This window comes from Helianthus annuus, chromosome 7 (genome assembly GCF_002127325.2).
Source record: "Helianthus annuus cultivar XRQ/B chromosome 7, HanXRQr2.0-SUNRISE, whole genome shotgun sequence".
NCBI classification, from domain to species: Eukaryota; Viridiplantae; Streptophyta; class Magnoliopsida; order Asterales; family Asteraceae; genus Helianthus; species Helianthus annuus.
Window position 1 is genome coordinate 28,345,229 of NC_035439.2, and position 72,089 is coordinate 28,417,317.

Genomic DNA, 72,089 nt, shown 5'->3' on the forward strand with positions numbered 1-72,089 from the left:
GTTTTTGTATTTTTCGATTTTTCTCCCCCTAAATTTGTGCATAAATAAAAACTACCTAAGAATAGAAAAGTTTATGAACAAATTTACCTACGAAAACAAAACAAAACAAAATATGCTCAATCAGTAAAACGGATCATTTTCAGAAAATCCACAAGCACTCTGAATTTCGAGCTGCTGACAGGTTTAGTGAACAAATCGGCAGCATTTGCATCTGTGTCGATTTGTTCAAGCGTAATCAGACCTCTGTCAAAACAGTCTCGAATGAAATGAACTTTAATATCAATGTGCTTGGTTTTGGAGTGAAAAACAGGATTTCTAACAATTTGTATTGCAGCATCATTATCGCAGTAAATAGTAGTGTTAAGATATGTCAAACCATAATCCTGCAATTGATGTTGCATCCACACCACTTGAGAGCAAGAAGCAGAAGCAGCAACATACTCAGCTTCAGCTGTGGATATCGCCACCGTTTGTTGTTTCTTGCACTGCCAAGAAATGAGCCGATCACCCAAAAATTGACATCCCGCAGAAGTGGATTTCCTGTCACTGTCAGTACCTCCAAAATTGCTGTCAGAGAAAGCAAACAAGTCAAAATTGGAATCTCTCGGATACCACAGACCAAACCGAGGTCGGCCTTTTAGATACCGAAAGATCCGTTTAACAGCAATAAGATGAGAAGTTTTAGGATTAGCCTGATAGCGTGCACAGTTGCAAACAGCAAACATGATGTCCGGACGGCTAGCTGTGAGATACATCAATGACCCAATCATTGACCTATATTGACGTTGATTTACAGACTCTCCTTCTTCATCTTCAGTCAACAATGGTCTCTCAGCCATAGGTGTCTCAGCAGGCTTTGCATCCGTGAACTTGAACTTTGCCAGCACATCATCCACATACTTCCCTTGATGAATCAGAATTCCTTGCGAACTCTGCTTGACTTGAAGGCCCAAAAACAGAGTCATCTCCCCCAGAGCACTCATTTCAAACTTTTTCTTCATAACTTTCTCGAATTCCTTGCATAGATCCTCGCTTGTTGATCCGAAAATAATATCATCAACGTAGATTTGAACCAAGATTTGATCACTGCCTACTCTCTTGATGAACAGAGTCTGGTCAATAGTGCCACGTGTATATCCATGAGCCAACAGATGTTCTGTTAGGGTGGCATACCAAGCTCGAGGAGCCTGGTGTAACCCATACAGTGCCTTGTCTAACTTGTAGGCATAATCAGGATGATCTGGATGCACGAATCCTGGCGGTTGCTCGACAAAAATTTCTTCCTTCACATCTCCATAGAGAAACGCGGTCTTGACATCCATCTGATAAACAGTGAATCCCATGTATGACGCGTACGCCAAAAAGATCCGGATGGCTTCAAGTCGTGCAACCGGAGCATATACTTCATCATAATCCAGTCCTTCGATTTGCCTAAATCCCTGAACCACCAGTCTTGCTTTGTTTCGAACGATGACTCCTGCAGAATCCTGCTTGTTTCGAAATACCCATCTAGTTCCAAGCTTACGCTTTCCTGCTGGCAACTTGACAAGCTTCCATACTCCAAGTTTTTCAAACTGGTTCAGCTCTTCGTGCATAGCATCTACCCAGCCAGGTTCCTGCAAAGCTATATCAATGGTTTTAGGTTCGATTTGAGAAAGATAACTAGAATATAAGCAAGTGTTAATGGTCCCTGATTGACTCCTGGTCAAAATTCCTGCATTTACAGGACCAATCACATTTTCGATTGGGTGATTGCGTTGAACGCTCGTCGGTATGGCCAAATCTGGTACCGTCTCCTCTTCAGTGGTGGTGTTGCTACACTCCCCCTCATCAGGTGCACTTGTAGTGTGAATTACAGGAGAAGTGACTGTACAATCCTCAGGGATTGGATCAGGAAACATTGCAGAGTCACTGGTTGATGCACCTTCAGGGGATTGATTGACCACCGGTGTCGGTGTAGGATGTTGCGTGAACACCATTCCCGGTGGATCAACAGTATGATGCTTCACAATTTCTTCCATCTGTACTTCGTCCTCTGTATCTTCAAACGACAATGGTTGTTTTGGAACTGATTCACCTGCAACTGAAACATCACTTGACAAAATGTTAAATGATTTGAACAGAGCAGAATAATCATATAACCAATCTGGACCGACTCTAGCGTCCGTAGCATTCTCTTCAAGCCATTCGATGTTGCACGACTCAACGACTTTCCTAGTTACTTTGTTGTATACCCTATAAGCAGAGCCTTTAGCATATCCAACAAAGTAACATTCGTCACCTTTGACTTCAAACTTTCCATTTGAGTCCATTAGTAATAATACACATGGACAACCAAAAATACGAAAGTGTGAAACCGAAGGTTTATGTCCTTCCAGAATCTCATAAGGAGTTTTCATATGACGTTTATTAACTAAAGCATGATTCTGGATATAACAAGCCGTGCTAACAGCTTCGGCCCAAAAGAAGCTAGGAAGCTTTGAATCAGCCAGCATGGTACGTGCTGCCTCAATTAGTGTACGATTCCTTCTTTCAGCCACTCCATTCTGTTGTGGAGTGCGAGGCGCACTGAACTGTCGATCAATTCCCTTTTCACTGCAGAACGTATCCAAAGTAACATTCTTGAATTCTGTCCCATTGTCTGATCGAATAACCTTCACCTTAGTACTCGCTTGATTTTCAGCCAATGTAATGAACTGTTTCACCAGTGCAGCAGTTTCATTTTTGTGACTGAGAAAATACACCCAAGTGTAGCGAGAGTAATCATCGACGATTACTAGACAGTAGGCTTTCTTCCCGATACTCAGCACATTCACTGGACCAAAAAGATCCATGTGAAGTAGTTCGAGTACAGCTTTTGTCGAGGGTACTGGTTTAGACTTGTGAGGTTTTCGATGAGCCTTCCCTTTCGCACAAGCAACACACTTCTCCACCAACATGAAATCCTTGATCGGAAGATCTCGTACCAATTGACCTTTAGCTAGACGATTCAGATTTTTCATATTCACGTGCCCGAGTCGACGATGCCACAATAAACCATCATGCTCTGAAATCTTCGAGAATAAGCAGGTGATCTCTTCACACGGCTTCTTGTTCATATCAATGACGTAAGCGTTTCCTTTTCTTTCAGCAGTCATCAAGAACCAGTCTTCTGGAATAACGATCCCAGGCTTCAGAACATGACATCCCTTCTTCGTAAAATGAACTGAATTCCCTCTATCACAAATCTGCGAAATGCTCAACAGATTGTGTTTCAGTTCTGGAACATAATTGACATTTTCAAAGCTGAGAACACCGTTTTGAACAGTTCCTTTCAAAGTGATTCTGCCAGATTCACCTCCCGCAAATGAGACATATCCACCATTAAATTCTTTGACATTCACAAGTTGGGATAAGTCTCCTGTCATGTGCCTGGAACAGCCACTATCCATGTACCAGAGGCGCACGGTAGTCCTCCACAGCTGTTCCTGCACGAGTAGCGGGATTAGTTAGATTTAGGAACCCAGCCCATAGTGGATCTGGGTTTCCCTTGAGCATCGAAATACGTTACTCTTTGCCACACTAAATTCTCTTTGTTTAGAAATTTTGAAACATTTCTGTGTGCGGCCTTTTGATGATATGACTTCATTGGATTGGATTGCATGCCATTGACCTTAGGTTTCCAAAACTGTCTTGACCAGTTAGAATTTAAACTTTCAAAAGCGTTACCAAAATAATTTCTCTGATTACGCTGAAAATTTATTTGTCGGTTCTGATTATGGCGTTTGGCTGCATTCCAATCCTGATCAGAAGGTCTAGTCCTATGATGATCTTTGCTCATCATCGTCTTAGTCCGAGCAGACTTCATAGACTCCGAACATTTAGATCGATTAGACGTAACTTTCTGATTTCGCCCTGATGATTTCTTGTCTGGTGTCCTTGGGAGTTTACCACAATTTCTGGCAATGTGGCCGGCAATGCCACAGTTAAAACAAGTTTGACGCTTCACATTTTGAACATTTTTGACATTAGGTCTCTGCTTGTTCGATTTCATGTGATTCAACGTTTTAGTTTTCTAACCATGTTTGATTTGTGGTTTTTCTTTAATCAACTTTTCTGCTGATGATTTCACCCTTTTACCAACCCCCTTTTTCTTTTCACTTACTCTTGATTCCGAATTTGAACATGTATGAGCTTCATCCAAATGTGTTTTATCAACACATTTATCATCTGAAACTGATTCAGGTTCACTTTCCGAACAAGAAGAAGTTTCAACAGTATGCTCTTCCTTAATGCATTTCTCGAGTGAAACTGATTCAGGTTCACTTTCTGATCCTGAAGAAGTTTCATCAACATGCATTTCCTCAGAGCATTTACTTTGTGACACAGGTTCTGATTCATTTGGTAATTCGGTTTCCAATGGGGTCCCACTAGATTCAACATTAGGGACTCCCACTGAGACAGGTTCAGAAGAAGAATCAGGATACACTTGATTTTCTTGAGAAATAGTTTCAGTGGTTTCACTGAATGCATCCTTGGGGACCGCACCTGTAACATTATCACAAGCTGAAACATTTGATATGTTATCATCACAAGCATTAGTTGAAAAACAATCATCACCACACATATTGTTCAAATCATCCACACAAACATTATCAGTTTTGCCCAAAACAGCAGGCTCACAAGATGAAACAAACGCAGAAAACGACGCAAACAAAGAATTAGTAAAAGCAATGTCAGACTCAGTTGGTTCAGAATAATATTCAAAACAAGGTTCAGAAACGTTTGAAACAATAACTGGTTCACTCCCATGAACATCATCACATCTTACTTCTGAGCTATCATCTGCACATGACAACGAGATGTTAGGATCAATTGTGCCTTTAGGAATAAACTTTAAAGGCGAGGACTTTTGTGGCTCAACAGGTTTGTTGTGAACAGACGATTTGCTAGACGAGCCATAAGTCATTTTGCTTTCATTCAAGATCTCCTCCTCAGACATTGGCAAATAAGTGTAATTGTTATTGTATGGAGGAGGAGTCTGATTGTAACCCAAACCCGACCCTTTTTTTTTAGAGTAAGCCAATTGTTCATCACACAGATTTTTTACTAACTTACTGGAGGAATCAAATTTCTTGATGTTTAATTGATTGATTTGATATTTGTCTCTTACATTCTCCAGTTCCTTAGTTACTTCACATAATTTTTCTTTGACTATCATGAGTTGGGCTTTAGCTACACTGACATCGTCCTTTAGTTGAACGATGTCCTTACGCTGAGCTTCGACTTTCTCTTTGAAAAGTTTTTCATTTTTCGTTAAAGTGAAATTTTTTCTTTTAATTTCATTGTAATCTTCGATTAGCTCAGCGTTGTGTATTCTATAAGCCTCAACACGTTCCCTACATTCAGGAGTGCAGAAAACTGAAATTACCTCTTCTTTGGTGAGACCTTTGACAGGTGCTGACAGGATTTGAGTCATGAAAGCGAAATCGTCAGCAGCAGTCTCTTCCTGTGGCTCAGGGTCATGTTCGTTTGAGGTCATGAAAGCAATGTTAGAAGTTGCAGCTTGATTATCTGGAGCTGATATGTTCAGACGCTCAATCTCAGAAGACCAGTCAAAGTTGACATTTGGCTGCACCACCAGCGCTTGTGCTAATCCCTGCGGCTGTGGACTTCCAGAGGCAGCTGCATCTGCTATACTTGTAGTAGACACAAGAGCCCTTTCTCGATTAGGAGTAGCTGGTTGTGCAGGAGTAGTAGGATTCTGATCTCTGTTCATGGGTGGCTTCGGGCAGTTCCTAGCATAGTGTCCTTCCTCATGACAGTTGAAACAGCGAAGATTGAAGGGCACTTTAGAAGCTCCATTCCAAGCGTTACCCCACCTGTTTTTACCCGTTTTCTTCACAAACTTTTGAGCTCTGAATGCCGCCATTGCCATTTGCCAGGTGATATCCATTTCTTCAACATCATCTGGATGAATCTGTGACAAATCATCTTGACTCCACTTTGGTGGATCAAGCTTCCCTGCAAGAAAAGCATTCAAACAGTTGATTACAGAAGCTGCTATGTCTAGCTTTTCCTTTGACTGACTTGCGAAAAATGCCATCATCTCATTGTTCGTAGAGTGAGCAGAAGCAGAGGCAGCAGCAGAAGCCTTTCCAGCATTTTGAACTGAAGCTGGAGAAGCTGAGGAGACGATTTGATTTGAGGATCCAGATTGAGAGACAGAGGAATTATTGCGAAACATCTGAAATCCTCCTTGTGATAGAAGAGCTGTGTTGCTGTCGCTAGACGTGGTTGGAGCTATTGAGAAACCGGCAGCCAGCATGCTGTTCTTGTAGTTAGTCTCTCTCTGCTTGTCATCCAATTCACAAGCTTTGATATGCGAGATCATCTCAGACAGGGTGCATCTTGCAAGATCTTTGGTCTTCTTGATCATGGCAACATGATGATCCCAACTCTTGGGCAAAGCATTGAGAAGTTGTCTGTTGGTGGAGGCGTTTGTGGTATGAATTTCTTCCATCTGCATTTGAGTCACCAGCTTGACAAACCTTTGGATCTGATTATCTACTGTTTCACCATAAATATGGTTGAAATTGTTGAAATTTTGTTGCAGCAAGTTCCTTCGACTTTCTTTCATATCTTCGTTACCTTCATACACTTCTACCAGAGAGTCCCACAGTTCCTTGGCAGATTTGCAGGTGCGAAAGCCCATGGCAATATTAGGACCCAAACCCATGGTCAAGTAAGAGAAAGCTCGATCATCTTCTTCAACAATAAGCAAATCATCTTCAGTGTATTGTTCTCGAGGCTTCTTTACTTTAACATCAGGTTCAGTAGGACTTTCCATCATAATTTCCCTAGGTCCCCTCAAGATGCTGCGCCATAGCTTGTAATCTTTAACCTTAAGATGCTGTTCAAAGCGCCACTTCCACTCGGGAAAGTCGTTGGCATCAGTTAGCCTAGGAATGCGTGATGTGGTCCCAAGCTTCGAATCAAGTTCTTGTTGCTGAGTTAGGGTAGACAATTCACTGTTGGTGGTTGACATTGTTAATTAATCAGTTAATTAATTAATTAATTTTATTTAGTCCAAAGTCAACAGTCCAAAAGTCCGTCACAATGTGTCGTTGCGAGTCGAAACGGGGTTGCGAGTCAAAAACTTCTGTTGATTGCGAGTCGTAATGACGATGGTTGCGAGTCAAGTCAAACTGTGGATGCGAGTCGTAACCGAAGTGGTTGCGAGTCGTAACAAAACAGGATGAGCCGAAACCACGGTTGCGAGTGAAGGTCAAACAGCTGGTTGCGAGTCGTAACTGGGCAAGATGAACCGAAACCAGCAACTGTTGCGAGTCGTAACTGGGCAGGATGAACCGAAACCAGCAACTGTTGCGAGTCGTAACTGAAACGTGATGAACCGCAACTAAGAGATTGCGAGTCGTAACCTGCAAAACAAAAGTGATAAGAACTGTTTACTCGCAATCCCGACTTTTCAGCAAATTCCAAAATTCAAAGATATTGTAATCTTTGAATCTGTTGCACCGAAATCCCGAAAAATCAGCAAACACCAATGCTGAAATCAACAGAACCAAAATCAGTGATTTTTCAATGAATTTTTTAAGAACAGTCGATGAACAGATCTGCAAAAACACTTCAACAAACCGGATCAGTAATATATGAAACTTCTTGAATCCGATTGATATCAAAACCGAGCCCTTGAATAGCTTCAATGGCTCTGATACCAATTGTAAAACCCGTGAGGATCACAATGATATCAATCTAACCTTGTGAGAGTGCGGAAACCAATCACAAGGCGATTCAAGAAACTATATAAAGATCAAATAACAATTAATAAAGATGAATCAAACAAACCGAAACTTGCATTCAACTTAAACGATGACTGATACAAGATCGGATGGGACCCCGGTTGCGACTGCTTATGTTGCCTGCCTGCTACACGTGAACAACAACCCTTAATCAATAGATTAAGGGTGTTTAAATACTAAACATGCAAACCGAAACCTAGGCCCATGTCACTATCATTCTAGCCCAACCCACAATTGTTTAACCCAAAACATAAACAAACTAATTACAAAATCAACCCCTAAACATTGTTAACCTACATGAATAAACCTTCAGGTTCCAACATTTATAATAAAGGTTGCATGTCGAACAGCTTCGCCCCAGAAATAATTTGGTACACCCCTTGCTTTCATGAGACACCGAGTCATCTCGAGTAGCGTTCGGTTTCTCCGTTCAACAATGCCGTTTTGTTGAGGTGCATAAGGGGCCGTCAACATTCGTGCTATACCTTTTTGGTTACAGAACCGGTTAAGATCATGAGAAGTAAATTCACCGCCTCTATCCGTATGGAACGTTTTAACTTCTTTACTGGTTCGCTTTTCAATCGCCGTTATGAATCTTCTAATGACATTTGACGCGTCACTCTTATTTTTCAAGAGAAAAGACCACATATATCTTGAAAAATCGTCAATAAGTACCAGAATATAAATATTACCAGCTTGTGTGGGTGGATCGACTGGTCCGCAAAGGTCCCCATGTATCATATCAAGAATATGTGTTGCTCTATATGTTGCTTTTTTTGGGAAGGAGCGTTTCGTTTGTTTAGCAACCATGCAAGACTCGCAGAACTGATGTTGATGCTTAACAACCGGTACCCATTTAGCTAACTTGTGCATCAAATTCACCGCACCAAAGCTGATATGGCCAAGTCGGGCATGCCATAACCAAGACTCTTCATCAATGTTAGCTTTTAAACAATGAGGTTTTCCAACTTTTAGTCGGGTTTTATAAAGACGATTTTCACTTCGCTGGACTTTCATAAGCAATCTTCCACCTTTGTCTCGCATGGTTAAGAATTTGCCCCGAAGACGAATATCACAACTGGATATTGTAGCTTGTCCGAGATTGATCACGTTACTTCGGAGCGATGGAATATAGTAAATATCTTTCAGCAGTTTCTGCTCTCCGCTCTTTCCTTCAAACAAGATAGATCCCTTTCCTTTTATACTCACGCACGACCCATCTCCGAATCTCACCCGTCCAATTATATGTTCATTTAATTCAGAAAAGTACGAGTAATTACCGGTCATATGATTACTCGCACCGTTGTCCAAATACCATACATCATCTTCTTCATTATCGTTTCGATCTTTGGAGGGATGAACTTATCTTCATTCAAGAATATCGTTTCTTGAACATGGTTCATCATGAAAAAAGTTCCTTCCTCATGATCCGCATCTCCCTCTTTCGTCTCATTGAGATTTTCCTCGTGGTCTCGGGTTCGTTCCGGGCATCTTGAGACGAAGTGTCCGTACTTGTCGCAACGATAACACTTGATATTTGAGAGGTCACGTTTGCCCTTTTGTTTTTGATCTTCACTTTTTTTCGAGGAATCACGCTGACCATGATTTTGGGTGTTACCCCGACCACGGCCACGACCACGACCTCGAGAGTTTGCACCACGACCTCTACCCCTATTTGAATCATAGTTTCTGTTGGAAGATTCGGCCCTTGAATAAAGCAGTTTTCCTTGAGTCTCGTTGCCTTTGTTCTCTTCTTTGATCCTTTCTTCGTAAGCTTTCAATCTACCAACCACATCTTTGAACCCAACCGTTTTAAGATCCAAAACCTGTTCAAGTGATGCCACAATGTGGACAAATCGCCTGGGAACACTTGTGAGAAATTTCTTTACTAACTTGTGTTCAGATATGACATCTCCAAGTGTGGTTGATTTTGAAGCAATACCGGACAATTTCGTTGCATAATCGTGTATCGTACCGATGTCTTCCATCTTCAAACTATCAAACTCGGCAGTTAATGTTTGAAGTCTCGCTTCCTTCACGCGTTCAGTCCCTAGATTCCTTGTGTTAATAGCCTCCCACATCTCCTTGCCGGTTTTCAGTTTCCCGATTTGAAGAATCAAATCTTCCGGTATGGATTGAAATAGGAGGCCCTTAACAATATTGTTCTTCTTGGCATCGTCTAAGCCCGGATCTATCACTTCCCAGACTCCATGAATTCCAAGAATTACTTCCATTCGCATGCTCCATATGGTGTAGTTTATTGGCGTCAACATTGGACATTGAAACGTCAACATGTTTGGTTCTTTTGTCGGCGGATTTGACCCGCTTGCATCAATACTCCCTGTCATCTGAAACTTTTTCCTGGTACGCGAATACGTCTGCAACAAATCTTTTTCCAGCCCTGTAAAACGGTCAGAACGGATTATGTTTTGATTCGTGTCGAACTCGCGTAGGACAATCAACGGTTTCCCGTTTCCAACCTACTATGTTCGACTTCCACAAGACAACCAGCAGTCACGAGGACTGCTTCCAACTTGTTTTATGAGTCAAAACAGAATCGTATGCCACTAAGATGGTCTCCGTCTTTGATATCTCCTCACAACCGATATCCTCTAGATCGCAGGAATCGATTGGCACGAGCAAGCCCTTGAATAAACTTAAAGCTCTGATACCAATTGAAGGTAATCAGAGGAAAAGAAAAACAGATTGCCAAACACGCAATTTTATTGAAGAAATCTAACTCAAAAACTTCAATTACATAATCCCTACCCTATACACGGTATTTATAGACTAACCAAAACATGTTAGAATATAACCAGGATTCTGCATTAATTTAAACCACATAATTATCTAAAATAACTCCTTATTTTAGGAATAGATAATTATCTCATATTTAAATTAAACTTGGACTCCACTCCAAGTTAATACCCGAGCCCGATCAACGCCAAAGCTACAATCGGACTCAGACATTCGCCAACACTCGGGTTCACGTATATGCCCTGGTATGGGTATGACCGGTTTTTGATTTTTAGGTATTGGTCATATCTAGGTCGGGTTCAGGTCTGGGTATTGGCCAGAAAATCTATACCCCGTGTACCTGAGTTTGAGTTCGGGTTTTCAATAGCAGGGTATTAGAATACCCTATTTCCGGGTCTGGGTAGGGTTCGGGTATGGTTCGAGTTCGGGTATCGATCGGGTTTTTCGAGTCATTTTTTTTTGTATAAAACATAAAACTATAATGGAAACCTTTATTTATACATATTGTATGGCTTGGAATCTGTCCAAAAAGCCTCATACAAGCTCTAAACGTTCAAAAAAATTATTGTACACAACGGGTCCGGGTATTACGAAAACCCGGGTACGAAAAGAACCCGGGTTCAGGGTTGGGTATTGAACAGAATACACATACCCGGTTCCTACCCTACGGGTAGGGTCAGGTTCGGGTTTAAAAAAAACCCGATTTTTCTACTACGCAGGTTCGGGTTTTTTTTCCGGATTCGAGTTTTTCTTTTGCACCTCTACCAGTTACACCGTTATACATGTCAAACTACACCAGTGTCAAGAAGTTCGTGTGTATTTTTCCAGTTATATATTTCTGCCCAATAGAATAATCTTTCTGATTAATGGTCCCAATAGAATATATAATCTTTCTGATTAATGGTGACAGTGTCATCATGCAAAGATATTTCCACATATAAATATATTTAAACTTCCTTCTTAGCTAATAATTTGATATCTATTATTTAATTTTGATCTTCTATTTTATTACCTCGATAAGATTATTATATACTTCGTACATTGTGCTTCTTGAACTATTTAAAGCTTCGACATATATATTTTAAATAAAAAGTAATAAATTAGTTTTTATATCAAAGGAGGCCAGCCTTACTTTCCTAGTTTTTATACCCACGAGTTTTCGAGAAGTTATTAAATAACAAATTGGGTTAAAAACTTTCATAGTTCAACTAAATACCCACGAGTTCGTAGTTATCTAGAAGTTATTAAATAACAAATTGGGTTAAAAAAAGTAAAACCATCGATTAGAATTTTTAAGGTAAATCATTAACTAAAGGTTGGTTTAATCATTAATTTTAGGGTTAAACTATCAATCAGAAATCATTAGTAAAAATATAAGCTTAAACAAGATGTTTTTTTTTTGAAAGGTGAATTTCTTTAATTCTTGTCGTCTGTGGGACTTGAACCCAAGACCTTCCCATTCTCAACCTAGGTATTTTAAAGGCTTTGCCTTTGCCAATGGACCACCACCCCATTGGTAAGCTTAAACAAGATGTAGTAGTAGGTTTTTAAATGGTGAACTTTATTGATAAAGGTGTTTTTTATTTAAATTATACATATGAAAATAAGAATTCTAATGTGAATGCTCTAAGATCATGTGTAGTGGTCACTCAATTGGTTTGGTCTTTTTTGTTATGTGGCGTTCACGTCATCAAGGCCTGAAAATTGAGTAAAATAGAGTAATGGTGAGTCGTGTGAAATTAGTGTGTTTGAAATTGAAATAAAAATATAAAAAAAAAATGGATTGGTCAAGACAATCATCATCCTCTCTCTTTCACTCTCTTGCACTACGGAACGACACCCCAAAATGTCAAACCACATGAGGAGAGGTGGTGTTGAGCATGTACTTTGGCCTACCAGATGCTCACTACAGATGGTCTAACAATATTAGTTTTAGTGCATCTAAATTTAAGTTTTTAATTCATTTAAGCCAATTATGAAATTAAAGGTAACTAAAAAGTTTACCAAGGGAAAAAAAAGTAAAGTTGGTCAAGAGTTTTGGATGATTGCCGATTCAACATCGCCATTCGTCCATCGATCAAGAACACTGTTCGGCAATCGACATTATCAAATCATCAAATTGGAAATTCACGATTGAACTAAACCGAAAATTTGGCACCACATTCATCTCAAATCGATCCTCTCTTCTCAAATCCGATTGTAGGTTATTGATTAGAATATATGTGACTTATGCTTGATTCAACCTACATATAGTGTTAACTAACAATTTGAAACGTAGAACTGTTTAAGAAATTATGGCTTCTAAACAGTTTTAGTAGTCAAAAACGTTAAAAGTGAAAATAAATGAATAGTTAGAAACGTCAAAAACGTTAAATGAATAACTGGTTGATGCACCCGGGTTTTTACCCATGGTACCTAAGTTCGATCCCCACTTGAGGCGGTTTATTCCCCTCTGTGGCGGCTCTCAACTCGTCAAGCCTTGATCCAGGGCGAGGTACCTGTGGGGTTTTCTCCCTGAACGCTGATTACTCTCTGATGCCAGCTGGGGTACGGTTAAGACACTCACGTCTGGCCGGAGAGGGGCGACGGGCCTCCCCAATGGGGAGGGGGGTGTCTCGCACCCAAAAAGTTGTGACACCTTGCCGTTCAAAAAAAATGAATAATTAGGAAGGTTTGGAATTGAGGCTCTGGATAGGTTGAAGCTAATGTCAATAAAGATCATGTTGAGACAATGAGACTAGTAGTGATGAAGATGATTTTGACGTTGATGCTAATGTTGATGTTAATTTTGTTGATGTATTTGATCTAAAAAACTTGGGATGGACTTAATTATGACATGATTGATGACGGGGTAGCCCGAGATCAAATAAAACGGCCAAGTATGTAAACACTTAAAAGGTTAAAAGGTTCAACGCTTGAAAAAGCTGAAGAGATCGAGTAAAGTAACACGGGAACAGTGAACAAGTCACATCCCCAAACAGTCTCACCAACCACAGCCGTAAAAGCAATGCAGGTCCACAGAATACACGCTATTATCCGGGGGTCAAAAGGCTTCAACCCCCGAAAGGGTAAGCCCCTCACTGCAAGCTGGTTCACTAGTCAAATGTATACTCCTTTGGGACATGTCTTTGCCTATAAAATGACACTTCATTCATTAACAAAGACATCCTGGATCAGACTAGTTCTCTCAAACTCTGGTCCTTTACATCGTACATTCACTTCACTCAAAGTGTCCCTCATTCAAAGTGACATTACACTTATTCTTTCTGTTCCTCAATCCATTTCTGAACAATACTTCAGAATTGGATCCTTAAACAAGAAACATAAACCAGTGAACCTCCTTCCACGTCTTGCAAACATGGGGGGACCCCACGACCTGCGTTAGGCAAGGTTAAACCCTTTAACCCTTCTGCCTAACCACCCATGTCGCTATCCTCGGTCTATATTTTGTTGTCTCAACAAGTTGGCGCCCACCGTGGGGCTACGCCACTATTTCTCCTCAAAAAAGACCTAGTAGTGTAGCTCTTCTCTCTCAAAGTCGTCATGTCTGAAAGTGGATCACCAGGTGAAGTGAACCAGGTACCAAACACTTCAACTCCGGGTAGTAGCCAAGCCCATGTGGCTATCCCAACTTCTTTTTCAACTCCGGGGAGCACACCCGAGTTTCTCACCTTTAACACTCCAACCCCCTCTAGATCTGGAGTTCCTTCCCCTAACGTCGGTGTCCCGGACACCCCCACACGTATTGAACTCACCCCCGAGGGAGTTGCTAACAATTTTCTTGAGTTGAGAACCCTCCTCAACCAGTATGTGAACAAAGAGAAGGACAAGGGAGTAAGGATTCGCCTAGATTACGACGAGCCTGAACCAACACTATCTCCCGGACCTCCCATTCCACCTTTTACAACCAGGAATGAGGCTGACCCCAGTAATCCTTCAAACCCCGTTCCATATTTACCCACCATGGCAAATCCTACAACATATCCCCTCTTTTCATCCCAACCAATTACAAGTGGTGCTCCTCTGGGTCACGAGCTGACTTTGGATCAGCTCCTACATTCCCCAGTAACGAGCTTTCCAGCTTCCACCTCCACTTCGTGGGAACAAGCCCTGTCAGTACTTCCATTAGCACGGAGTGCGGTAATGAGCACCCCCCTTGGGGTTAGCTGCCCGGTCACATCCGGAAGCCTCCAAGGTTTCAACCCTACGTCCCAGATGATGACCCAGATGATGGCCAGTTTCCCGTGGCAATACTTCATTAATCAAGTGCTAGCCACTCAAAGGGCCAACAATGACAATAGTAATATGGGTACAAGGGTCGAAGAAGACTTGGCTAAACCCTACAAGCCGAGTAACCTTTCATGCTTCTCACAGCAAATAGCTGATTATGATTTCCAAACAAAGATCAAGATGCCGTCCCACATCAGAACGTACGACGGGTCTGAAGACCCGGAGGACCATCTTCAGATCTTTACCGGTGCAGCAAGGATAGAAAAATGGTCAAACGCTGAATGTTGCTTAATGTTCATGCAAACCATCATCGGATCCGCTAGAATCTGGTTCAACGATTTACCCGCTCGAAGCATTCGAAGCTTTGACGACCTCAGCAAGGGTTTTTTAGCCAACTTCTCCCAGCAGAGACGATATGTCAAAGATGCAACCGTCATTTTTCAAATAAAACAGAGAGACAATGAAAGCCTTCGCGAGTTTATTGAACGATACAAGAAGGAAGGTCTAACCTATGTAGGGGCAGATGAAAAAATGAGGGTAGCTGGTTTCATGAACGCTATCACCTCAAAGTACCTCACAAGAGATTTCAACAAGTCCCTACCTAAGACCTTGGAGGAGGCCCTGGAAAGAGCAGAAGCCCACATTCGGGGAGAGGAAGCGGTTGACATCAAGGAACAAAGGAAGAGAGGGTCTAGCTGGAGAAGTAATAGCCCAGTCAGAAAAAGAGGGAATTACAGCTCCTATGACAGACGGCAAAAGGGTTCAGACCATCGAAGGTCTGAAGGCCGGAACCCTCCAACCAGGGAAAAAGGCATGAGTTTCACACCTCTCACAAAGACCCCTCAAGAAATCCTGGCAACCGAGGAAGTCAAACAGAACTTTAGGCCTCCCATGCCTCTCCCCAAAAGTAGAAAAAATGAGAACTCCACACAGTTCTGCGAATTTCATGAAGAAAAGGGACATCACACCAACGATTGCTTCCAACTAAAGAAAAGAATTGAAGAGGCTGTTAAGTCAGGCGAACTCGCCCATTTGGTAAAAGGGGTTCGAGACAAGATGGCTGAAGGCAAAGGAAAGGAAGTCAATATGGTAAACTCTGATGAAAATGTTCCTCATAAGAGGCAGCGGTTGGAAGCTTGGGAGCTTCAATGTGTTTGCTTTCCCCCAACTAAAAAAGACCCCCTTTCAAGCCCTCTAGTCGTAGTAGCTACCATTGGGACGCTGGAAACACATAGGGCATACATAGACACTGGGGCAGCCACTGAAATCATGTTCGAGAAATTTTTCAACCGCTTAAGCAACGAAGAACGTTCGAGGCTTCAACCCTCTGAAACCTCCATAAAAGGTATCGCCGATGTACCCCTCAAGCTTTTAGGGCAATTGACACTGGATGTTTGCTTCAGTGAAGGTCAGAAGAAGAGAGTCCAGCCGCTTACCTTCGTAGTCCTCAACATACCTTCGAACTATGATGTAATCATAGGAAGACCAGGGCAATGTGCCTTCTTTATGGCAGTATCCGTTGGGCATGGCACGGCTAAATTCCCAACCGAAAGTGGGGTGGCAACCCTTCAACCCTCCCAAGAGGCCTACATGATCGAAGGTGAAAGTCCCAGAAATGAAGAAGACAAGCAAAGGCTTATCATAAACCCTAAGTACCCTGAACAAAGAATAAGGGTCAACCCAAACCTTTCACAAGAAACTCTCTCCTATTTGAAAAAGTTGTTGACACACTACAGCGATGTCTTCGCTTGGTGTCCGGAAGATATGACAGGAATCCCTCGAAGTATTGCCAAACATGAGTTGAGGATACCTCCTAATGTCAAACCTGTTGTACAAAAGAAAAGGAGCTTAGCACTAGAAAGAAGCCTGGCTGCTTGTCAGGAGGTTGAGAAGCTCGTCTCAGCTGGCATTCTCCGAGAAGTCAAGTACCAATCATGGGTTGCAAACCCGGTCATGGTCAAAAAACCTGATAACTCCTGGAGAATGTGCATAGACTTCAAAGATCTCAACAAAGCTTGTCCTAAGGACTGCTACCCACTACCAGAAATTGACCTTAAGGTTGACTCGCTCACCGGTTACCCTTTCAAATGCTTTCTTGATGCTTACAAAGGGTATCACCAAATACTCATGAAAGAGGAAGATGAAGAAAAGACGGCATTCCACACTGATAAAGGAATCTTCTGTTATAAGAAGATGCCTTTTGGGCTAAAAAACGCCGGTGCAACCTACCGACGTCTGGTAGACAAAGCTTTTGCAAGCCAAATTGGTAAAAACATGGAAGCCTATGTTGATGACTTAGTAATCAAAAGCAAGATGGAGAATCAAATGCTCGACGATATCCAAGAAACTTTCAAAAATCTCAGAAAGGTTAACATGAAACTTAACCCTGAAAAGTGCTCGTTTGGGTTCGAAGAAGGAAAATTCCTGGGTCACATCGTTGGAAAACAAAGCATCAAAGCCAACCCAAATAAAGTAAAGGCTGTCCTCGAAGCCAAGCCACCAAAAACCAAAAAAGAGGTTGAAAGCTTAAACGGGAAACTTGCTGCCCTGAAGCGTTTTACTTCCAAGCATGCAACATCAAGCAAATTCCAAGGTCCCAAAACAAAAAGGCTGACGCTTTAAGTAAACTAGCATCCCTCACCTTCGCCCACCTCACCAAAAAGGTGTTGGTTGAAGTGTTGAAGGCTCCATCGATTGATGAATTGGAAGTCCAAGATGTAGTCACCGAAGAAGATCCAAACTGGATGACTCCCATCAAAAAATTCCTTCAAAATGGTGAATTACCAAATGATCAAGTAGAAGCTGAAAGGGTTAAAACCAAAGCAAAGCAATATGAGTTGCAAGGAGAAACCCTCTACAAAAAGGGTTACCTTGCCCCCTTGCTAAGATGTGTTGGTCCCGAGCAAAGTAAATATTTGATCAAGGAAATTCACGAAGGCATATGTGGAGCCCATTTTGGAGCAAGGTCGGTGGTTGCAAAACTCATGAACCTCGGATATTTTTGGCCCTCGATGCATCGTGACACCACCGAGCAATTGAAGAAATGTGATGCTTGCCAAATTCATGCTCCAATCCCAAAAAGTCCCAAGCATGATCTTGTCCCAATAACCTCGGAATGGCCGTTCCATAAGTGGGGAATGGACATTGTTGGACCATTCCCTCCAGGCAAAGGAGGAGTGAAATTTTTGCTAGTGGCAATAGACTATTTCACCAAATGGCCCGAGGTTAAACCCCTTGCAAAGATCACAGGCAAACAGGTCATTGACTTCGTTTAGGAAAGCATCATCTGCCGCTATGGATTGCCAGGAGAGATCGTCACCGACAATGGAAAGCAATTCGCTGACAAACCTTTCAGCCTCTGGTGTAAAGAGTACAGAATCAAACAGATCTTCAGCTCACTGGCTTATCCACAATCAAATGGCCAGGTTGAAAGGGCTAACCGAAGCATAGTGGAAGGCATCAAGACAAGATTAGGAAGGTATGAAAGCAATTGGCTCGAAGAATTGCCTAGTGTTCTATGGGCAATTAGAACAACCGAAAAAACAAGCCACAAGAAAACACCCTATAGCTTGGTTTTTGGATCTGAGGCCGTAATCCCCGCTGAAATAGGAGTTGTAACCCAACGAATCGTCAACATGGATCCCGGAACAAACCAAAAAGAGACCATGTTGAATTTACAACTCCTAGAGGAAGCCCGAGATCAAGCCGCAATCCAAGAAGCCAAATACAAGCAGAAGATGGAAGCCTACTACAACAAGAAGGTTAAGAACGAACGATTCAAGCCAGGGGACCTAGTCCTCAGAAACAATGAAGCTAGCAAAAAGGAAAACCAAGGAAAGCTGGGCCCAAAATGGGAAGGTCCATACACCATCCTCGAAGCACACAAGGGTGGATCCTACAAGCTAGCAGATTCAGAAGGCAAAAGGCTTCCAAGGCATTGGAACGGCAAAACCCTGAGAAGATTCCATGTTTAGATAGTAAAGTTTAGTTTGTATTAAAATGTACCTCGAACAACGCTACGAAAACCTTTTGTAAAAAGCAAAGTATTGCTTGAATGAATGAAGTTGTTTTATCAAACTTGTCTCTCTATCCTAAGATCAGGTTGAGAACCTAGCAAAAAACTCCATGGCAAGGGCCATGTAAGGGGATGAGCTCCCAGGCCACATCGCTCAATAGGTTCAAGGGTTGAATGAACCTATATAAGGGGTGAGTTCCTAAATCAATACAACTCCATGAGACTTATTAAGCCAAAACAATAATGTCTCATAGACAGGCTTGAACAACCTACAGCAATCGTTCATTAAGCCTTAGAAATATAACCAACAAATAGGCTTACGAAATCGAGTAAATCACAAAGAAATAATAAAGAGGATAGATACTACGTCTTCTTGTTCAAAAACACCAAGGCTAAGTGTCTGCAGCACTGAACCCTTTGAAGTGTAAAAAACATAAAGACAAAGTAAACTCAACAAAGACAAGGTTAAAAAAGAATGAAAATTGCCAAAGGAAAAACAAGCAAATCCCTCAATAAAACATACAAACCAAACCAGAAGCTATCAAGGCTTCAAGCTGCCAACACAACAGCTTAAAACGTTGCAGGCTTCAACCCACCGACGATTAGCCAAAAGGCTTGCAAGGTTAAAGCCAATCAAACGAACTAGACAAAACAGGCATAAAAACACAACACAAGTAACATAATAACCATCACATCATAGCAAAGAAAGTCATAAGAGACTTTCAAATAAAAGTTAAAGCAAGTTCTAGTAACTTGCAAGGTAAACTATTGTTCAGATGGCCATGCAGGCCCAACACACCACCAACAGGAACCTTAAGGGTTCCTGGAAACCTAATATTGTTTAAAATAACATTACAAACCATAAAGTGTTTTGCTAAGAAAGCTACGAATAATCATCAGATGGCAGAAGACTTGGAACCCTCAGCTTTGGACTTCTTGGCTTTCTTAGACTTCTTAAACTTAGCACCATCATCACCACCAACGGCTGAGGTCTCTAAACCAACATCCTTCGAAGCATCCGGCAGACTCGAGAGAGTATCATCACTATCTCCGGAATAAGATCTCTTCTTTGAAAGGGAGCCCAAGACCTCAGTGCAAACCTTTTCATTTAGACCCTCTGGTTTCAAATCCTGTAAAACAGACAAAGGCTTACCAAAGCAAGAGGAAACCTGATGAACATAAGGATAGGTTAGCCTCTCCATTTGTTCAACTGAGCTTTTGAACACATCAGGAGCATCTGGGCGAAATAAGGGAGACTTTTCCAGAGCATGCCCAGCTTCATGCAGCTTGTAACCAGCAACGAGACCTTGGTGTTTTCCCAAGTTTAGCAACTTTTTATATACATCACCAAGAGCAGAATTAAACTCGGTAGAATGAAGCAGGTAAGTGACAACCTGTTGAAAGCCCTGCTCAATCAACCACTGGTTATCACTAGTTGCACGAGATACCGAAGCCTTCAAACTCTCCTTCTCTTCATCAAAGGCTTTCTGGGCAACAGACAAAGCCTCCCTGTCCGCTTTAGCTTCAACCGATCAGCCTCAAAGCTCTTCTTAAAATCAATCATTTCAATCTCATGCTGCTTGGACAAGCCTTCAACCTTCTTCGACCAAGCTTCCTCCTTCTCAGCAAAGCTGCTTATCTCCTTTCTCATCGACGCCATCGAAGACTTCATCTTATCTTTCTTCTTGGAAAAGTCTTCATACTCTCGCATCCTTTGCGAAAACGAGCAACCCCCTGAGGAAGCATAGCAGCAAGGTTGCAAGTACTAAGAATCATCCGGGACAGCATCACATCATCATCCATTTCGGAGATAGTCTTGTGAACCGAAGGAGGAGCAATATGACTCAAGGCCTCTTCACAAACAGCAGCATCTTTAAAGCTATTGATGTGCGTGAAGTGTATTATATTTTTGATGTATATTTAAGCCCCTTTTTACACTTTTAGCCAAGTTTTAAATTTATAAAACACGATATTCACTAACACTAAACACACATATGGGCAAGTGCACCCATCGTGGACGTAGTATAGTGTTGGTAAGATACCGAGGTCGTCCAAGGACACAAGAGCTTTTAATACCGGTTTATCCTCAACGTCTAACCAAATCAAAAAGTGAGAAAAATGTTTTAAACTAAGAAAAATAAAATCTAACTAAATGCTGAAAAATAAAATAAAATAAAACAGATAGACAAGATGAATCACTTGGATCCGACACGTGTATTAGTATAACCTTTGATTATTTTCGCACTTTTGCACTTGTTTAAGAGATTATCTTAGTTATTGTAGTAGGCCCCTCTTTTGAAGGCGACGTTACCCTCAACCCAGTAGTTTGAGTCAGCAAGGATACAATCCTAAAGGGTCGGATTATTGAAAGATAATGAATTAAGTTATTAATGCAAATTGTGGTAGGCCCCGCTTTTGGCGGTGACGTTACCCTCGGCTAAGTAGTCTGAGTCAGCAGGGATACAGTCCTAAATAGCCGGGTTATAGTATTAATAGTAGTTAACTTATGAGGGGGTCAAAGAGTTTGGATCCCCGCCATCCAATACCTATGGGTATTGAAGGAGATCCTACTAAATTTGACCCAAGTCCCAAGCAGGACCTCTAAAACGCTGAACAAGGGCAAGACCCTTACCAAACCGTTCCCTTAACCCCCGACCAGGTAGCCAACATACCTCCATATAGACCGTGGAGATATGAATGGTGCAAATCTTTTATTTTATATAGACAGTAAAATAACGCCAAGACACCACGGACAAACGATAAGGAAAGATCACCTTCAACATAAGTAACTAGTTATTAAAGTCATTAATACAAAACCAAATAAAAAGTGCAAAAGATTAAAAATAAAAAGTATTATACTAAACACTTGTCTTCACCAAGTGATGTAAGAGACTTAGGCAAACATGGCCTTGATTGTCAAGAACTCTTACGATCAATCTTGGATCCCGAGACGACTCACACACTCTACGATGGACAATGGATGATGGTGGTGGATGATGGTGTTATGGTGGTGGTGGTGGATGAAGTGTGAGAGAGGTGGTGTGCCAAGGGATGAGATGGAATGAAGCCAAGCACCCCTATTTATAGGCTGAACAGAAGGCTGGGCACGGCCCCGTGTCCGCTGGACACGCCCCCGTGCCCGTCTGACATTCTCTCTCTTCATTAATTGTAATTCGCAATTACAATTAATGCGCCTGCTGTACTTTCACCACGCCCCCGTGCCCGCTGGACACGACCCCGTGGTGGGCAATGGAAGCTTCTACTGGTTTGTCTTTTCTGCTGCTTCCTGGGCACGCCCCCGTGTTCGCTGGACACGGGGCGTGTTCAGTCTCTGTTTTCTCTTCTTTGCCTTGGGAGGTGCCGTTGAGGGTCCGGCAGTCTACTTTTGTTCCTTTTCTTGTATTTATGCTAGAATTAGTTGTCTTTTTGCTTCTTTTGTGATTTTGAGCTCATTTCATCCTGAAAATACAAAAGGAAGACAAAAACACTCTTTTCCCAACATTAGTACTTAAAAAGGGTTAGTTTTATGCCTTAATTGATGTGATTTATATGTTGCAATTTACACACATCAAATACCCCCACACTTGAACTTTTGCTTGTCCTCAAGCAAAACTCTTTAAATGTGGCTTACACTCCCAAATGGAATAGGTAGAAGAGAAAGTTTTTAGCTTGTCCTAGAGTGTCGGGAATCCAAGGTCTTTGTAAGTTTTATTTTTATTTATTTACAATCCTATTCGTTATGATTTATTTTGAACGTTTCATAAGATAAATTACTTATTTGGGCATAGCATGCCTTATTAAAATCCCATTTATATACAAGTTCACATACCTCACGGGGGATCACTCAACACTCGGCCGAAGGTGTATATTTTTAGTGAATCACTCGAGAGCGGCATGGAACTTACGCCTTCCATAGGCTTGCCAAGCAATCAATCCTCCTCCTTTTTAACTTTTTACCTTTGTAAATATCAAGAGGACTTTTGGGTGAAGGGTTAGGCTTGGGTTAAAGGTGGGTGGTTGGGTTAGTGGTTAGTAAAAGGGCGAAAATCGTAAAAAGCGTCGGTTTTCGTAAAATACCTTGTCTTTAGCGATTTTTATTTTGAAGTATTTCTCCAAACAAGCTTTTATATAGCATTTGTTTGTTTTTCACTTCATCATTTTTTTTTTCATCACATATAAAAGGCGAGTTTACGAAGAAAACCGAGCTTGTTACTAAAATAAAGGGTGAAAAATAAAAATGGTTTTTGGTGGTTGAAAAGGGTTTTGGGTAATGAAATGAAAGGTTTAGGCTCAAAGGGGCTATCTAGGGGGATTTTGGGTAGGTGATAAAAAAAATGAAAAATAATGGTTTTGAAAGAAAAATTGTTAGTCCTAATGCCTCAATCATTTACTTACTTGGGTTTGAGTTGGTAAGGACCGGGAATGTATCGTTGTGGCAAGTTCTAGATTTGTAAGAACCAAGCGGCTATTCACACAAGAAACGAAAAATGAGCATTTAGTCTAAATATGTATATTTTTATGCTCAATAAAGGCTCAAAACTCACTTTTGTGGGAATGGGTTTTTAATGTGATCAAGTATATATAATCGAATTTTTAACTAGACTTGTTATGCCGTTTCATAATCTTCTTATGTTGGTTCTTTGTTATCACGACGCTATCGGTTGTAAACTTGTAAAAATATAACCTTTTTAGAACTTGTTATTCCCAACTTAAACTAAGGCAAATAAAAAAATGAAAAAGTTTTTGAAAAAATTTGGGGTGTTTAGCGGTTCCAATAGAGTTTTGTGTAAGGCTTGTGTTTAGGATTTGCAACATTCAAGGTTTTAGCATCCCCCCCCCCCCCACACACACACACTTAAATTACACATTGTCCTCAATGTGTCCAAAAATAAGGTTTTTGGTTGATTCGGATGTGTAACAGTGGTTTAAAAAGCAAAGATTTTTGTTACTGGCATTCTGGACACGGCCCCGTGTCCATTGGACACGGCCCCGTGGTGAACTGCCAGTACCGAGAACTTACAGAAGATGAACACGGGGGCGTGTTGGGTGAACACGGCCTCGTGTCTGGCAAAAAATTGCAGGTCAGTAACCAAACAGCAGTTCTGGGAGATGAACACGGGGGCGTGTCGGCTGGACACGTCCCCGTGTGGACAGTCTGTAAGCCTGAAAAACAGGTTTTGTCTCCCGGTTTCTCCATTTCGGGGCTGCAAGTGCTAATGTTTAGCACTCTAACCCTTGCATTGTACCTGTCTAATCACTCAATACCAAACCAAACAAACATAAACCATCCTAAATTACCATCATCAAGTATCATCCAAGCATAAAGTAAAAATAAAACAAAGATAAAAGAAATAGTTAAAGAAAGTAAATTGTTCAACAAGCGGCACGCAGGCCGTAAATTGTTCGATAGAGAAGGGTACTTAAACCTGTGGGCTCATCACCAACCTGCCCCTCGTTCCTTCAAGCCTTCTACTCCATATCTTCATCGCTACCATCACCTCCACCCCCATGCCTCGCCATGTACTCCCGGATGCTACCGATATCATCTTGTATATCGTTAATGTTGCGCTCGATAGCTCCAACCCGGTGGTATGTGTTGTTGGTGAGATTGTAGGTGTTCCTGGTGCACATGAGGTTTTCCTGCAAAAGATCATGTAAACGTTGAAAGTTAGGAAAACCACCTCCTTGAGAGGAGGATTGACCTGGATCGCCTTGGGGTGGGTACTGAAAATGGGGAGGTGGTGCATGAAGAACTAGAGCCTCCTGCGGGTTCCATGCATAGCCTTGTGTCCTTTGAAAGCTCACCGTCCCGTCTTCCGCCTCATAAAGTAAGTTCATGGCTCGGCAAATGTGGTAGTCAACTCGTCCCGACCATGGACTCCTTTCAAAGGACCTTGGGATATTCATGAAATGCTTGAAGAGACGGTACACCCATCCCCCGAAGAAGATAGGTGTAGGAGCGTGAGCAAGGCGATTTAGGTGCATGTTCCGTAACAAGAGATAAGGAACATCGAGAGGCTTCTGGTTGTGGATGCAGTGAAGGACAACCAAATCTTTCAACCCTACAACGCCACTACTGTCGTGACGCTGGTTCAGCGAGTAGGTGAGGAGCCTGTGAATGTAGCGGTAAAGCGGGTCCCTCAGTTTGGTGCTTTTGGTGCTGCTCGGGTTGTAGATTCCTTCACCTATTTGAGCCCATGCGGCTTGGCGTTCAGTTGCATCCAAGTCTCGTAATCCCCCAGTATTCTCTTCATTTCCCGATTCCTCTTCACTATATAGCCCTATGATAGCTCCAAACTGTGCCATGGAGGTTGTGAACGTGGTCCCTCCACATCGGAATGTGACCGCATCATGGTCAAACGGGTCACATCTCGAGTTGAAAATGAATGTGCTGTAGAACTCCATCGTGCATTGATGCACCGACCGAAGCCGGGTGTTCAATGCGACAGCCAGTGGACCTCTCACAATGTTGTTGAATCGGTCAAGTTGATTCACCATGGTTAGCAAGTCGGTACACGCCCGCCTAGGGTACTCTTCCGGTCTTGTTTGTAGAATCTCGTATCGTGCCCTAGCGTCCAGTTCACTTGCGTTGAACCTCGTGAATTTCGACATCTGAAAGAATACATCAAAAGTTAGTACGAAACAAGGAAAATCGGAGTGAAACTGTAAACAGTAGGCTGGATACGGCCCCGTGTTCAGCGGACACGGCCCCGTGTCCAGGCGTCTGTAACCCAAAAATTTCATTTTTCGTCCCGGTTTCGAAAACCTGAAAATTTTTAGCCCAATAGTAGCGGTTTCCCCCGAAAATGAAACCCTAAGTGTCGTTTTTCCCAAAACAAACCGTTTACCCTTTCAATTTCGTGTTTTTTGGTTCAAGAACAAGGGTTTGGGGTTTTAGTTGGAAATCGAACGAATCTATCAACAATACATGTTTATTTACTTCCTACTATACTAATCTAAACTACTACTAACAGATTTCATCAAAAATTTTGAGTTCGATCCGGATGAACATGAAGAACCCTAGATTTTTCCCAATTTTTGATGTTTTAACTACATGCAAGTAACTAATCTAACTACTAAAGAGGATAGAATCATACCTTGACGTTGTTAAACTCGGTGGTAACGTTGGAAAACTGCAGAAAATCGCCTCAAACCAGAGCGTTTTCGGCTATACGGGGCGTGTGGAATGGTGTAACTGCTAGGAAAAGAGGGTTTTATCCCGACAGTTGCCTCGACACGGCCCCGTGTCCAGCGGACACGGCCCCGTGCCGGGCAAAGTTTTTGAAATTTTTTTTTTTGAAATGTGCTCGTGTGCATGCCTGTTATTTCCGAAAATGGCTAGAAGACTTACCGGTTTTGAAACGTACACCTACCTGTAACATGTCGGGTATGAGTTTATTCGTTATCCGTTTGAAGTGAGATCTCCTCTTCCTCATCCTCAATGGATCCTCGGTAGAGTTTTAGCCGTTGGCCATTGACTTTAAATGGTATCCCATTTTGAGTTTTAATTTCTACTGCACCGTGTGGAAAAACATGGGTGACGGAAAAAGGTCCTGACCACCTAGATTTTGGCTTACCAGGAAATAATCGAAGTCGTGAATTAAACAATAGAACTTGATCCCCTACCCGAAATTCATTAGAATTAATATATTTATCGTGTAAATTTTTCATTCTTTCTTTATAAATTTCGGAGTTAGAATATGCATAATTCCTTAGCTCGTCTAATTCATTTATTTGACAAAATCGATTTTTACCTGCATTTTCTAAATCTAAGTTTACGTTTTTTATTGCCCAGTAGGCCTTGTGAGCTATTTCTACTGGCAAGTGACAACTTTTTCCATAGACGAGTTTATATGGGGTTGTGCCTATAGTGGTTTTATAAGCAGTTCGAAAAGCCCATAAAGCGTCGTCTAACTTGTCGGCCCATTCTTTTTTATTTATTCCTACGGTTTTTTCAAGTATTCGTTTTAAACCTCGATTAGTCACTTCGGCTTGCCCATTTGTTTGAGGGTGATATGCTGTTGAGACCCGGTGATATACCCCATACCTTGTTAATATTTTTTCAAGTTGATGATTGCAAAAATGGGTACCTCTATCACTTATTAAAGCCTTTGGTGTCCCAAAGCGAGAAAACAGTTTTTTCAAAAATTTTACCACTACTCTTCCATCATTTGTCGGAAGAGCCTCGGCCTCCGCCCATTTAGACAAGTAATCGACTGCCACAAGTATATATTTGTTTCCCTTTGAAGGTGGGAATGGGCCCATGAAATCGAGTCCCCACACGTCAAAGATTTCACAGACGAGAATGCCATTTTGAGGCATTTCGTTTTTGGAAGAAATATTACCTGATCTCTGGCAGGCATCACATGTCTTTACAAGGTTTTGTGCATCCTTGTATATGGTTGGCCAGTAAAACCCAGAATCAAATACCTTTCGTGCGGTACTTGCAGCACCATGATGTCCTCCGTATGGACCTTCATGACAATGACGGAGAATTCTTCGTGCTTCATTACCATGGACACACCTTCGGATGAGCTGGTCGGCACACATTTTGAAAAGATAGGGGTCTTCCCAAAAGTAATGCTTTACATCAGCAAAGAATTTCTTTCTTTGATGATGTGGCCATCCTTTGGTGATTATACCGCTAGCTAGGAAATTAGCGTAGTCGGCATACCATGGCTCTTGTCTACTCTCCATCATTTCCAGGGATTCCGTGGGAAATTTCTCGTTGATTTGCTCGTCTCTGGTTGTCTCCAAAGCTGGGTCTTCTAAGCGTGAGAGATGATCTGCAGCAGTGTTTTCTGCTCCTCTTTTGTCCTTGATTTCGATGTCGAATTCTTGGAGGAGTAGAATCCATCTGATCAAACGGGGTTTTGCGTCTTGCTTCTTGAAGAGGTACCTGATGGCTGCATGGTCTGTATAGACTACTGTTTTAGAAAGAACAAGATAAGAACGAAATTTATCAAAAGCAAATACCACTGCTAGTAATTCTTTTTCTGTAGTTGTATAATTTTCTTGTGCATCATTAAGAGTTTTACTAGCATAATAAATTGGGTGGAAATGCTTTTCTTTTCTTTGTCCCAAGACTGCTCCAACAGCAAAGTCACTTGCATCGCACATGATTTCGAAAGGAAATTTCCAATCTGGCGCTATCATGATAGGTGCATTGACTAGCATTTCCTTGAGGGTTAGAAATGCTTGATTGCATTCCTTGTCAAAGATGAAGGGTGCATCTTTTTCAAGTAATTTTGTTAGAGGCCTTGAGATTTTTGAAAAGTCTTTGATAAACCTTCTATAAAATCCGACATGTCCTAGGAAACTTCTGATTGCTCGTACAGAGGATGGAGGAGGTAATCGAGAAATAGTCTCTATTTTTGCTCGATCAACTTCCATTCCTTCGCTTGAGATTTTGTGACCGAGTACTATTCCCTCTGTTACCATGAAATGGCATTTTTCCCAGTTAAGGGCGAGGTTAGTTTCCTCACATCGGGATAGCATTCGTTCAAGATTATCGAGGCATTGGTCATATGAGTCTCCAAAGATGGAAAAGTCATCCATGAAGACTTCCATTGTCTTTTCGATCATATCATGGAAAATGGCGACCATACAACGTTGGAATGTTGCAGGCGCATTACATAGACCGAATGGCATGCGTCGATATGCGAAAGTTCCGTAGGGACATGTGAAAGTTGTTTTCTCTTGGTCTTCTAGTGCTATCGGTATTTGAAAGTAACCTGAAAAACCATCTAAGAAACAATAAAATTTATGACCGGATAATCTTTCTAACATTTGATCAATGAAAGGTAAAGGAAAGTGGTCTTTTCTTGTTGCTTCATTTAATCGCCTATAATCTATACAAACTCTCCATCCTGTGACGGTTCTCGTTGGTATTAATTCATTTTTCTCATTAGTTATTACCGTCATACCTCCTTTCTTTGGGACTACTTGAACGGGACTTACCCACGGGCTATCGGAGATAGGGTAGATTAGTCCGGCGTCAAGTAGTTTGATGACTTCATTCTTAACCACTTCTTGAACATTGGGGTTCACTCTTCGTTGTGGTTGAATTACCGTTTTGTAGTCATCATTCATTAAAATTTTGTGCGTGCACATGGAAGGGCTTATTCCTTTAATATCTACAAGCTTCCAAGCGATCGCGTTTTTGTGTTTTTTAAGCAGGTTAACTAATTTCTCTTTTTCTACGTTACTTAATTTTGATGAAATAATTACAGGTAAACTACCATCTTTGCCTAGAAAAGCATATTCCAAACCTTTAGGAAGTTCTTTGAGCTCAATGGGTGGGTCTTTAGAAGACACCTTATTTTGTGGCTCATCCAGATTAAGAACCTTAAAGGTTTGTTCTATGGCTATCTCTTCTTCGACAAAGTGGTCTTCTTCGTTAGTCGTATCGGGTGGTTCAGCTTCATCTTCAATTAGGGGGTCATTATTGCCAAAAGGATACTTCATTGAACGCTCAAGATCTATGCTCCTTTTGAATGCCCCTAATTGAAGAGGTAGATTGTTGAATTTCCGGTTTTTCAAAGCTTTATGAGTTTGTACAAAAGGTTTTCCCAAGACTAAGGGAGCGTCATCAAGGATGACGAAGTCGGTTGGGATTACCATTTGATTTGTTTGAACCAAAACATCTTCAACTACACCGATTGATTTCATTACTTTTCGATCGGATAGAAAAATGGGAATTTGAAGTGGAGTAAAATCACTAATACTTAATTTTTCAAAAATGTAGTTAGGCATTATGTTAACACAAAGATCTTTATCAATGGTGATATTACTAATAAAGGAATTTTGAAAAAAAACATGGAACCGGTGTAATGTTAATTTCAAAAGGATCTTCTTTTATTAGCGAGGTTTGATCATTAGTTAACTTAACACTCACTATTTCTTTGATTTTAGCACTAGTGTTTAACTCTTTTAAAAACTTAGCATGAGGGGTTACTAAACAATGATTTTCGAAAGAAGGTGACAAGAGATTAATTTCTTCAAAATTAGAATCTTCTTGAATTTTAGCGTTATCGACCTCACCTCTTTCGTTGTTTAACTCATGTGTCGGTTTTTCATTTTCTTGTTCTTCCATTTTTACATTTTCAACTATCTCTACGTTATTATCGTTTTTTAATTCTTCTCTTGCGCGGGATTCCTCTTCCCTTGCGCGAGATTCTTTCATGTAATGTTCGATAGTTTTAATGTGTTCTAATATCCTATTGGTCACTTCGGTGAGAGAAAAAGAATTTGGATCCTCAAGGCTTGAATCCGGTTGTTCGATCCTTGGTTCCTCATAGTACTCATATGAAGTAGATGGTTCACACCATTGTTCTTCATTATAAGTATATGATGGATAAGGGTCGAAACTTTGTTCTTCATAGTACTCATATGAGGTGGGTTGTTCACGCCATGGTTCCTCATAATAAGACTATGAAGGTGGTGGCTCATATCTTGAGTCATCAAAGTATGAGTATGAAGGCTCATACCTTGGTTCATCAAAATATGAGTATCAGGGAGGAGGTTCATACCTTTGGTCTTCATAGGATGTGTATGAAGTTGATGGCTCGTACCTGGGCTCCTCATAATGGTTGTATGAATTGGATGGTTGATATGAAGTATTATATTGAACCGAGCGTGCGTTACGACAATTAGTGCAATAATTACCCCTATAATCATCCTCATCATAGGTGTAGTTGTAACCTCTTGAGTATTGATCCATAAGAATCACTCAACAGACCACAACTGAGTCTCGGGACCAGAAAACAAAAATAGGACGGAAACAGAAGCTGGACACGGCCCCGTGTTGAGTGAGCACGGCCCCGTGTTCAGGGTCTGTATCTGGGCGTTTTAATTAAAGTTACTGGTCACGTTGAGCACGGGGGCGTGTTCAGCGAGCACGGCCCCGTGTTCAGACTCTGTATCTGGGTATCTACTCTAAAAATATGCAGCACGGGGGCGTGTTCAGTGAGCACGGGGCGGCCCCGTGTTCAGGCTACTATAAATGCAAACTAAACTAAAATGCAGAAAAATGTGCGCGCGTTTTAAAAAGGTTTTGAAAAACTGATTAGGCCGTTGATTTTAAGCTTTCTTAAAATCCTTGTGTCCCCGGCAACGGCGCCAAAAACTTGATGTGCGTGAAGTGTATTATATTTTTGATGTATATTTAAGCCCCTTTTTACACTTTTAGCCAAGTTTTAAATTTATAAAACACGATATTCACTAACACTAAACACACATATGGGCAAGTGCACCCATCGTGGACGTAGTATAGTGTTGGTAAGATACCGAGGTCGTCCAAGGACACAAGAGCTTTTAATACCGGTTTATCCTCAACGTCTAATCAAATCAAAAAGTGAGAAAAATGTTTTAAACTAAGAAAAATAAAAACTAACTAAATGCTGAAAAATAAAATAAAATAAAAACAGATAGACAAGATGAATCACTTGGATCCGACACGTGTGTTAGTATAACCTTTGATTATTTTTGCACTTTTGCACTTGTTTAAGAGATTATCTTAGTTATTGTAGTAGGCCCCTCTTTTGAAGGCGACGTTACCCTCAACCCAGTAGTTTGAGTCAGCAAGGATACAATCCTAAAGGGTCGGATTATTGAAAGATAATGAATTAAGTTATTAATGCAAATTGTGGTAGGCCCCGCTTTTGGCGGTGACGTTACCCTCGGCTAAGTAGTCTGAGTCAGCAGGGATACAGTCCTAAATAGCCGGGTTATAGTATTAATAGTAGTTAACTTATGAGGGGGTCAAAGAGTTTGGATCCCCGCCATCCAATACCTATGGGTATTGAAGGAGATCCTACTAAATTTGACCCAGGTCCCAAGCAGGACCTCTAAACGCTGAACAATGGCAAGACCCTTACCAAACCGTTCCCTTAACCCCTGACCAGGTAGCCAACATACCTCCATATAGACCGTGGAGATATGAATGGTGAAAATCTTTTATTTTATATAGACAGTAAAATAACGCCAAGACACCACGGACAAACGATAAGGAAAGATCACCTTCAACATAAGTAACTAGTTATTAAAGTCATTAATACAAAACCAAATAAAAAGTGCAAAAGATTAAAAATAAAAAGTATTATACTAAACACTTGTCTTCACCAAGTGATGTAAGAGACTTAGGCAAACATGGCCTTGATTGTCAAGAACTCTTACGATCAATCTTGGATCCCGAGACGACTCACACACTCTACGATGGACAATGGATGATGGTGGTGGATGATGGTGTTATGGTGGTGGTGGGTGGTGGATGAAGTGTGAGAGAGGTGGTGTGCCAAGGGATGAGATGGAATGAAGCCAAGCACCCCTATTTATAGGCTGAACAGAAGGCTGGGCACGGCCCCGTGTCCGCTGGACACGCCCCCGTGCCCGTCTGACATTCTCTCTCTTCATTAATTGTAATTCGCAATTACAATTAATGCGCCTGCTGTACTTTCACCACGCCCCCGTGCCCGCTGGACACGGCCCCGTGGTGGGCAATGGAAGCTTCTACTGGTTTGTCTTTTCTGCTGCTTCCTGGGCATGCCCCCGTGTTCGCTGGACACGGGGCGTGTTCAGTCTCTGTTTTCTCTTCTTTGCCTTGGGAGGTGCCGTTGAGGGTCCGGGCAGTCTACTTTTGTTCCTTTTCTTGTATTTATGCTAGAATTAGTTGTCTTTTTGCTTCTTTTGTGATTTTGAGCTCATTTCATCCTGAAAATACAAAAGGAAGACAAAAACACTCTTTTCCCAACATTAGTACTTAAAAAGGGTTAGTTTTATGCCTTAATTGATGTGATTTATATGTTGCATTTTACACACATCAGCTATCATCAACCTTTACCGACCAGCTTGGCACATAAACTGCATCAGGATCCAACCCTTCAATGTTCATACTCGAAGAACCTTAAACAGGTGTAGCAACAACCTTCCTGGTTGAACCCTTTTTGCCATGAACAACTAACTTCCTCTCCCTTTCAGAACCCGCCTCAACACCTTGGTCCTCAGACTCTTCAACATCATCACTCAACTCCACCGGTTCAGTAGAGGTGGATTGAGGAGCAGCTTTCAGACAACGAGTAGAACGCCGGGTCGAAGTCTTGGGAGCAAGAAGCTTAGAGAAACCTTTAACATTCGACACACTAACATACCCAGCACCTTCAAACCTTTGTTCGGCACCTTTGACCACAACATTTTCATCAGGAACAACAGGAACATCCCCAAAAACCACATCCGAAGTGTCATCACTTTTGATGAAATCCAAGGCAGACATAACTACAAGCAACAAACAGACAGAACATGAGACAAAAATTAGAAAGATAAAAGAAAGGAGAAAACAAAGATGCATACCCGTGCTATCTCTCATCAGAACCGGATCCCGGTCAGCTTTTTCCCACAACTTACTAACCCCTAATAAAACCAGTAAATGCTCAGGAAAGGGACGAACCCTCGCAGGGCATTTACGAATAGATTTCAGAAAAGCATCATTTAAATCAGATTCAAGGGGTTCCGGTTCATTGAGAACAGCATCCAGGTGACGCCACACAGTTTTAAACGGAACAATAGTGTCTGAAACCCAGAAAAAACGATTCTTCCAAGTTCCAAGTGTGGTAACCATAGATGAAATAAGGCCAAAATCAACCTTAGATGCTTCAAAAGTAAACCAATCGCCATTCTTGGCCAATCGGAAAAAACGACGGAATAGCAATAAGGAAGGATCATATCCGAGGGCACGGCACAAAACCTCGAAATGTAAAACCGTAGCCATGCCCTTCGGATGAATCTGACCAAAAGAAACCCGGTAATACTCTAACAAATTCAAAACAAACAGAGAAAACGGATAGCGAAGGTTTGAAAACTCAAAGTGACGACAATAAAGGGCGATGAAACCAGTTGGGCATTTATCAATCGAAGCATCACACGCAGGAGCAGTAGGTGTAAACTCAATTCCAATGCCATATTCCTTACAAAATAACTCTACTTCCTCTTGGGTTAACCGGGAAAAGGATCTTGCTAAATCCTTAAGGGCACCCATTTTTGCAAAGAAACTATGAAAAAGTAAAGCAAAAGAAATCAACACTAACCTTGAAAGAAAAGGGGAACACTTGCATAAAATACTTGGATGGAACAATGAAACGGCAATTAAGAAAAATATAAACAAGTTAATATAGGGGCAAAATGTAAACAATACACCCTGCAAAACCGCCACCCTAGGAACTGCTACACATCAATCAAATCAGTTGTCAGAATTTCAAAATTCAAACATTAACTGCCGACAACCTTCCAATCCTCCAAACCTCGAACCCTTGAAACCTTCAGGGAATAAAGCAGATGCTTAAAAAAGTCAGAAGTCTTTGAGCTACTCCCAAAAACCTCTGACTTGGGGGGCTGATGACGGGGGTAGCCCAAGACCAAATAAAACGGCCAAGTATGTAAACACCTAAAAGGTTAAAAGGTTCAACGCTTGAAAAAGCTGAAGAGATGGAGTAAAGTAACACGGGAACAGTGAACAAGTCACATCCCCAAACAGTCTCACCAACCACAGCCGTAAAATCAATGCAGGTCCACAGAATACACGCTATTATCCGGGGGTCAAAAGGCTTCAACCCCCGAAAGGGTAAGCCCCTCACTGCAAGCTGGTTCACTAGTCAAATGTATACTTGTAATAATCGAAAATTTGAAATCATATATATATATATATATATGTATGTATGTATGTATGTATGTATATATATATGTATGTATGTATGTATTTATACATAAGAAATAGGTAGTTAAAGAAATAATGGCGCCAATAATTTTCTTAAATCTTATGAATCATACCTACACATTATAGGGTGTTAGACTTGTCTAAATTAAATATAAATGTATGCATGTTATAAGATTTTCTAAAATTATATAAAGATTTGTCTTTGTAGTGTTGTTTGCACGTATAATATATAATAGTTATGAAGGAAAAGAGTAATAGTCTGATAAGAGATTTATATTCAGTATCATATGTAAATTTAGTAAAAGAAATACCTTCCTAATTAAATGCATATGTATTCAAATTCATTATGGTGATTTACGAAAGGCAAAAGAATAAATGAATAGAGTGTAGGGTTTTGACAGGAACTCAAGTCTTCTTCGCCGTTCATCCCAATCGCCCCTCATTCAAATATTTCTTTTATCCAATAACAACCGACCCATATTATTCATCACCTATCCTTACCCTTTTACACCTTCGTCCCTGCACACGATCCAGAATCCCTTCGCCTAAAAAAAAAGGTCGAGCTATGCGCCGCCGCAAACCAGCCTCACCACACCTTCCGATTTAAACATCCGCCGCCATTGAAGGTTGTGTCTGGTTCTTTCGTTTTGCCTCCGTGCGACCCAACTCGGTCCTTGACTAGCCGCCGCCGCAACACCTCGTCACTGTTGTTTTAGTTTCTGCACCATAAACCAGCCACCTCAGTCGCTCTGGGCTAGATCAAGATCTTATACCAGCATCGCCTCTTGATCTATTCTGCTTATTCCAACTTGTAGAGGTAAGAATTACGACTCCTCGTTAAATTTTTAGGATATCTTGTTCTGATTACTCGAGCACAGCTTATGTGATTATTGGTTTCCGGCGACTTGAAACGGCTATGAGCTAAATATATACTCCCACAAATTCAATTCTGTATATGATATTTAAGGTCATTACTTGTTCTTTTGGAAGTAGAAATTTTCTTGTCACTGTGATTTTTAATGTGAAAAGATGATGTTCATTGGGATATGGTACATGAGCTTTCATTTAATTATTTGGTATGCCTAACTAATACTATTATACGATATGTATATATGGTGATTTTAATCTTGGTTGCAACTTATATAAACACTAGTTATTTGGATGGTTTGTTTTACAATAATCGTGTAAATAATAAAGTAATTAATATGGTATATATATTCACTGTTTTTTTTAAAGCATGAATGTATGTATATAATATGTTCTCGTTTTATCTTAGTAAATAAAAGATTATGCAATTGTGTTATGAATTCATGGATCCTAGACTTTGTGAAATGAATACGATTTCACTTAGTACACCTTTGAACTCGTTAAAAATAACTAGTCTATAATCGTAAAGTTTCGTCGCCGGAAAAATCGATGGGTCCACATATTTAATTACCATCTCAATGTTTCATAAGTTAATCCGACATAATAAAATATAGGTTCTTGTACTATTTGTGGGCGACTTGATTTCTGTGTTGCTTTGCTCTGCTATATCTAAGGTACGGATTCGTGACCCTTTACATCGTAGTATAACTTTATTTAATTTCGTTACTCTTTGGTACGGATTCTATTTCATTTTCATCGTAGTATAAATATAAATTCGTATCCGTTACTTTGTAGTACGGATTTTGTCATCGTGGTCAGTCTTCAATAATTCTTTATTATGTTATTTTGATACTTTTTACTGCTTTGGAAATTGTCCGTCATCTCTGTTATCGTCTGGTTTGATTTTTATTATGTTGTAGCATGCCATACCTCAGACTTGTATTCATGGTCGCATGTTCCCGTTAGTTTTATTTTAGTTGCCTATAGATTATTTACAAGGCCTTAGTATTTGTACTCTGTCACCCGAGCATGTCTGGCTTGCCGTTTGGGCGTCAACGGCATGGCACTTATCGTGACAGTGCGTAATAAAAGTTCACGGCGTCTTTAGCTCGTGCTTGTGTAGCACCTTGGCCCCTAGAGGCGTATGGATCGATCCTAGCTCTGTTTCTGACTTCTGTTTTCTGACTTCTGGGGGATGGAATAATGGGTGCATGCCACACTCACCATCTCATTGGTACATAGAGTAGCTACCTGTGTACCCCTCTGTTTCTGGCTCTGGGTGCTTCCATGATTACACGACTTAGTTTGTTGATATATCTGTCGTGTAAGTTAGTATATGTTTCTGTATGTGAATATGTTCAGTATCTGTTTTGATATGTTCGATATGTTTTGTACGTATGTGATTATGCTTCCGATCATGTATGGGGTTATGCTTCCAATTATATTCAGTATCTATTCTGATATATGTACGCATATGGTTATTTTCCGATCAGTATGTATTGGGTAAAGTATGCTTCTGACTATGCTCAGTGTCCGATTCTGTTATGTATTAGTTATGTCCGTTTTGACTCAGTATCTGTACTGGTTTGTATAAGTTTCGTCTCAGTATCAGTCTTGATTAACCGGTGTTATACGTTTAGTTTGTATCCGTCAGTACATGTATTCAGTATTTGATTCAATGTCTGTTCTATTCTTGCCGTTTGACCTGTCTTTATTTCGTGTCGATTCTCTCAATCAGTTTAAGTAATTTCGTTAGGATTTTATTATTCTACAAATAAACTTAGATTACCTAAAGTATTTTGTTTACTAAATAATAATCTCTAAAGTTATAACAATAGTTATTTTGATTAAATAATAAACTTATGAATATTGATTAATTAAAGATATCAAGTTGATTCTAAACGTGTATTTAATGATAATAGTTCGACGATTCTTTTCTTTTAGAGATCATGGAATTTTAAATGGTATTTATGGCTTAGCTATTTGTTTTGTTTCTGTTTCCTATGTCGTTTCTCGGAATGGTCGAAAGTGTCTCATTCGGAAATCCAGATTATTTAAATTATTCTATTTTTTTATAATATAACTTTTCAAGTTAGAAAATTAGTTCTTTTTGTCCAAGGATGATTTGCTATGAATATGATAACCTATTTTATTTTGATGAAGTTCAAACGTTCAATATAGAAAATAGCTTTGCCAAGTATCTTGTTTTAAAAATAATAGCATTATTAAACGTTGTTTAAACTATTCTATAGTTATTAGTTTTCTTATTTGCTCAAGCGTTTCATTTACAAACGATAGGTTAGAAATTTTTATTGTTGTATGAATACTAGATTATTTAAATGTTGTTTTAAAATAAGTCCGTTTATACAAGATAAAATGCTTTTGACATCATGGTCAATGATGTATCAGTTTCTAGTTTCTACATCGGTTTGTGTTGGGTTCAGTAACAGTTATGTATACGTCTACCTTTAGTTTCCGTATTGGTTTCCGTTACAATTTCAGATTGGTTCGTGTATCAGTTTTTGCATCAGTCATGTGCCTCCATTTGTTTTCAGTAATCGTGTCAATGACCGTTTCTGTTTAGTCTCAGTTCTGTTCTGTTCTGTTGTGTTTTGCTTCCGCTGATATGATTTTACTTGTACTGTTGATTTCTCCGTTACTGAGCAATTTTTGGCTCAGCCGTATTTTTTTGTGTTTTTTTTTTCTATTTGTTTTACAGGTAATATGGGATGATCTGGGATTTCAGTGAGGAGCGTTAGGAAGTTGCTGACCAAGATTATTTATTTTAGTAATGTAATAAATGTAATTAGGACCTTTTATTTAATGTTATGGATTGGTTTTTAGTTTTGATATCTGTAAGAGTGACACGTCAGCCCTAGCAGGGTTGGGGTGTTACAATACTCCTTTGGGACATGTCTTTGCCTATAAAATGACACTTCATTCATTAACAAAGACATCCTGGATCAGACTAGTTCTCTCAAACTCTGGTCCTTTACATCGTACATTCACTTCACTCAAAGTGTCCCTCATTCAAAGTGACATTACACTTATTCTTTCTGTTCCTCAATCCATTTCTGAACAATACTTCAGAATTGGATCCTCAAACAAGAAACATAAACCAGTGAACCTCCTTCCACGTCTTGCAAACATGGGGGGACCCCACGACCTGCGTTAGGCAAGGTTAAACCCTTTAACCCTTCTGCCTAACCACCCCTGTCGCTATCCTCGGTCTATATTTTGTTGTCTCAACAATGATCAAAGTTTTTGTTGAGAAAGTTCATAAGCAAGAATATACTATTAAAAATGGTCCTTGGTATAAATTTCCTAGCCAGTTTTCTACAGCTACGTAGGCCAGAACTATCATATTCGGAAAAATGTGATAGAGAATGACTACTCTATTCGGAAAAGCTTGACAGAGTTTTCCGTTTAGTTTTTTTTTTTTTTTTTTTTTTTGAACGGCAAAACTTCAATATAAATGTATAGAAAATGGACCAGCAAGAAACTGGGACCCGAAAAAACATCACACAATTACATCACGAATGTTAAAATCTATCCATCTGGCCCAATCAAGATTACAAAATTTAGACCGACTGCTTATCAAAAGAAAAGAATTTTCGTTTATAATGTTCGCCGTTCTCTCAATATTAAGGTGCCGATTGTTGAAAGTTTTCTCGTTTCTAGCCTTTCATATTTCCCACGCCGTAACTTGAAGAATAGCCCCTATCATTTTCTTCCATTGCTTTGACCCGTTCATGCCTTCGGCTTTAGCTAACATATCTTCAACAGTAGATATATTATTTGGAAAGGGGATTTTTAACCAAACACAAATATTCCACCATATCGATCTAGCGAATAAACAATCCCAAAGGATGTGCAGGACCGTTTCTAATGTGACCCGTAAGTGGGTTAAACTCCAAGAAGAAAGCAATCGAAGAGACAATAACGTGGGACAATTTTCAGCTGATTTTTCATTAAGCAAGCTCACTTCTTAAATACACAAAATAAAGAACATGGAATTAAACGTGCTATGCAACTACTCTAAGTCGAGATACTGAATGGAGATAATGCAACGTGGTTGATGATGATGGTTGAATTAATTAAACACATGCATGCAGAATATGCAGAAGATAGATGAAGACTTGTTCTCTACTTTTCAATCACGATAACGAGCAGGCTTGTTGACATTCCTGTTGGGCCAGCCCACTGTTCCTGGATCAGCTATAGGGCTGTGTTGTGTTAGTTGGGCTGTTGAGCTCACTTGGGTCGTATAAATGGTCTGCCCCTGAAGAATCACCTCGTCCTCGAGGTGTTGTTCAAAACTTGGATATTGCAGCGAAAATGCATCTGCGTCTTCCCAAGTAGCCTCGGATAAATCTTTGCCGACCCATTTCACTAGCAATTGAACGAGCCCTTGATCAGTCACTCGTGAGTTAATTATTGCCTCCGGTTGATATGGGTTTGTTTCCCCTACTTGAGTCAGGTCGTCTGGAACATCTGCGGATGTTTGGTTTTGCACGCTTGGTTTAAGTAACGACACATGGAATACCAGATGTATTTTCGACGCCGGTGGAAGCTCCAGCTTATAGGCAATAGACCCAATTCTTTCGATTATGCGATATGGCCCAAAGTACCGTTTGGAAAGTTTATGATTGTTTCGATTATCCACTAAGGCTTATCTGTACTTTTGCAATCATTAACCTGGAACTCTTTTTGCAAATGATGGCGATTTGCTTGAGTGATCATTTCTTTAGGCGAGCGTTCGAGAGACTGTTTTAGCATAGCCATAAGTCTTCCATGGGCCTCTAAGGATGCCTCAATTGATGTTGTGGATGTACTTCCCAAGTTGTGATCATGAATAGCTGTGGCATCTCGTCCATACACCGCCCTATATGAAGTCATGTTAATCGAAGAGTGGTGTGATGTATTGTACCAGAACTCCGCAAGGTAAAGGTAGTGGTGCCATTTTTTTGGCTCGCTATGAACAAAAGCTCGTAAGTAGGCTTCGAGGCACCGGTTAACGACTTCAGATTGACCATCGCTTTGCGGGTGATAAGCGGTTGAATGGTGGAGTTTCGTACCCAGTTGCTGAAAGAGTTGTTTCCAGAAATGACTGAGAAATAACGGGTCTCGGTCGGAGACAATAGATTTTGGAAGTACATGGAGTTTGTAGAATTCTCTAAGAAAAATGGTGGCCAATGTAGCTGCGGTGAAATTAGGTGATAAGGCGATAAAGTGAGCTGCTTTGTTAAGACGGTCTACAATGACCCAAATAGCAGATTTCCCTTGTGATGTAGGTAATTGTGTAATAAATGTTGGAAATTTAGATGGTGTGAATGGATATTAATTTAGTGAAATTATAATCTAGTAAAATTATAATTATTTACTAGACTCTTCATATGGGTGATAAACTCTTAAGTAGAGTTTTTATGTCAATTTATTAGTTTTTATTAGAGTTTATGTCTCTAATAAAGTGAGACTTTTAGTAGAGTTTTTATGACAATTTATTAGTTTTTATTAGAGTTTATTTCTCTAATAAAATCTCTAATAAAGTGAGACTCTTCTCTAGCCCATATCTCTTGTATGCAAAGTATGTTATGTGCCTAACTTGATGAAGCTAATTACAAGTAGAGAACTGAAAGTGGAATTTTTAGAAGAAAAAAAATAGAAGAGTTCTTGGAGATACTTGAAGACCCATGTGTTGAGTACTTAGAGAGATACGTTTTCTCTATTCGATTTCATCATCTTCGTACCATTATTTCCCACAAGTTCTAACACTATAATTTTATCCGGTGTAACATCGGGCGCGTGGCCATCTCCGGCAGTACATAATGCTTCGGCTGTTGTACCCTGGGAGACAGACGTGTCGTCTTTAGTAGAGGCGCAAAATCTGTTTTAAGGGAAGCGTGTTGAACACGTACCTCAACCAAAATCGTCAACGTTTTAGTGTGCTCTTTGTTGCAGTCAAGGAGTATTTTTCAAGACTCAAGATGATGAATACTCGAGTCTAGAATGCTATCAAATGCGCGTCAAGGACCCACCAGAGATGCGGCTTGAATCAAGATTGGTATATAAAATTATATTTTATATTCTTTTTATTTAGTTATTGCAACCGTTATTGTGCAATGATATTTCCTATGAATAACGAGAGTCTCGTTATTATATATTTTGCAATTATATTTTATAAAAGGTGAACCTAGTTCCTACAAACTTAAAACAGATTTCGTGAGATTGTTGCTACAATCTTAAAACCTTATTTATAAGGATTTTGGGTTCACAAGAAGATTTATAATAAAAAAAATATTTTTAAAGATTATAATCTTATAAATATTTTCTTTTGGGAAATATGTATGTGGTACAACTTGTTGTGTTTGGATTTCTTGAGATTGAGATACAATCTTAAATCATATACCGTGGTACAAAACGAATAGTTTTGGTTCAACCGTTTGGTTTTTGAAATGGTTTTGGGAATTGTTAATTTTTCTAACTTTTGTGTTAGATCGGGTTTATTAGTGTAAACCATACGTTTTTTGTAAACGTTAAATTTTCTAACATGTGTGTTAGACTGGAATTATTGGTGTAAACCATACGTTTTTTGTAAAATTCTCTTAAGTAGAGTTTTTTATGTCTTTAAATAAGAGTTTTATGTTACTTGATTAGAGTTTTATGTCTCTAATTAAGTCTCTATTTAAAGTAGACTGTTCATCCACCCATGTATTGATATGAACAAATAAGTCTTATAATGATTTTTGTAATCATTTGTCTTCTAACATGTGTGTTAGAAACGTTTATGAAACGCGTTAGTTTGGAAGCAATTTTTTAATTGTTTAGTTTCTAACGTGTGTATTAGAAATGACTTATTTATTTGAACCATTTATATGTTTTTAGCAAGTCGAATTAACATTTTGTGGAAATGTTAATATTTCTAATGTGCGCGTTAGAGTTTCTTTCATTTTAACATGATTGTTAAAAATGGTTAAAATACAAATGCTTTGAAATGTTTTATGTAAACATTTTATATAAGTAATTTGTTGTAGCATTGATTTTAATGCTTTGTATGATTTAGAAATAAAAGGTCATACATTGAAGTTGATGTTTGATTGGCTTCAAAAATTAAATCACCATAAAGTGATGGTGTAGTTGTATGGGATTTATCACCAACTTTAATTTGTGATTTCTAAATCTATTTGAGTGAAATTTTAATTACTAATTAAACTCTTCATATGGTGAAACTCTTGAGTAGAGTTTTAATGATGACAGTTGATGAGTTTTATTAGAGTTTAAATCTATAATTATTGAGACTCTTAACTCTTCATATGGTGAAACTCTTGAGTAGAGTTTTAATGATGACATTTGATGAGTTTTATTAGAGTTTAAGTCTATAATTATGAGACTCTTAACTCTTCGGTGAAACTCTTGAGTAAAGTTTTAATGATGACATTTGATGAGTTTTAATGATGACATTTAATGCTCGAATTTGGTCATGTTTGTATATATAAAATGACTTAAATTTTCTAACACGTGTGTTAGAAAATGTGTATCACGAATACGAGATTAGAGATTGTTCATAATGAACAGAAATGTTTTATGTAAACATTTAATTGCCTATGTGAGCATTAAAGATAATGAGAAATAGTTTATTTTATAAACTATATCTTTGGAATACGTTTTATCTAAACGTTCGATTCTATAATATGCTTGTTATAATGTTATTTTTCTAACATGCGTGTTAGAAAATGTTATTTGGTGAAAAACAACTTGGTGTTGTTTTGAACAAATTTAATTGTTCAAGTTTACTACTTAAATGTAGTATTTGTAACAACTTAGTGTTGTTTTGAGCATAATTGTCTAAGTTTAAAGTTTAAAGATGAAATGGGGAACTTGTACTTACAAGTGCATGGAGTCTTATTGAGGGAGTACCTCAAGACATGCCATGAGACGATATTGTTGAGAAGATTTCCGTCAGATTATAAAGTGTTGAAGATAAAAGCACTTTGCTATTTGACGTCTACATATTGTCTATGCTTCCGTTTAAATTTCAAAAGTGATTGCCTCTTATGATTTAGTTTCCAATGTATTTTATTGTTTTGTGTTCAATATCTTCGGATAACACATGCAATTTTTTACAAAGAAATAAATCACTAATGGTTGTGCCGTATAAATTATTTGTGTGGAAAATAATTATAACGTCGGTTATACATTGTTTAAAAGAATATGGTTTTAAATGGATAGTACATGAAAATACTTGGACATAAATAATTTGAGAGTTGTTACATTGACTAAAAAAACAAAACATCAAATGTGTAACCACATCATGAGTGAGTAATGAAAGAACATAGTGAGTGTATTAAGATGAAATACACTAACGACATTCATGTCAACATATTTCATTAGAAGTCATTGGAAAATTCACAAGTGTGAATTCTAACATATGAAAGTAAAAGTACTATATGTTATTATATACCTTTAATAAATCTTGTGAGATTTATAAGTAGCTGCGTCTACCACTTGATTATTGTTAGATCTATATGGAGATTTTACCTTCATTTACGAGAGCATCCTAAATATACATATCTCCTAATGAATAACAATATATGTTTGCAAATCACTTATGGCAAATTATGAACGCCATGTTGTTGAGTGTCGATCTAGTTGACTTCTCACACATAATAGTGATCGTAGACGAGAAACATTCATCTTGTTGGTGATGAATGTGTTCACCAAGTGACTTGGATTAAGACTTATGTTTAAGTACTTATGAGTCAATGGTGGAATGTAGGAGATCAAAGGTAAACAAGTTATGTTCCTTAAATGAATAGTGAAATTTAGCTATGTGCTATATACAATAATTTATGAGACCTTCCTAAATATTGATGTTTTAGGATTATGAATAAATCTCATTATTTTGTCTTAACAAGGGATGAATGTTGCAAAGTGGTATTATGATATTCTTAGGGCTGTGAAGAATCAAAATGATGCATCTTCTGTTCAAATGCTAAAGTATTGTAGTCTAAAGCATGCTAGACTAGTACTTGGTTAATTATGGGTCTTGACAGAGACTAATTAACTCTAAACATTCAAATGTGTATGAACATAAAAAGAATTTGTGTATAGACAAAATTGAGGGAGAATTTTCATTCATTATAAGGAAAGGACATGTAACTTTTTAAGAGTTTGTTCGAAAAGCTAATGAGGAGAACTCATTTTCTAAGCTTATTCTAGATGTTAAATTATAATTATTCTAAGTTGGTTACAAACTTATGACAATGGCATGTGTTGTTTTGGTTAGCTCAGAAGCTTATGTAAGCTAATGGAGTATGAGTTGAATTCACTGATACAATGAGGTTGATCTTGTTCAATCATATGTGTATAAATGTCGTCATAAGTGAAGTTACGAAAATATTGATCAAATGGCAAGAAATGTGGGGGAGGATCCATTTAGAAACAACCCTATAAGGGTATGTAGAAATGGTTTTCATTACCCCATCTGGATATCTGGATGATATTCTATAACACTTAAATGTGGGGGTGTCTTGCATTTGTATCATAAATGTTTGACAATAAGGATTTTGTAATCCAATCTAACATTGCAAACAGACGACTATGTGGAGGACACAAAGGTCGTAGTGCATAATGGAGATGTGTTTGCCTTAAATGATAAGCGTATCTTACAAAGACATATAATATAACCAGATTCAAATGGCCACTGAGGTTATAGTCTTAGAAGTTGACAATAGGAAAAATGAACTTACGAGTTAAGAGCACATCATGACAACTGATCTCAAATACGCAAAGTTGTTTGTTAATGTTATGGATCCAACAACCTGAGGGTTTATTAGAGATCAAGTTGTGGAATGAGACTAAAGCCCATGGAAAAAGGGTATGTGAAGGACACCTAACTTAGTTGACTGGAGATCTCAAGATCTAAGTTCAATAGGACAACTAACTCATATGCCTAAAGGTGGTCACTGTGGGGGCATAAATGATATGCATAAGCTAGTATATATGGCTATACATACCCCCAAAGTATAAAAGGGTGTTTAAATATGTCCTAGTCTATTCCTATGATATTCAGTGACAAAGAGTGAGGCTAAGCATAATATGTGGTAAATGATTTAGATAAATCCGACAACCACAATGCTTTTAATGATCTTAGGAGAATCACCTATGTTGAGAGAAGTGGGGTCGCTTCGAATGGAATTGAGGGCACAATTCCTAGAGCTCTCGCAGAACCAGGAAAGTGTTCCACGACCATTATTGGACACGACTATGAGGAGATGACCCGGCTAGGGAGAGTCTTGTGTGAAGTGTATTGTCGTCTACATAAACGGCAGACGAGTTCAAAAATATCGAGATCTACTCAGAGCTAGTGGGCTAAGTGCATTTCATGAGCGAAGGTTCAAAGGTAACACCTACCTATCGTATGCAAAACTCAACTGTCGAGGTTCCATTGGAAACTTTATGTGTTTTGAACGATCTCCATTCATGTGGGGGATTGTTGGAAATTTAGATGGTGTGAATGGATATTAATTTAGTGGAATTATAATTTAGTAAAATTACAATTATTTACTAGACTCTTCATATGGGTGATAAACTCTTAAGTAGAGTTTTTATGTCAATTTATTAGTTTTTATTAGAGTTTATGTCTCTAATAAAATCTCTAATAAAGTGAGACTTTTAGTAGAGTTTTTATGACAATTTATTAGTTTTTATTAGAGTTTATTTCTCTAATAAAATCTCTAATAAAGTGAGACTCTTCTCTAGCCCATATCTCTTGTATGCAAAGTAGGTTCTGTGCCTAACTTGATGAAGCTAATTACAAGTAGAGAATTAAAAGTGGAATTTTTAGAAGAAAAAAAATAGAAGAGTTCTTGGAGATACTTGAAGACCCATGTGTTGGGTACTTAGATCGATATGTTTTCTCTATTCGATTTCATCATCTCCATACCATTATTTCCCACAAGTTCTAACACTATAATTTTATCCGGTGTAACATCGAGCGCGTGGCCTTCTCCGGCAGTACATACTGCTTCGGCTGTTGTACCCAGGGAGACAGACACGTCGTCTTTAGTAGAGGCGCGAAATCTGTTTTAAGGGAAGCGTGTTGAACACGTGCCTCAACCAAAATCGTCAACGTTTTAGTGCGCTCTTTGTTGCAGTCAAGGAGTATTTTTCAAGACTCAAGATGATGAATACTCGAGTCTGGGATGCTATCAAATGCACGTCAAGGACCCACCAGAGATGCGGCTTGAATCAAGATTGGTATATAAAATTATATTTTATATTATTTTTATTTAGTTATTGCAGCCGGTATTGTACAATGATATTTTCTACGAATAACGAGAGTCTCGTTATTATATATTTTGTAATCATATTTTATAAAAGGTGAACCTAGTTCCTACAATAAAGTCCATGGTTATGTCTCCCCATGTGTTGGAGGGTGTAGGTAACGGCTGGAGTGTGCCATATGGTTTGTGGTTTTGAGACTTGGTAGATTGACACACTGTACACCCTTTAATAAAGGTGGTGACATCTTTTTTTAAGCTAGACCAAGGAAAAATCTGAGATAAATGTCTGATGGTGGCACCAATACCAGAATGACCCCCCAAGGTGGATGCATGGAATTCTTGTAACAAAAGGTTACGTAATTCATGGAGTTTGGGAATGTAAAGTTTACCGTACAAGAGAAGCAAGCCATCTCGTATCGAATGATGGGGAAAGGAGGACGGGTTGGCTTGAACGGTATCGAGCAGTTTGCGACCCTCTTCTTTTTCTGTATAGTAACGACGAATGTCGTTTAACCAAGTCGCCATTGGTGCTAACAAGGCCAATAACACAGGTTGATCAACGCGGCTCAATGCATCCGCGACACGGTTGTCTTTTCCCGGTTTTAAGTGTACCTCAAATTCATATCCCATGAGTTTCGAGATCTATTTTTGTTGTTCAGGGGTTTATATGGTTTGAGTGAGAAGGTGTTTCAAGCTGTGATGATCGGTGAAGATGCAAAACTTAAGTCCTAACAAATATTGCCGCCATTTCTTGACCGCCTCCATGATAGCATAGAGTTCACGTGTATACGTGGACTGATGTTGCATTCGAGGACATAGTTTCTTGCTAAAAAAAGCAATGGGTCGGTCTTATTGAGCTAAAACCGCACCAATGGCAGACCCGGAAGCATCGGTAGTAACGTCAAATGATTGTGAGAAATCCGGCATTGCAAGAATAATAAGATTCATCATGGCTTGTTTTAATTGTTGCATGGCTTCTTGTGCTTGAACAGACCGTTAGAACTTTGGTAATTCGAGAATATCGGTTAACGGAGTGGCTATGCGTGCATAATTTTTCACAAACCTTCGATAATAACCGGTGAGACCTAAGAAAGCACGCAAGGTGGTCATGGAGGTGGGGATTGGCCATGATTGAATTGCTTCCAATTTTCCAGGCTCAGCTTGTACACCTTCTGCCAATATTTGATGGCCTAAAAATGGTAAAACGGTGGCACGAAAAATACATTTTGATTCCATTGCATGGAAGTGATTGGCTATGAGGGTTTCCATAACAAACGTGAGGTGGCCATAATGTGTTTCGATAGATGGACTATAGACTAGAATATCATCGAAAAATACCAAGACAAAGCTTCTTAACACGGGTCGAAAAAGATCGTTCATTGCCGATTGAAATGTTGACGGAGCATTGGTTAAGCCAAACGGCATCACCAAAAACTCGTAATGGCCGACAATGGTGCGAAAGGCCGTTTTTCCAATGTCACAAGATGCCACTCGAATCTGATGGTAGCCGGCGCATAAGTCTATCTTGGAAAAAACAGTTGCGCCATGTAATTCATCCAAAAGTTCATCGACTGTTGCTATAGGAAATTGATCCCGAACAGTAATGGCATTTAATGCCCGATAGTCGACACAAAAACGCCATGAACCATCATTTTTTTGAACCAAGAGGACCGGTGAGGAATAAGGGCTATGACTCGGTTGGATAATGCCATCATGTAACATCTCTTTGATCAAATCTGTCATAACTTGCTTCTGGTAATGTGGGTAACGATATGGTCGTACATTGACCGGTTTGGCGTTGGGTAGGGTAGGAATGAAGTGATCGTGTTTGCGAGGTGGTGGAAGTCCATGGGATGTGGCGAAAAGTTGTTTGTATTTTTGAAGGAGTGAATGAATCGTTGGATTAGGATGATACAAAGGAGGGGGATCGGGTGGGGCAGTAGGTTGGTGGTGAAAAACTAAAGTATGTAAGGAGGCTATAGATTCATGTTTAAGTAATGTAGTTAATGAACTAGGTGAAATAAGGGTGTTAACGGATTCTCCTGTGAGAACAAATTGTTGGCCAGCTTTCATGAACGTAATAGTTGGAATAGAAAAATCGGCCATTATAGGACCCAATGAACCAAGCCATTCCATACCCAAGACAATATCGGCACCCATAATTGGAAGAACATAAAATGGAATTTCGAATACCTCTTTGTTTAACGTCAAGGATGCATGAGGTATGAACCCCTTGCATTGAAGATGTTCGCCGTTGCCGACCATGACTGAAAAAGGTGGTATTGTTTTGGCGTCCAATTGTAAGAGCGAGTCGATACGTGGTTGGAGGATGTTGTGTGTACTGCCTGTATCCACCAAAACGTTTACACGATGGCCGTGAAGTAGACCAGTAACAGGAAGTGTCTTTGGTGAGTGTAGACCAAAAAAAGCAGCAGTGGAGAGGCCTAAGAACTCTGGTGTTTGTTGTGATGGATCATCAAAGGGAGTTTCTGTGAGCTCGGAAAGGGTGATGGCATTAGAGTGCTCCTCATTATCCAAAATGACCAGAAATTGAGGCGGGTTGCACTTGTGTCCAGGAAAATAGTGTTCCGGGCAACGAAAACATAGACCTTCGGCACGACGTTTTTAGAGTCCTTCGGGTGATAACCGGGTTAATGGAAGGGGTCGAGGTGTAGGTGTAGGTGTAGGTGTGGTTGTTGGTTTGGGATTGGCTGGTAACAATGGTTGAGAAAGGATGGTGGTATTTGGTTTTGTGGTGGTTGATGCAGTGGGGTTAGAAAACGTACGAGGGATGTATGGTGGTTTAGGTGTGGGTAAAGAAGCAAACTTGTCCTGGATGCGTTTAGCCAAACCAATGGCATCATGAAGGGTAACCGGTTTGTGTATGGCCAATTCTGCATGAATTTCCGGTTTGAGTCCAGAAATAAAACAATTTCGTAAAGCCTCATTTGATAAACTGCTGACATAGTTACTAATCTTCTCGAATTCGGCTTGGTAGGCTTGAACCATATAGGTTTGGTTGAGTTTAAATAAGGTTGCCTGATGGTTCTCGTAGTCGGATGGACCAAAAGAAAGTTCGAGTGCTCGAGTGAAGGTAGTCCAGGTGTAGCAACCAGCACGTTCGTGCGTTGTAACTACTCGCAATAATCGTTACGCCTAGCACCAGAGATTCGGATCATAATGTAGCCATATCGCTTACATCGCTATTTCGCAGTATAATCGCATATTACGCATGTTTTATCGCTATAACACATAGCATCGCACACACTAACGCTCACGATGATGTTGAGTGAGGACCCATTCTACCCTCCTCGATAGCCGTGATGTGTCGCAACGCAACGTATATTCGAAACACGCAACTCGATTATCGCAACGCAGACTTTAAAATGTGGATATTTATACGACTCTTTGTGTGACTAATTATAATAAATATATGAATGTGGGTATGAAGATGTGTGACCAAACTATCGCAATGCTTAACGAACAAAACGAAACATCGAAACGAAATTCGTCGGAGACCACCGATCGAATGACCATTCGATCGGATGGCCATCCGATCGTATTGTCATCCGATCGGATTGCCACCCGATCGGATTGCCATCCGATCCATGGCACTCCATCACCTTCTCCCCTCTTCACCTATAAATAGCACTTGTCACATCACTTGAACAGTGATGTGACAGCTCTCACTCGACCAGGACGCTCAAGCTCGCTTTTCTCTCGATTTCTCGCGATCCTTGTAAGTTTTCAACTCAAATCTTGTACTTCTATGATCTACACGCACTGATTCATCATTTTCACCTTTGAATCTAAACTTCTAACTGTGAAATCAGTAGATTTGAGATGTTCTAGGATGATGTCATGATGGAGTTCTTATGAACTTCAAGTGTTTGCCTCATTCCACCAAGAACCACTCAGATCTGAAGGATTTCCACAAGATTAAACAACACTTTCGCATAGATCTACACATATTCATGGATAAAAGGATTGAAAGATGGTTTTCCAACTTTCTTTCAACTCTTTTACTCTCAATGCACTCAAAACTGATAGAATCGGAGCTCGTTCTGATCTTCTACTCTTTCTTAGTGATGTGTCAGCTCAAGATCTGAGTTCTATCAAAGAGACTACCGATTTCGGGTTAAACATGAACAATCGTCTCGAACAGTGGACTGATCGGACTTGGGTGATTCCTGTTCGATCGGGTCACTCGAGTCTTGATGGGGTTTCTGTCGTTTGGCAATTGTCATACCGTCTTGAGAAAACCACAAAACTCTCAAAACAGTGAAGTGTCAAAGACGATCAGGTCGTTGGGACGGATTGCCGTCTGATCGGATTTCCATCCGATCGAACAGCCATCCGATCGGCTTACACTTGGTCCCACACTTAAGCTTTTATTTCCAACTTTTCAAAGATCTAAACGTCGAACGGATTGTCGTCCGATCGGATTGCCATCCGATCGAACGACCATCCGACCATGTGACATTTGGAGCTTCAACACTTAAACAATTTTCAACATGTTCAATAACCAACGGATTGGCACCCGATTGGATTGCAATCCGATCGAGTGACAACCTGCTGTGAACTTGTTCTCACTAAGTGTCCTATTAATCGGTTCGCTACCTAATCGAACCGTCGTTTGATCGGACGACCTGAAGGGTAGAGATACTTCTCTTCTTTCAGAATACTACAACGAAAACTTCAAAGCCATCATACACAAACACATCCATCCCAAACGAATGTCAATCCAATCGAATTGCCATCCGATCGGATGACCATCCGAACGGATTGACATCCGATTGAATGACCATCCGATCGGATTGCCATCCGATCGGGTTACCATTCGACACTTGGTTCACTCGCCACCGCTTAACGCAACGTTCAACGCTTACGCTATTATTCTGCAATCAGGCTAATCTTAGACGCGCTCCCTTCAATCCAAGATTGTGTTTACTTGGTGAACACGAACTGTGAGTATACTCGAACCCTTTTTATCGCATTTTGGGTGTAACATACGTTCCTATCAATCAAAGTTGTCAAAACGAATTATTCAATCAAACTGTTTATCACTTGCGAATAACTGTTATGCATATTTACACGTGATGCTAGTTACATATGTGTTAGGACTTATATTCGCGAGGTCCCGCCTTAACTAGTATAGTACTATAGAACCCGATGGGGTCTAGTTAGAATGAATAGCAATCCCAATCGTAGCTCGAGTGACTTAGCTGGTAGTATCTGTCTTATATGCATTTATGTTGAGGTATCTCGTTTATGTATTTGGTATTCGCAGCACTTTTCATCTATTTACGCTTTGCTATGAAAACTTGTATACTCGACAATACTTTTGTATTGATGTTGTTTTAACGTATGTTGCAGGTTTAGTCGCAGTCTACATCAAATCAAGCTAGGAAGTCTAGAAACACACCTAAAATCTAGGTTGTCGAATTTGTATTGTTTGGGAAAACATGAAATTCGTGACAGCTTATGTGATTGTAATTGTTTATTAGTATGGGATAATGAACGCATTAAATATTGTCGCAATTTAGTTGTTATGGATTCTCTTGAGCAATCTGATTCGCCTAGTGTCGCGCCCCGATGATTCTGCCATTGTTGGGGTGTGACAGATTGGTATCAGAGCCAAAACTATAGGGAATTAGGCCAGACTTGACCTAGTCTGGGTCAATGTCTTAGAAATGACCTAGTCTATAGTCTAGGTACCAACGGGCCGACTCGTGCGAACCCAGTAGGATTTGCACGGGCCTACTTGATACTCTCATTCGAATCCGCAAAAAGTACAACTTCGCGTGAACACCGCATACCACAATTTCACGCAAAGAGCCTTTCCTAAGGCGAATATTACTTAGCCTTTCCTAAGGCTAACATAATACCCACGTTTTCGAAAATACTCGCATAACACAACCGAGTGATCCAGTCAAGATCAGGCGTGAAAACCAAGAACTCTCGATAAGATCGCCACTCTGCGCATTTTTCTAGCACGAGAACTTTTCATCGAGCTAGGAGTGACATTCATAACTCAACGAAAGTCTCCATTTCAAAATCTAGTGGAACTCCCGGAATTATTTGAAGAGCACAACCACAGTTAGGAGCGAAGTTATTAAGTCAGGGGTGAAACCCGTATCTTAATAAACCATTCCACTCTCTATAAAATGGTTTTCAAAAGCTCTCACCAAGGACTCGGCTATAACGATAACTCGAGCCACGCGATGACTAGGAAGACGAATGCCATGAGCTGCATCCCAGTGGAAGCATAAGTCTTCTAGGGCAACGCGCGTACACGAACTTGTTGGGTATAGTTGGGTTACCATGGGTAGTCGATGCCTAAACACCCGAGGCACTCTATCCATTTTTCTAGCATATGACTTTCCGATTTTACGCTTTACAGAATTTATTTACGCTTATGTGGCTACGATTTAAAACTTTACGCTTTATCCCCTGCTTTATAAACACACAACTCGCACAGCCATCGTAATCTAAAACAAAAACCGAATGTTCACAACGAAACTAATGTCTAATTTCTCGCTCTTGCTTTCTCCCTTCAACGCGTCCTCGCGCATTCTATCCCGACGTGTATGTGTATAAGCATCAACTATAACTAATTATATATATACAGCAAATCAATTATGTGGGAATTTAGGAATCTTGTGTCTCCTATGTGGCTCCTATGTGGCTCCTATGTGAAATCTATTATATTACTCGCAACAAGTTTTGATCGCGCTCAATCGCATCGCAAAACTCAAAAATCATTATGATCGAATCTCACTCCAAATCTCTCTCTGTCTAGATGTCTTCAAACGACTCTACTTCTAGACAAACAGCAAGGAGAAGAGCCAAACGAAGCGCCAAGAAGAGGATTGCCTCGCTTATGGCCAAGGAAGTGGCCAAGGTCATTCCTCAGATTGTCGCTCAAGTGCACTCTCTCAGCAACTCTCGAACCTCGGAAGACTCTAAGACGGAAGTGCCGCAATCTGCTTTCCTTTACAAACACTTCAAAGCCTGTGACCTGATGGAGTTCACGGGTGAAGGAGGTTTGTCCCAGCTACTCCAGTGGTTCGATTCTATCAAAGTTACCCTTCGTCAGAGTGGGTGTCCCGGTGGTTTCCGTACTACTTGCGCTACCGGAATATTTCAATCGCGAGCACTCGACTGGTGGACAGCCGAATGTAACAAACGTGGGATCTCCGCGGCTTATGCTCTCTCTTGGGATGAGCTGACGTAGCTCATGAAGAAAGAGTACTGCCATCCCCACGAAGTCCAGAAGCTAGAAGACGAATTTTGGGAAATCAAGCAAGTCGAAGGTGACAATACTGGCTACACCCCAAGGTTTAAACAGCTTAGCGTAATCTACCCAAGTCAAGTCAACACTTCAGAAAAAGCCATCACGAAGTACATTCGCGGCTTGCCTGAATGTGTGGGCGATTTTGTCGAAGCTGCAAGACCCGCTACCATCGAAGAAACCTACCGCTTGGCCGTAGAAATCAACGACAAACGAGACTTGGACGGATTTTTCTCCAAGAATCCTGTCAAACAAGCTCATCAAGCAATCGTCATCAACTCTTCCGACGATTCTTCTAATGATTCCTCTGACGATTCTTCAAGTAATTCCTTAGACGAATCCCCCAATGATAACACATCGCTACAGGAAGCTCAGTCCAGCCGCAAACGAAAGACCATGAGCCCAAACTCTTCAACAACTTAATTGTCGCAACCGGAACCTCTTCAAGCAATTCCAGTTCACTCGAAGCACGACTACAACGGAACTTATCCCATGTGTCTCATGTGTACGTATCATCACCCGCCAGAAGCTAACTGTCGCTTTTGCGCAAATTGCAACTGGTATGGTCATCTTACCCAGCATTGTCGCACGGGGCCGCAGACTTGAGGAATTCCAGCAACAATCGCAGTCTCCGTAGAAGTCCTCCACAGCAACATTAGTTATGCTTCCAATGTTGTTGTAATGATACGATCTTCGCCGTTAATTTCTTTTGCATGTTGAACTTGTTCTATTTCTCGACGCAATGTGGACTCTATTTATCTCTCTCTCTCTCTCTCTCTCGCACTCGCGCACGGACTATATATTAGCACTATATACTATATAATGTGTTTTACCCCTAGTATGCGTTCTTGAAGCGAGTTGCAATAAACGTATAAGGAACAACTTAATCACGGGTGCACACGGGATTATGTTGGTTCGTGCACGGGGATCGTAATAAGTTTCAATAATGCCATAACGTTAAAAGCATGGTTAAGCGTGATGGATACGCCGCTGGTACTTCCTATATATAAGCGTCTTGACCATGTCGACACAGTGTGACACCTATTCACGGGGCAGAGGCGTGTTGTGGAAGCATGGTGGATACGCCGCTGGTACTTCCTATATATAAGTGCTTCGCCATGCCAACCAATGACTTGTGAAGAAAGTGCCATACAAATTGAACGTTATTAGACCAAGTATACTATTAACTCTATTTTTGACACACTACACTACATCGCAAGGCGTAACAATCTCAATCGCAACTCAAAGCGTGTATGTGACAACCGGTGATTTACGACTCCTAATTAAGTAATTAATAGGTGATTAATGCGATAATAAATAGTGTTTACCGCAAAAATTAACTTAATTAGGCCTTTGGAGTGCTTAGGAACGTCTATCCGACTTTACAGTGCGCGAACGGTGGTTTACAGAGAAACCTGCGAAACGTTAAACGACAACAGATAGAAACCGTACAAAATACTGTCAACGCCGACAAATACCAATTTTCTATGAATATTCTATATTCATGAAATTAATTTTTTTGTGAATTTATTGGGCATTCGAACGACACAAAACGCAGACGCAAACGAGAAAACGTGGAAACGGTAACGCACCGACAATCAACGACGGAACTGACGCACCGGACTTGAATTTTGTCTCGATATTTATATTATGATATATTTGGTTTCGTTATCAAATTTTAATGCTCATAGTAGAAAACAGATCGAAAAACGGATCAGAAACGACAAATGAGGCATTTACGCAATTTTTACCGTGATTGACGAACAAACACGCAAACATGGACTATCGACCCTTAAGTTTCCCGTTTAACACAAAAAAATATAAATAATAATAATTTTTTGATGACGTAATTTTACGCAATCCGTTACCGTAAACGACAAACGAGAGCACGAACGTCTACCGACACTACTTTAAATATTTTAAAATATTTTTTTAATCAAATATTGTATATTTACGACATCTTTACGATATTCGGGTTCTGATAATGGGTTCACAAGATTTGACGGGCCACTAAAAACATGAGATTTGGGCTTGTGGGCCTTGGGCCCAAGCCCAAAACCCACAAAACCCAAGTCTGCTTATAAATGAGAACATATAGTTCTCTTATTCTCATTTTACTGCAAATCAAACACACACAGACCAAACACACCACGATTCCCTCTCTCTGTGGAAGACACCACCGGTGACTGGAGAACGGAGCTCCGGCCGGCCACCGGCCTTCTTGTTTCTCCGACACACCACCCGCACAACCATCTCCCTTCCCTCTCCGACGGTCGGAGCCGCACCCCGGTGACACCCACCTGTTTTACACCCCCCCCCTTCTGTTAATCGGCCGACCACCACCATCTTATGGTGGTGGCGGACTTCAGCAGCAGCAACACCACCACCACAGGCGGCGGCGCTGTGGTGGGTGGTGCCGATCGGTGCTTCAAGCGAGAGAGGAGAGAGAGACTAGAAAGAGGCGAAGAGAGAGAGAGCCGAGAAGAGAGACAGGGAGCCGAGAAGAGTGAAAGAACCGGCGGTCGGTACCATTGACCGCCGGACATTGCCTTTACCCGGCGAGTTCACCGGTTTCGGGTTCGACCCGGGTCTAGTTCGAGTAAATTTTTGGGGGTTCGAGCAGCAGAGAGTGAGATGGAGACTCGGACCACCGGTCGGTTCTTTTATCCGGCGGTCCTTGCCGTTATCCGACGGGTTTACCGGTAAGTGGTTTCGACTGAATCTTCTCCTTGCATTAAGATGAAGATGATGATATTTCTGTTGATGTTCGCAGCGGGTCAAACCCGGTCGACTCGGTCAAACCGAGTCGACTCGGTCAACAATAAGTCAACTCGGTTCGAGTTCAGTTAAACAAAGTCAACAGCAGGTCAAGCATTCAACGGCTCGGTCAACGCGGTCAGATCCAGTTTTAGCGCGGTTCTGGTCGACTCGGTCAAACTTGGTCAACCCGACGAGTCAACTCAGTCAACCGAGCCGGTCGACTCTGTTGACTCGGCCAACTCACTCAACGAAAGCGGCGCGGAAGACTTGGTAAAGATTTTTAGTGACGCAAATAATATTTACATTAATTATAAGCATTTTTATTAATTCCGTCATACGAGCTCGAACCGATTCGGAATAGCGTCTAGTTATATTTCGCCATATTTATGAAAATTATTTATGTAGTATTGATTGGTTTTGGAAAAATAACGACAACTTGAGTTGTCGGGGGCGTCCAAAAACAGGGGAAACTCTGCCCGTTTTTCGAGAAAATCCGCAAAACTAAAACGTGTTTTATAATAAAACGAACTATCGGAATTCAAGTAATCTTTTAGTAACACCAATACAAATATAGACGACACTTTACAACATCACGAAAGACGACAATTTGATACTATTTTCGACAATGCTTTTATAAAATAAAACGTGATATAGCAATTTCTATTCTTTCATTATTTTCGACAATCCTTTCAAGTATCAAACCATAAGAAATCTTTTCGCAAAGATACTGATGTGCGTTTGGTGTAATATGTTTTAGATGTATATTTTAAGCCCTTTTTACACTTTTAGCCAAGTTTTAAATTTATAAAACACGATATTCACTAACACTAAACACACATATGGGCAAGTGCACCCATCGTGGACGTAGTATAGTGTTGGTAAGATACCGAGGTCGTCCAAGGACACAAGAGCTTTTAGTACCGGTTTATCCTCAACGTCTAACCAAATCAAAATGTTAGAAAAGATTTTTAAACTAAGAAAATAAAAACTAACTAAATGCTAAAAAATAAAATAAAAATAAAAACAGATAGACAAGATGAATTACCTGGATCTGACTCGTGTATTAGTATAACCTTTGATTATTTTCGCACTTTTGCACTTGTTTAAGAGATTATCTTAGTTATTGTAGTAGGCCCCTCTTTTGAAGGCGACGTTACCCTCAACCCAGTAGTTTGAGTCAGCAAGGATACAATCCTAAAGGGTCGGATTATTGAAAGATAATGAATTAAGTTATTAATTCAAATTATGGTAGGCCCCTCTTTTGGAGGTGAAGTTACCCTCGACTAAGTAGTCTGAGTCAGCAGGGATACAGTCCTAAATAGCCGGGTTATAGTATTAATAGTAGTTAACTTATGAGGGGGTCAAAGAGTTTGGATCCCCGCCATCCAATACCTATGGGTATTGAAGGAGATCCTACTAAATTTGACCCAGGTCCCTTGCAGGACCTCTAAACGCTGAACAAGGGCAAGACCCTTACCAAACCGTTCCCTTAACCCCCCGACCAGGTAGCCAACATACCTCCATATAGACCGTGGAGATATGAATGGTGAAAATCTTTTATTTTATATAGACAGTAAAATATTGCCAAGACACCACGGACAAACGATAAGGAAGAATCACCTTCAACATAGTTAACTAGTTATTAAAATCATTAATACAAAACCAAATAAAAAGTGCAAAAGATTAAAAATAAAAAGTATTATACTAAACACTTGTCTTCACCAAGTGATGTAAGAGACTTAGGCAAACATGGCCTTGATTGTCAAGAACTCTTACGATCAATCTTGGATCCCGAGACGACTCACACACTCTATGATGGACAATGGATGATGGTGGTGGATGATGGTGTTATGGTGGTGGTGGGTGGTGGATGAAGTGTGAGAGAGGTGGTGTGCCAAGGGATGAGTTGTAATGAAACCAAGCACTCCTATTTATAGGCTGAACAGAAGCCTGGGCACGGCCCCGTGTCCGCTGCACACGGCCCCGTGCCCATCTGACAATCTCTCTCCTCATTAATTGTAATTCGCAATTACAATTAATGCGCCTGCAGTACTTTCGCCACGCCCCCGTGTTCGCTGGGCACGACCCCGTGGTGGGCAATAGAAGCTTCTATAGGTTTGTCTTTTCTGCTGCTTTTTGGGCACGGCCCCGTGCTGGCTGAGCACGGGGCGTGTTCAGTCTTCTGCCTTCTCTGTTTTGCTTGGGAGGATGTTGTCGAGGGGTCGGGCATTCCACTTGTGTTCCTTTTCTTGTATTTATGTTAGATTTAGCTGTCTTTTTGCTTCTTTTGTTAATTTGAGCTCATTTAATCCTGAAAACACAAAAGGAAGACAAAAACACTCTTTTTCCAACATTAGTACTTAAAAAGGGTTAGTTTTATGTCTCATTTGATGTAATTTATATGTTGCATTTTACACACATCAAATATCCCCACACTTGTCTTTTTGCTTGTCCTCAAGCAAAACTCTTTAATATGTGGCTTACACTCCCAAATGGAATGGGTAGAAGAGAAGGTTTTGGCTTGTCATAGAGTGTCGGGAATCCAAGATTTTTATTGGGTTTTATTTTTATTTATTTACAATCTTATTCGTTATGATTTATTTAGAACGTTTCATAAGAGAAATTACTTATTTAGGCATAACATGCCTTTTTAAAATTCCATTTATATACAAGTTCACATACCTCACGGGAGAAATCACTCACACTCGGCCGAAGGTGTATTTTTTTAGTGAATCACTCGAGAGCGGCATGGAACTTATTCCTACCATAGGCTTGCCAAGCAATCAATCCTCCTCCTTTTTAACTTGTTACCTTTGTAAATATCAAGAGGACTTTTTGGGTAAAGGCTTGGGCTAAAGGTGGGTAGTTTGGTTAGTGGTTAGTAGAAAAGGGCGAAAATCGTAAAAAGCGTCGGTTTTCGTAAAACATTTTGTTTTAGTGACTTTTTATTCTTAATGAAGTGTTTCTTCAAACAAGCTTTTGTTTTAAGAGCTCTGTTTGTTTATTTCTAACTTCATTCTTTTTTTTTTAAGTCACACGAAAACCGAGCTTTTTACTAAAATAAAGGGTAAAAATAAAAAGGGTTTTTGGTGGGTAAAAAGGTTTTAGGGTAAAGAAATGAAAAGGTTTAGGCTCAAAGGGGTTAACTAGGGGGAGTTTTTGGGTAGGTGAAAAGAAAAATAAAAATAATGGTTTTGAAAGAAAAAGGGGTAGTCCTAATGCCTCCATCATTTACTTACTTGGGTTTAAGTTGGTAAGGACCGGGAATGAATTGTCGTGGCAAGTTCTAGAGTCGTAAGAACCAAGCGGCTATTCACACAAGAAATGAAAAATGAGCATTTAACGTAAAGATGTATATTTATATGCTCAATAAAGGCTCAAAACTCACTTTTTGTGGGAATGGGTTTTTATATGTGATCAAGTATATATAATCGAATTTTAACTAAGCTTGTCATGCCGTTTCATAATTTTCTTATGTTGGTTCTTTTTATCACGACGCTATCGGTTGTAAATTTGTAAAAATATAACCTTGTTAGTCTTAGAATTCCCAACTTAAACTTTAGACAAGTAAAAAGATTGAAAATTTTTTGAAAAATTTGGGGTGATTAGCGGTTCCAATAGATTTTTGTGTAAGACTTGTTATTAGGACTTGCAAAATTCAAGGTTTTAGCATCCCCTCCACACTTAAATTACACATTATCCTCAATGTGTCCCAAAAATAAATTTTTAGGTTGACTGAATGTGTAACATGGTGTTAAAAGCAAAAAATTTGTGTTACTGGCAGTCTGGACACGGCCCTGTGGTGACCGGGCACGGCCCCGTGTTCAGGTGCCAGTAACGATAATTAAAGAAAAGAAACAGAAGCCTGGACACGGGGGCGTGTCTGGTGAACACGGCCTGTGTCCAGTTACCTGAACTGGCATTTTTCTGCAGGGTGTTCAGCATGGGGCCGTGTTGGCTGGGCACAGCCCGTGCTGAACCTACTGTAATGGAGAAATTGTTGTCGTGCGGCCTTGTTCTCGTGCATGGGGCCATGTTTCTCGTTTCCCTTATCATCCCTTACCACCACGAGTTTTATTTATTATGAACCATTTAAACCTTAAACCATCATTCCATTAAACCATAGAGAGATACATAACATTCCTAAAATAAAATAAAAACTTAACTAATTAGGTCAGGAGGTACACGAAGTTATCATAAAGAGTTCTACTTTTTAAGAAAATTTCGAGAATAGTTTCCCGATGTAGTAGGACTTTCGGCCGACGGTATTCTTCCCTAGATGTTGTTAAAGCCATTCTTCTATCTCCCTTGTAAGGAAGAAGGCAGCTTCATTTTCCTCAGCAACTTGTGGAGGAGGGGGAACACTCACCGGGACTCCTTGCACTACCCTTTGCGGATGCTCAGGGTGCATGGCGTACCATTCGGCCGGTATGATGACTTCGGGTACCATGTTCCACGCCCTTTGGGTTATTATAGGAACCAAAGGCGGGGATGCGAGAAGGTTTAACCTCTGGTGCAAGAGGTTTACCTCTCGGAGACACCCTTCCAGTCCCACCGTTAGATAGTTGATACGGTCGACCAATGCTTCTTCCACTCCCGTCATTTCATCAATAGCCTCCCTTAGGGCGTAAACATAGTTTACAAGAGAGTCTTCCGCCGTTGATGATCTCCTCCCTTGTCGGTTATTCCTTGAAGATGTTCTGCTTGCCATTTCTGGGAAATAAACCGAAGAAAGCTAAATTTTTTTAAGAAACAGGACCTCGGACACGGCCCGGTGCTCGATGAGCACGGCCCCGTGTCCACTTGTCTGCAGGATTTTAGGCCAAGGAGTCCTGGAGTTTTAAATTATTTTTATGGTTTTCGGCTGGGTTTTAAGCACAGATAATTTAAAACAGAGTTATACAACTAACTTTAAACAAGATTCCTTAGCCAATAATATTACAAACTTATCATTAAAGGATGGGATCATGGAGTTCCCAAGCTTTCATGGAGGAAATGTTTGAAAAAAATTTGAAAGAAGAGGTAATGAATAAAAGTGGAAGGGACAAGAGGGTTCTTGGGAACCTTCTTTTAGAACTAACTAGGATGGTATAAGTGAAGATCTAGGAATCTCTGTCTTTTTGAAGTGGTAAAAAATGAGCAGGAATCAGGCTGCATTTAAAGAAAACGACAGCGCACTGAACACGGCCCCGTGTTGGTTGGACACGGCCCCGTGTGGAGATGAAATCCTGACACATTTTGTCCGTATTCTAACAAAATCAGCAGAGAATCTTTTAGGTGAGCACGGGGGCGTGTTGACCTGGACACGGCCCCGTGTCTGGAAGCTGTCTTATGGAGTCTCTTTAATTCTAAGGAACTTATTAATATCGGGTGGTTCCTTACTGGTTGGAACAACCCCAAAGTGCCTAAGATACCTTAATTGTCCTAGACTAAGGCGAGAACGCAAGAGGTTGTCGGTGAGGGTAATTCCTATTTTTATTCTAGGTGGACAAGTCCAACCCTTTCCCGGACTCTCGTTAAAGAAGGTATATGCCGAATCGCTCAGGTCTATGTATGCATCGAACGAAGTCGATGGAGAGTCCTTCATGGCACAATCGGCACAGGGACGACTATCGTCCAAGTTTTCGCTAGGTATGAAGGTATTTTTGGGAACAACGAGGTTGTTGGAATGCGATCCCAACATTTCTTCATGGTCTTCGTCTTGGGGTGAATCAAGGAAATCCTTTCTAAGCTCTTTTGACCAATTTAGAATTAGATCTTCTAGTTGAAATAACTCGTCGAGGAGCATTTCTCCTAGAATATTTGGTTGGGCGCATTCAAGGGAGAGATAGTGATTATTTATACTTTCGCCCCTCTTAAGGTTATAGGGAGTCGGTGGGTCTATGTAGTGGGGCTTATAATTTAGAAAGTAGCATTCTAATTCTTTATGTTCGCCTCCACATAATTGACACCACGTACCATAAGAGTGCCGAAAGTAAAAAGAATTACCATCACTCATGTTTGTGTCAGAAATTACCAACCGCCGGGATCTAACGGTTCTGTTTTCAGTAAGTGAAACTTGGGCACGGGGGCGTGTTGAGTGAGCACGGCCCCGTGTTCAGCTTACTGTCTGACTTAAAACAAGATTGCCGGTTCCAATGATTGAGCGGGGGCGTGTTCAGCAGGCACGGCCCGTGCTGAGCTCTGCAGAAGCTGAAAAACTAAGAAAATCCTAAAAAATAAAAAAGAAAAAATAAAAATATGATTAAGCCGTTGATTCCTAACTTTCTTAAAATGCTTGTTTCCCCGGCAACGGCGCCAAAAACTTGATGTGTGTTAGGAGTAATATGTTTTAGATGTATATTTTAAGCCCTTTTTACACTTTTAGCCAAGTTTTAAATTTATAAAACACGATATTCACTAACACTAAATGATGTGTGTAAAATGCAACATATAAATTACATCAAATGAGGCATAAAACTAACCCTTTTTTAGTACTAATGTTGGAAAAAGAGTGTTTTTGTCTTCCTTTTGTATTTTCAGGAATAAATGAGCTCAAATTAACAAAAGAAGCAAAAAGACAGCTAAATCTAACATAAATACAAGAAAAGGAACATAAGTGGATTGCCCGACCCCTCGACAGCATCCTCCCAAGCAAAATAGAGAAGGCAGAAGACTGAACACGCCCCGTGCTCAGCCAGCACGGGGCCGTGCCCAAGAAGCAGCATAAAAGACAAACCAGTAGAAGCTTCTATTGCCCACCACGGGGTCGTGCCCAGTGAACACGGGGGCGTTGCGAAAGTACTGCAGGCGCATTAATTGTAATTGCAAATTACAATTAATGAAGAGAGAGAGTGTCAGACAGGCACGGGGGCGTGCCCAGCCTTCTGTTCAGCCTATAAATAGGAGTGCTTGGTTTCATTGCAACTCATCCCTTGGCACACCACCTCTCTCACACTTCATCCACCACCCACCACCACCATAACACCATCATCCACCACCATCATCCATTGTCCATCATAGAGTGTGTGAGTCGTCTCGGGATCCAAGATTGATCGTAAGAGTTCTTGACAATCAAGGCCATGTTTGCCTAAGTCTCTTACATCACTTGGTGAAGACAGGTGTTTAGTATAATACTTTTTATTTTTAAACTTTTGCACTTTTTATTTGGTTTTGTATTAATGACTTTAATAACTAGTTGCTTATGTTGAAGGTGATCTTTCCTTATCGTTTGTCCGTGGGGTCTTGGCATTATTTTATTGTCTATATAAAATAAAAAATTTTCACCATTCATATCTCCACGGTCTATATGGAGGTATGTTGGCTACCTGGTCGGGGGTTAAGGGAACGGTTTAGTAAGGGTCTTGCCCTTGTTCAGCGTTTAGAGGTCCTGCAAGGGACCTGGGTCAAATTTAGTAGGATCTCCTTCAATGCCCATAGGTATTGGATGGCGGGGATCCAAACTCTTTGACCCCCTCATAAGTTAACTACTATTAATACTATAACCCGGCTATTTAGGACTGTATCTCTGCTGACTCATACTACTTAGTCGAGGGTAACGTCACCTCCAAAAGAGGGGCCTACCATAATTTGCATTAATAACTTAATTCATTATCTTTCAATAATCCGACCCTTTAGGATTGTATCCTTGCTGACTCAAACTACTGGGTTGAGGGTAACGTCACCTTCAAAAGAGGGGCCTACTACAATAACTAAGATAATCTCTTAAACAAGTGCAAAAGTGCGAAAATAATCAAAGGTTATACTAATACACGAGTCGGATCCAAGTGATTCATCTTGTCTATCTGTTTTTATTTTTATTTTATTTTCAGCATTTAGTTAGTTTTTATTTTCTTTGTAAAAATCTTTTCTCACATTTTGATTTGGTTAGACGTTGAGGATAAACCGGTACTAAAAGCTCTTGTGTCCTTGGACGACCTCGGTATCTTACCAACACTATACTACGTCCACGATGGGTGCACTTGCCCATATGTGTGTTTAGTGTTAGTAAATATCGTGTTTTATAAATTTAAAACTTGGATAAAAGTGTAAAAAGGGCTTAAATATACATCTAAAATATATACGCACTAGCACGCATCAAGTTTTTGGCGCCGTTGCCGGGGACACAAGGATTTTAAGAAAGTTAGGAATCAACGGCCTAATCATATTTTTATTTTTCTTTTTAATTTTTTAGGATTTTCTTAGTTTTTCAGCTTCTGCAGAGCTCAGCACGGGCTGTGCCTGCTGAACACGCCCCCGTGCTCAATAATTGGAACTGGCAATCCTGTTTTAAGTCAGACAGTAAGCTGAACACGGGGCCGTGCTCACTCAACACGCCCCCGTGCCCAAGATTCACTTACTGAAAACAGAACCGTTAGATCCCGGCGGTTGGTAATTTCTGACACAAACATGAGTGATGGTAATTCTTTTTACTTTCGGCACTCTTATGGTACGTGGTGTCAATTATGTGGAGGCGAACATAAAGAATTAGAATGTTACTTTCTAAATTATAGGCCCCACTACATAGACCCACCAACTCCTTATAACCTTAAGAGGGGCGAAAGTAAAAATAATCACTATCTCTCCCTCGAATGCGCCCAGCCAGATATTCTAGGAGAAATGCTACTTGACGAGTTATTTCAACTAGAAGATCTAATTTTAAATTGGTCAAAAGAGCTTAGGAAGGATTTTATTGATCCACCCCAAGACGATGACCATGAAGAAATGTTGGGATCGCATTCCAACAACCTCGTTGCTCCCAAAAATACCTTCATACCTAGCGAAGACTTGGACGATAGTCGTCCCTGTGCCGATTGTGCCGTGAAGGACTCTCCATCGACTTCGTTCGGTGCATACATAGACCTGAGCGATTCGGCATATACCTTCTTTAACGAGAGCCCGGGAAAGGGTTGGACTTGTCCACCTAGAATGAAAATAGGAATTACCCTCACCGACAACCTCTTGCGTTCTCGCCGGACAATTAAGGTTTCTTAGGCACTTTGGGGTTGTTCCCACCAGTAAGGAACCACCCGATATCAATAAGATCCTTAGAAGTTAAGAAACTCCATAAGACAGCTTCCAGACACGGGGCCGTGTCCAGGTCAACACGCCCCCGTGCTCACCTAAAAGATTCTCTGCTGATTTTGTCAGAATACGGACAAAATGTGTCAGGATTTCATCTGCACACGAGGCCGTGTCCAACCAGCACGGGGCCGTGTCCAGTGCGCTGTCGTTTTCTTTAAATGCAGCCTGATTCCTGCTCATTTTTTACCACTTCCAAAGACAGAGATTCCTGGGATCTTCACTTATACCATCCTAGGTAAGTTCTAAAAGAAGGTTCCCAAGAACCCTCTTGTCCCTTCCACTTTTGTTCATTACCTCTTCTTTCAAATTTTTCAAACATTTCCTCCATGAAAGCTTGGAAACTCCATGATTCCAACCTTTTATGTGAAGTTTGTAAGATTATTTGCTAAGGATTCTTGTTTAAAGTTAGTTGTATAACTTTGTTTTAAATTACCTATACTTAAAACCCAGCTGAAAATCATAAAAATAATTTAAACTCCAAAACTACTTAGCCTAAAATCCTGCAGACAAGTGGACACAGGGCCGTGCTCAGCAAGCACGGGGCCGTGTCCGAGGTTCTGTTTCGTAAAAATTTAGTTTTCTTCGGTTTATTTCCCAGAAATCGCAAGCAGAACAAGTGGAACCTCTTCAAGGAACAACCGACAAGGGAGGAGATCATCAACGGCGGAAGACTCTCTTGTAAACTATGTTTACGCCCTAAGGGAGGCTATTGATGAAATGACGGGAGTGGAAGAAGCATTGGTCGACCGTATCAACCATATCACGGTGGGACTGGAAGGGTGTCTCCGAGAGGTCAACCTCTTGCACCAGAGGTTAAACCTTCTCGCCTCCCCGCCTTTGGTACCTATAATAACCCAAAGGGCGTGTAACATGGTGCCCGAAGTCATCATACCGGCCGAATGGTACGCCATGCACCCTGAGCCTCCGCAAAGGGTAGTGCAAGGAGTCCCGGTGAGTGTTCCCCCTCCTCCACAAGTTGCTGAGGAAAATGAAGCTGCTTTCTTCCTTCCAAGGGAGATAGAAGAATGGCTTTAGCAACATCTAGGGGAGAAAACCGTCGGCCAAAAGTCATACTACATCGGGAAACTATTCTCGAAATTTTCTTGAAAAGTAGAACCCCTTATGATAACCTCGTGTACCTCCTGACCTAATTAGTTAAGTTTTTTTTTTTATTTTAGGAATATTATGTATCTCTCTATGGTTTAATGAAATGATGGTTTTAACGTTTGAATGGTTCATAATAAATAAAATACACTCATGGTGGTAAAGGATGATAAGGGAAACGAGAAACATGGCCCCATGCACAAGAACAAGGCCACACGTCAACAATTTCTCCGTTACAGTAGGTTCAGCACGGGCCGTGCCCAACCAACACGGCCCCGTGCTGAACACCCTGCAGAAAAATGTCCAGTTCAGGTAACTGGACACGGGCCGTGTTCATCAGACACGCCCCCGTGTCCAGGCTTCTGTTTCTTTTCTTTAAAATCGTTACTGGCACCTGAACACGGGGCCGTGCCCGGTCCCCACGGGGCCGTGTCCAGACTGCCAATAACATAATTTTTTTGCTTTTAACACCATCTTACACATATAATCAACCTAAAAATTTATTTTTGTGACACATTGAGGACAATGTGTAATTTAAGTGTGGGGGGGATGCTAAAACCTTGAAATTTTGCAAGTCCTAATAACAAGCCTTACACAAAACTCTATTGGAACCGCTAATCACCCCAAACTTTTTTCAAAAATTTTCATTTTTTTTACTTGTCTAAAGTTTAAGTTGGGAATTCTAAGACTAACAAGGTTATATTTTTAGAAATTTACAACCGATAGCGTCGTGAAAAAAAGAACTAACATAAGAAAATTATGAAACGGCATGACAAGCTTAGTTAAAATTCGATTATATATACTTGATCACATAGAAAAACCCATTCCCACAAAAAGTGAGTTTTGAGCCTTTATTGAGCATACAAATATACATCTTTACGCTAAATGCTCATTTTTCGTTTCTTGTGTGAATAGCCGCTTGGTTCTTACGACTCTAGAACTTGCCACGACGATTCATTCCCGGTCCTTACCAACTTAAACCCAAGTAAGTAAATGATGGAGGCATTAGGACTAACCCTTTTTCTTTCAAAACCATTATTTTTATTTTTTTTTTCTTTTCACCTACCCAAAAACTCCCCCTAGTTAACCCCTTTGAGCCTAAACCTTTCATTTCTTCACCCTAAAAACCCTTTTACCCACCAAAAACCCTTTTTTATTTTTACCCTTTATTTTAGTAACAAGCTTGGTTTTCGTGTGACTTCGAAAAAAAATGAATGAAGTTAGAAATAAACAAACAAAGCTCTTAAAACAAAAGCTTGTTTGAAGAAACACTTCATTAAGAATAAAAAGTCACTAAAACAAACTGTTTTACGAAAACCGACGATTCTACGCTTTTCGCCCTTTTACTAACCACTAACCCAACTACCCACCTTTAGCCCAAGCCTTTACCCAAAAAGTCCTCCTAATATTTACAAAGGTAAAAAAAGTTAAAAAGGAGGAGGATTGATTGCTTGGCAAGCCTATGGTAGGAATAAGTTCCATGCCGCTCTCGAGTGATTCACTAAAAAAATACACCTTCGGCCGAGTGTGAGTGATTTCTCCCGTGAGGTATGTGAACTTGTATATAAATGGAATTTTAAAAAGGCATGCTATGCCAAAATAAGTAATTTATCTTATGAAACGTTCTAAATAAATCATAACGAATAGGATTGTAAATAAATAAAAATAAAACCCAATACAGACCTTGGATTCCCGACACTTTATGACAAGCCAAAACCTTCTCTTCTACTCATTCCATTTGGGAGTGTAAGCCACATATTAAAGAGTTTGCTTGAGGACAAGCAAAGATTCAAGTGTGGGGGTATTTGATGTGTGTAAAATGCAACATATAAATTACATCAAATGAGGCATAAAACTAACCCTTTTTTATTACTAATGTTGGAAAAAGAGTGTTTTTGTCTTCCTTTTGTACCTTCAGGATTAAATGAGCTCAAATTAACAAAAGAAGCAAAAAGACAGCTAAATCTAACATAAATACAAGAAAAGGAACATAAGTGGATTGCCCGACCCCTCGACAGCATCCTCCCAAGCAAAATAGAGAAGGCAGAAGACTGAACACACCCCGTGCTCAGCCACCGCGGGGCCGTGCCCAAGAAGCAGCATAAAAGACAAACCAGTAGAAGCTTCTATTGCCCACCACGGGGCCGTGCCCAGTGAACACGGGGGCGTGGCGAAAGTACTGCAGGCGCATTAATTGTAATTGCGAATTACAATTAATGAAGAGAGAGAGTGTCAGACAGGCACGGGGCCGTGCCCAGCGGACACGGGGCCGTGCCCAGCCTTCTGTTCAGCCTATAAATAGGAGTGCTTGGTTTCATTGCAACTCATCCCTTGGCACACCACCTCTCTCACACTTCATCCACCACCCACCACCACCATAACACCATCATCCACCACCATCATCCATTGTCCATCATAGAGTGTGTGAGTCGTCTCGGGATCCAAGATTGATCGTAAGAGTTCTTGACAATCAATGCCATGTTTGCCTAAGTCTCTTACATCACTTGGTGAAGACAAGTGTTTAGTATAATACTTTTTATTTTTAATCTTTTGCACTTTTTATTTGGTTTTGTATTAATGACTTTAATAACTAGTTGCTTATGTTGAAGGTGATCTTTCCTTATCGTTTGTCCGTGGTGTCTTGGCATTATTTTACTGTCTATATAAAATAAAATATTTTCACCATTCATATCTCCACGGACTATATGGAGGTATGTTGGCTACCTGGTCGGGGGTTAAGGGAACGGTTTGGTAAAGGTCTTGCCCTTGTTCAGCGTTTAGAGGTCCTGCAAGGGACCTGGGTCAAATTTAGTAGGATCTCCTTCAATGCCCATAGGTATTGGATGGCGGGGATCCAAACTCTTTGACCCCCTCATAAGTTAACTACTATTAATACTATAACCCGGCTATTTAGGACTGTATCCCTGCTGACTCAGACTACTTAGTCGAGGGTAACGTCACCTTCAAAAGAGGGGCCTACCATAATTTGCATTAATAACTTAATTCATTATCTTTCAATAATCCGACCCTTTAGGATTGTATCCTTGCTGACTCAAACTACTGGGTTGAGGGTAACGTCGCCTTCAAAAGAGGGGCCTACTACAATAACTAAGATAATCTCTAAAACAAGTGCAAAAGTGCGAAAATAATCAAAGGTTATACTAATACACGAGTCGGATCCAAGTGATTCATCTTGTCTATCTGTTTTTATTTTTATTTTATTTTCAGCATTTAGTTAGTTTTTATTTTCTTAGTAAAAATCTTTTCTCACATTTTGATTTGGTTAGATGTTGAGGATACACCGGTACTAAAAGCTCTTGTGTCCTTGGACGACCTCGGTATCTTACCAACACTATACTACGTCCACGATGGGTGCACTTGCCCATATGTGTGTTTAGTGTTAGTAAATATCGTGTTTTATAAATTTAAAACTTGGCTAAAAGTGTAAAAAGGGCTTAAATATACATCTAAAATATATACACACTAGCACGCATCACTAAACACACATATGGGCAAGTGCACCCATCGTGGACGTAGTATAGTGTTGGTAAGATACCGAGGTCGTCCAAGGACATAAGAGCTTTTAGTACCGGTTTATCCTCAACGTCTAACCAAATCAAAATGTTAGAAAAGATTTTTAAACTAAGAAAATAAAAACTAACTAAATGCTGAAAAATAAAATAAAAATAAAAACAGATAGACAAGATGAATCACTTGGATCCGACTCGTGTATTAGTATAACCTTTGATTATTTTTCGCACTTTTGCACTTGTTTTAGAGATTATCTTAGTTATTGTAGTAGGCCCCTCTTTTGAAGGTGACGTTACCCTCAACCCAGTAGTTTGAGTCAGCAAGGATACAATCCTAAAGGGTCGGATTATTGAAAGATAATGAATTAAGTTATTAATGCAAATTATGGTAGGCCCCTCTTTTGGAGGTGACGTTACCCTCGACTAAGTAGTCTGAGTCAGCAGGGATACAGTCCTAAATAGCCGGGTTATAGTATTAATAGTAGTTAACTTATGAGGGGGTCAAAGAGTTTGGATCCCCGCCATCCAATACCTATGGTTATTGAAGGAGATCCTACTAAATTTGACCCAGGTCCCTTGCAGGACCTCTAAACGCTGAACAAGGGCAAGACCCTTACCAAACCATTCCCTTAACCCCCGACCAGGTAGCCAACATACCTCCATATAGACCGTGGAGATATGAATGGTGAAAATCTTTTATTTTATATAGACTGTAAAATAATGCCAAGACACCACGGACAAACGATAAGGAAGAATCACCTTCAACATAAGTAACTAGTTATTAAAGTCATTAATACAAAACCAAATAAAAAGTGTAAAAGATTAAAAATAAAAAGTATTATACTAAACACTTGTCTTCACCAAGTGATGTAAGAGACTTAGGCAAACATGGCCTTGATTGTCAAGAACTCTTACGATCAATCTTGGATCCCGAGACGACTCACACACTCTATGATGGACAATGGATGATGGTGTTATGGTGGTGGTGGGTGGTGGATGAAGTGTGAGAGAGGTGGTGTGCCAAGGGATGAGTTGTAATGAAACCAAGCACTCCTATTTATAGGCTGAACAGAAGTCTGGGAACGGCCCCGTGTCCGCTGCACACGGCCCCGTGCCCGTCTGACAATTTCTCTCCTCATTAATTGTAATTCGCAATTACAATTAATACGCCTGCAGTACTTTCGCCACGCCCCCGTGTTCGCTGGGCACGGCCCCGTGGTGGGCAATAGAAGCTTCTATAGGTTTGTCTTTTCTGCTGCTTCTTGGGCACGGCCCCGTGCTGGCTGAGCACGGGGCGTGTTTTGTCTTCTGTCTTCTCTGTTTTGCTTGGGAGGATGCTGTCGAGGGGTCGGGCATTCCACTTGTGTTCCTTTTCTTGTATTTATGTTAGATTTAGCTGTCTTTTTGCTTCTTTTGTTAATTTGAGCTCATTTAATCCTGAAAATACAAAAGGAAGACAAAAACACTCTTTTTCCAACATTAGTACTTAAAAAGGGTTAGTTTTATGCCTCATTTGATGTAATTTATATGTTGCATTTTACACACATCAGATACATATAGTTTATATTTATTTCAAATGTCGAACAATACGAAACCATTTCATAAAAAATAAATATAGTTTATATTTATTTCAAATACCAAACGACATGACTTCGTTTTATAAAAATAAATATAGT

General features: G+C 40.3%; 1 protein-coding gene and 1 long non-coding RNA gene across 2 annotated transcripts; one reads left to right on the forward strand and one right to left on the reverse strand.

Annotated features, from left to right (window-relative positions):
- Positions 1-9,085: 9,085 nt before the first annotated feature.
- LOC118480172 lies at positions 9,086-10,150 on the reverse strand. The gene has a single exon (XM_035974881.1). The coding sequence runs from the start codon at positions 10,148-10,150 to the stop codon at positions 9,086-9,088; it is 1,065 nt and encodes a 354-aa protein (XP_035830774.1).
- Positions 10,151-34,864: 24,714 nt separating this feature from the next.
- On the forward strand, positions 34,865-38,312 carry LOC118480354. The gene is made up of 3 exons (XR_004862070.1): positions 34,865-35,327; positions 35,992-36,051; positions 38,097-38,312. It is a non-coding gene; the product is annotated as an uncharacterized LOC118480354 (long non-coding RNA).
- The last annotated feature ends 33,777 nt before the right edge of the window (positions 38,313-72,089 follow it).

Excerpts from the sequence above, each read along its gene's own strand:
- LOC118480172 (XM_035974881.1), bottom strand. The coding sequence starts at position 10,150 with ATGACAGGGAGTATTGATGCAAGCGGGTCAAATCCGCCGACAAAAGAA.